A 72,089-nucleotide genomic window follows, 5' to 3' on the forward strand; every position below is an offset into this window, starting at 1 on the left:
GAATTTTTCAGCAACAAAAAGGAAGGAGATATCAAGTAATAAAATGATATGTGGAAAGCTTAATGCATTTTACAAAGTCAAGTCCCTCTTGACCTGTAGAAGTCCAGGTTTTGAAAAGGCAACGCTGTGGAGATAGCACAAACACTGATGGTGTCCAGGTGTCTAGGCAGAGAGCAGTGGATAAAGGAAAACAAAGGGAAGATTAAAGGTAGTGAAACTATTTTGCATTGCATTCTAATGATGACATATGTCAGAATCAACAACCAAAGTGCTATTAAACACAGTCACCACTAATATAGACCACAGGCTCTATATTCTGTTCTGGGCCCAGTACAGAAGCAAGGAGACTAACGATGTCTTTACCAGGTAAAGAGGGTTCTAGATATTACTGTCAATGCACAGAGTCTCTGGCATGGCAAAGTTGGAAAGATTTATCTCAACTGAAAGAAAACTAAATTATGGTCTTAAAGGAGATTGTGTGCTGTGGATATCACTCTGTGTAAATAAAGTTCTGATTGGCCAGTGGCCAGGCAGGAAGTATAGGCAGGACAAGAGAGAAGAGAATTCTGGGAAGTAGAAGGCTGGAGAGACACCGCCAGCTGCCGCCATGAAAAGAAACATGTAAAGACACTGGTAAGGCACAAGCCATGTGGCAAAGTGTAGACTAACAGAAATGGGTTAATTTAAGATAGAAGAAGTGGATAACAAGAAGCTTGCCACAGCCATACAGATTCTAAACAATGTATGTTTCTGTGTGCTTACTTGGTTGGGTCTGAGTGACTGTGGGACTGGCGGGTAAGAGAGATTTGTCCTGACTGGGCCAGGCAGGAAAACTCTAACTACAAATGGCGCCCAACGTGGGGCAAGAATTTCCACCTAAAACCTGAGAAAAAAGATTCTAAAACAGAGCTAAAAAGAACTTCCTAGTTGTCTCTCTCAAGTTAGCGGCAGCCTGCTGGTTTGAGCTACTATGGCGGGTTCCTGGTGTGTGCATCTGACCTGCAGTGTGGCATGAATGAGGAGTCTACAAGCGGCACTTTACTCTGCTACATGGTGGATTTAGCCTTTGCTAGTTTAAAAAAAAAAAAAAAAGATTTCTGGGCTATGCGCTGCTTTGATAGAACTGCTTCTGATAGTTGATGGTACACATGGCTCCAGACCCAGAGCTGGTGGTAAACTGTACCGCCGCCATGTTGGGAAGCAGAGGTGGGCGGAGCCAGCAGCCACAGCAGTGTTTCAGTCTTACAAAGATGGATATTACACAGAGAATCTGGTTTGTCTTGTCTTTGGGATTTTTAACTGCAGAAAAAGATTTGATTGTAAAAGCTGTTGAGTTAAATAAATATGTAAATTTTAAAGGTAGCTTGACTTCAAAATTTGGATATAAGGATATGTTGCTTTGGAAAGGAGTCTCTGCTTTTGTTTCCACAGAAAGCCTGAGGCTGTGGATTTGTTCCAGATTAAGATACATCAGGTGTGATCAGCCAAGACCACCTGAAAGGTCTCTGATGACACCATGGCCCAGATGATCTGACATCCAGAATGGTTTCAAGGCAACTGGCTCAGAGGTTCACCCTAATGGACTACTCCATAATCCTAAAATTTTCTTTGTATCCCCATAAGATACAGCGCCCCCCTCCAGCAGGAAGTAGTAAGAGAAACTACGCCCACATTCCCAAAATTATCAAGCTGGCTTTGGAGATAGAATTGGCTCACTCCTTCTCTAAACCCAGACATATTGCTAAAAGAAAAGGTTAAGAGATTCTTGTGTCCCAAATCAGAAGAGCCCTCTGGTGTGGGACAGAGAAAAACCAATATTTTTCTTTAAAGCAGTTTGATTATAAATGAGATCTCTTTCTAAAGAAGAAATGGGGATATGATACAGATATAATAGGATGAAAGGGTAGATTAAGCAACTTGCTTCTAAAGAGCAACAACTTGTTTAAAATGTTTTACATTGGTATAGATTTTAGTCTATTGATACAAACTTAAAGTTAATTTTGTTATACTGTGTGTATATTTTTAATCGTGTTAAAGGTATTATGTTTGTATAGCTCATTTAAATTGAAATGGATAATTAAAAATAGATTAATAATTAGTCATCTATGATAATCATACTCATAGCCATGTTAGTTAAGTCTTCTAGATATACATAGACATATTTCAGATAGATAGGTAATCTTCAAATACTTCAAAGACCTACAGAATATGGCATTTAAAATACTTTTTAAATTTAGACTTTCTGGACAGTGAGACGTGTCTGCTCCTGGCAGCACCGATTTACTTCAGAGAGGAGGATGGGCATTAAAGACACTTCATATGGAGTTTATCTTCACCTTGGCAAAAATAGTCATTTGGGCAAGAAACTGTCCTTGCCTGGACTGCTCGATCACCTGGACATGCAGGACCCATAGAAAGGTGACCACTCAACTTTGCTTTCAAAATGGTCGTTCAGGTTCCTGCTTCACAGAGGAAACTGCCAGACATTCTACAGGACACTGAGAGAAGTGACTGAGAGACTCTAGCCCTGTGGGCTGAAGACAAATGCCCCAACTTTACAAAGGAACATTAGGTCCAGGCTGACAGCTGTCTCTGTCTACCCTAGAAGACTCCCGAAAGTTGCTTTCATCCCTATCCCAGGTTCTCAGATAATATTATATCCTTCTGAGGTCTTTGATGTGGTTGAAGACTAGATAGTTATAATTTCCTCAGTTATGATACAAGATAAGTTAGATATAAAACCTTAGACTCACAAACATAAGATAGATAGGATATCCTCTTTAATATTGTAACTGTAATTCTTGCTTGATAATTGTTTTGTTATATGTAATTGTACTATGTAAAAGTTAAAACCTTCCAAAAAATAAAAAAGAAAAGAAAAGGGGAAGTGCTGTGGATATCGCTCTGGGTAAATAAAGTTCTGATTGGCCAGTGGCCAGGCAGGAAGTATAGGCAGGACAAGAGAGAAGAGAATTCTGGGAAGTAGAAGGCTGGAGAGACACCGCCAGCTGCCGCCATGAAAAGCAACATGTAAAGACACTGGTAAGGCACAAGCCATGTGGCAAAGTGTAGACTAACAGAAATGGGTTAATTTAAGATAGAAGAAGTGGATAACAAGAAGCCTGCCACAGCCATACAGATTCTAAACAATGTAAGTTTCTGTGTGCTTACTTGGTTGGGTCTGAGTGACTGTGGGACTGGCGGGTAAGAGAGATTTGTCCTGACTGGGCCAGGCAGGAAAATCTAACTACAATTGTGATATGAGAAAGAGAGGGAGGGGAGGAGGGAGGGAGGAAAGGAGAGAGAGAGAGAGAGAGAGAGAGAGAGAGAGGAGTATGCCATTAAAATACACCTGTACTTTCTGCCTATTATGGGTGGGATCCTTCTGAGATTGCTTGAATAGTGAAGAAACAGGACAGAGTCGATTTAGGCCTAAATATTATGTAGCTCTTTACCACTGATAATGCAACAGGAATGAAACCTACTCTTAGGATAAAACGGTACAGCAATCATTTTGAAGAATTAGTGCATGAGTTCTGTGCTATTTATTGCTTCTTTCGTATTTCTTTCTCTCTCTTCCTCCTTCCCTTCCTTTCTCCCTGTCTCTTTTTCCATTCTTTCTTTTTTTCCCTTGGGGAAGGGGTGCTGGAGATCTCTCTCAAACTCATCTCTAGTAATCTGTAAGACATCTTTGTAGTTGGAATGCTTGTGAATGACTTCTTTATACCTTTGTGTTTTAATTTAGCTGAAGTATCAATGACTCCCAAATATTCTGTGTGTTTTAGAAACCTCAAGTCTGAAATGAAATACAGTACCTTAAAAGAATATAAATAGAATTTGTGGTAGGTTGGGTAGAAGGTAATAGTTTAGAGAAGATCACTGAATATTCTAATTTTCAGAAATTTGAAATAAATGAAATACTACTTTAACTTTTAGTAACCAATATCTAGAAATGAAAAAATATTCTTAATGAAAGTTAGTAAATATCTAGAAGCAATAGTAACAAATTTGATTTTTATCAAATATTTACAATGAAAGTAAAATAAATATATGATCATCATGCACTTATTATTCATATCAAATCTCATATAACCTTGATGAAATGTCATATTCAAGGGAATATGGAAAAAAATAAAGCTCTGATGGGATTAGGTTTGGGACCTTGTCTGGATCCATGTTGTTCCATAGTTACTTCCCAAAAGTAAAATAGGTTTTGCCTTCAATACTTGGGCAGACAAATGTGTAAGTTGAAGAGTGTTCAGACACACACACACACACACACACACACACACACACACACACTGCATGAATAACACAGAACTTTTTTTTCAGTTCTTCAGGGTTTCTTTAGCTTTCCTTTTTTTTTTTTTTTTTTTTTTTTTTAATTTGAGACAGAGTTTCCTGGATCTCGATCTGTAGCCCAGGCTGGCCTCAAACTCACAGAGATCCGCCTGGCTCTGCCTCCCGAGTGCTGGGATTAAAGGTGTGCGCCACCACCACCCGGCCCTAGTTTTCTTAAGGAGACAAAAGTAGAGAATGTTGCAAAACCTTTTAGCTTCCCCTAGAACAGCTTTTGAGATGAATAACAATCCCAACTGGTCCATTTTATTTGAGAAGCCAGATTCCTTAGACAGACAATTTCACAAAGAATAAAATATTAAATTTTAAGATGTCTCAAGCTGCTCAAATATGCTTGTGAGCCAAAGTAATGAAAAAGGATCATTCTCAAGGAAGCCATGTTCCTTTTTTTTTAATTTAAGAATTTTTTAAATTTATTTTACATATCAACCACAATCCATCCTCCTGCTTCCCCCAATCCTTCCCTGGCAACCCAACCTCCCTTCCCCTCCTCCAAAAGGGTAAGGCCTCTTTCTGATGCTTTAATTAGGGGCACAACTCTTCATTTTTACACTGCTGAGTTTTCGTAATTTGATTGTTAAGTACCAACAGGTTTTCATGCAGACAGTATGCAAAAGAGAGGCCAGTGATAGCGTGCTCCATGGTGTTCCTTGGGCCACTGTCCTGGAGACTTTGTAGATAGAGAACAGAACATCAGCATGTGTACTGACCACTATGGGGCCAGTAGGGAGACCACAATCAGCCAATGAATACCATTCAAGATTGGAAAGCAAAATTTTACAAGATATTTCCTGTGATTCATGGAAATCAGATTCCCAATGTCAAAAGGTTTATGATGTATAGAAAACATGGGGCTGGTTGTGAAGAGCATGGGTTGTTTTGTTTGCAGTTAATAAACTTTGTTGCAGCCATCTTAGGTTTACTGAGAAAAATAAGAAAATACTGAAAAATTGGATATATTCTCTCTACGTGACCCAATGTCTTACTATTGAAAGTATGCAACAAAGTTGAGGTAAATTTGTTAGCATTTAGGAACCAATGTTAATATGAATGAATGCCCAGCATGGACATTCTTGGGGAAGTGAAAGAAGATAGGTTTGAGAGCTAACTTTCTCAGGTTCTCTGCCAACAGTTCTAGATGTGAGACAGAATTGTCAAAGGAATTTCTACATAGGACATCTAAAAAGACCTGCAGGTCACAGTTGGATTAAACATTTGGCAATGGGTATAAGCCTCAAAACCCAGCTAAAATTAAAATTACTTAGTCCTGGCAGAGATGGAAGTCCTAAATACCAAAACTAGTGGTGAGGGATGAAGGTGGTAAAGGCCTAAGAAAAACCTGTACTCACAGATGTACTCTGGAAAACAACAGTTTCCAACCAACATATGGCATATTAATTTTTCCTAGTAATTGTTGTTATGACCACTCCTCTGGTTTTCTCTAAAGAAAAAAAAAATGCAACAACAGATCTACTGGTGGGAAGGAAAATCAAGAAGAAGTTAAGTAACATTAAGATTATGTCCAGCAAGTTTCTAAAACGAATTAAGTTACAAATAGTCCAGGTGGGTTAAACAGAGACTGAGAGCAATATAGAAGAATGGCTGGCAAGAAACATATACCCAAGTATCAAGCAACAGTATGCTTGGTGGTCCCTGCTTAAAACCATTGAATGATATATAATCCCTTTTAGAATACATCCAAAAAGCTTACAAAAATGTTACAAAGTTTTTATTATGTATCCTTAAAATGTGACCCACTTGTCTCATAACTCTTGTATAATATTTATAAATGTATATATTACCCCTTGCTTGTGATGTTTAGGGTCCACTCTTCCCTTCTACTAAACCAACATATACCTTCCTACATAATTCTTTCCCCTGTCCAAACGCCATCCATGCATGAATTAACTCAAACACCACACCTTCTACAGAACCTCTGCAAATCTCTTGACTGCGTCTGAACTAGGCTTTCAGCTAGCAGCCCCCAAAAACTAGACTTGGCCACTCTTCCCAATATACCAGTTAAAGAAATGAGTAATGATACAAACTAGAGAAAGGAAAACTCTCCTCTCGGCATCTTGGTAAGAAGAGAGAGCTGTCCAGTGACCTCAAGTTCATCTTTGGGGTACTAATGTGAGCTTTAGGTTTAAATGGAAGAATGAGGTCAAAATGTCTGAGAGCAAGATGTCTGGGTAATTAAGCAGTCCTGTTGAGGCTATGGTCCTTCCCATCATGGTGTCAGATCTTTTCTGCAAGGTACTTTCCTACATTATTAATGCATTCATCATTATTGTCACTCAAGGCAATCAATCTAGTTCCCACAAGAATTCCTCCTCTCTATCACAGATCACTAACTGTTCTTGTTTTAGAAATTGTCTGTTCTCAGGATTTACCATTCCTGGAGTTTAAAGAGACTTCAGGTTTACTATAATGACCCATCTATTTACTTCCAACCTTGAATATGGATGAGATAGCTTACATAAACTCACTTCTTTATGGTGATCATACATACACAGAGTCAATAGTCAAGCAGAAGTCTGAGCCAAATAAAAGAGATGGACAAAGAACAAAATTGGATAAAGAAGCTCTCTTGAAATGTTGCTTACCTGTTCCTAAGGATAAATGTTGTGATGAAGTCATTTCACTCTTTAAGAACAAAAGCATTTGCACCTTATTCTGCATGAAGGAAACTACACATGCACACTTTGATTGGTTTTTTAGGCATTAACTTTAAATCTAGAAATCATCCCTACAGCTCCTGAGGTACACAAGGCACAGCAGCTTTGATGTATGCAAACCCTCCTCCCCTCACTCAGAGAAAGAATAATGAAGGAAAGGAGGTTCGAACAGACAAGGCTTAGCTGGCCCAAAGGCTAAGTAAGACTAAGCCTTGAATTGGCTTACTGCCTTTGCCCTGGTCCTCTATAAAAACACTATCCAAAACACAAAACAAACAAACAAAAAACCCACCAAATATTGTGAAAGGAAGATTCCTTGATGATTTCCCAGATTGCCTCCCTCTGAATGAAACACAGCTTGATGATGAGTTTCTGGCTCTGTTTACATGACAACACGTTGGACCACTCACAACTCTACTATCTTATTGCAATGCTATGCAATTTATCACAGCAGACCACAAAAGCACTGCTTAGACCAGTCATTCTCAACCTGTGGACTGCAACCCCTGTGGGGGTCAAATAACTCTTTCACAGAGGTCACCTAAGAACATCTGCTTATCAGATACTTACATTAGGATTCATAAGAATACCAAAAGTACAGTTGCAGAGTAGCAATGAAAATAATTTTATCGTTGGGGGTCACCACTACATGAGGACTGTATTAAGGGGTTGCAGCATTAGGAAGGTTGAAAACCACTGGCTTAGACCTTAACTTCGATGTCTTTTGTGAATGAAAGTAGGGGAGTGTCTTTTTTTTTTTTTTTTTTTTTACTAAATTTCATAAGTCATTTACTAAGCACTGAATTTTCACTCACTCTTCCTCATATGTTTATCCTATTTGAGTATCTCTCTTCCTCTACAGCAAATTTAAACCAACCATCTTGTAAAAGAAAAACCATCACATTGTCCCCCATATTGTAAGATGGTTCTATGCTTGATGAACACAATTTGATGCTGGTTTACACATATATTTCATTTATCTTTGTGAATAGGCTTCTTAGTTTTCCCTTCTGCTACTTACATAGACTGAACTGGAAAGTCTATCAATTCCTCCTTTTACAAAGCACATATAGACCTGAGCACAGGCAAGATAATACTTTATGGTTTCCTTAAAATGTGGCAACTGGAGTACAAAAAGCAATACACTGCTATTCTGTGCTTCCCTTGGAGCTTAGGATGCTAAAGCTTTGAATTTTGGAAAGTAAATCCCAATGTAAAGATTCCTCTGACAAAATAGTCATAAACCATCCATGATGCATTCAGTCCTTTAGCTTTTTCTTTTTCTAAAAGCCTGATAGAGAACGGACTGGAGAAAGTGATGCATTTTGAAGTTTTGTTTAACATTGCAGCTTCTGGAGCTGAGGATTATTTATTCCTGTCTGTCTTAGTCTGGTCTTCTGATAAGACCCATCTGATATGAGTCATGTGGGTAACATGACTGGAATCCACCCCACCCCACCTATATCTTATAAACATGCATTCCAAGACACCATCTTCCAGATAACACTTCTGCCCACTGCACTGTTCGTATAATGCATTTCTTCAGGACAAGAAAAACCCCTTTCTCACACCACAGATGCTCAACTACAGCCACAGTCTGGTACTGTAAAATATATTTATACATTCTTTCCTACTGTTGTTTCTGGAGTAGGAGATCCGCCTGAACACTGAACCTTCCTAAACACAAAGACAAGATCTTTGACTTTCTACATAGTTATGACCACGCTTAGCAGTATGTTAAAGTATGGACCATGGAACATATATACTGAAAAGCAAATACTTAGAAATATGAAAGAAAATCTACAAATATGCGGCAAATCAAATTGACCACTTTAACAGAGTTTTTTTTTGTTTTGTATTGTTTTGTTTTGTTTTTAAAAAGCAGTCTTGCTAAGAAGGAAAGACACTGCTAATCCTAGTCCCTGGAGACTGAAAATTCATCTTTTGGCAGCACAAATGAGCTGAAAACAAAACTGTAAAGAGCTGACCCACATATCTCATTAATTAATGACAGTTGCATAGCTCTCACTGGTCTTGCCACCTCCTGTATAAACTTCAGCAGCTCTTGCAATAAAGACAAGTGATGCACAATGTTTTTAGCCAAAATTGAGGGGGGGTTGCAGTTGTTCTTACTTTATAGATAAAGATTAAGCCTACAGAGATCAAATGTCCTCAAAGTCCCATAGGTAGTTCAGAAAAAGAGCAGAGACTTGGCTGTGGACTTACCTGGCCCCAGATCTAGGGATCGTCCAGCTGTAATTTCCTGTCTCTCTAAAAAGGAATTTAAAACAAGGTCTGACGATTCAGGGAAAAATTGGCTGGTTCAAACACTATAAATTTCTGAATACAAAGAGATCATCAATGGAATTATGGTTGTAGGAAGCCAAAGTGGAAGAAAGTAATTCCTCTGGTGTGATATGCTTTTGCAGAATCCAAAGCACTTTCATTTGTAGTATTTTGTATTTCTCCAATGTCTCACCTTTGAGACGAATGTAGCATCAGACATTTCTACCATCCTTTAACAATACTTTTGCCAGAAATTATCTAGTCTAAGAAAGGAGTAAGAGATGTGAACTAAGGGCTGTCACAGATGAAGGTAAATGAAGAGGGGACCCAGAGAAAAGGAAAACTCAAAAAAGAGAGAAAGGACACCTGCCAGATTAACACTAGAGGACTTTGGTTTTAGTATTATGGAAAAGGATATGTGCAAATACTTAAAATAATCTCCTAATCAATCATTCTTAGCTTTCATGTTGACACAGAAGTCAAGAGTGCAGAAATAGAATCCAGAAATGGCGGCTGGGAAGAATCCAGAGACAGGATCCTTTGTAAAAAGAAAAGTGTTTGAAGTCACTCAAGGATGACATGGGTGAAACGAAGAATGAGTTCTATTTCACAACAGCATGACAATGAGGAGAACATTCTTCCTTCCTTGCCAGTCTTTCTCTTCCATAATTGTACGCTTGAGGAAGTTTCAGAACACAGTGTGCCCCCCTGAAAAGCTCCCTATCCCTAGCCAGTGCTGTTATCAGAAACAGAAATTACGTAAAACTTTACTAATAATAGCCAGTGTTAAGTGAACACTTCCAATAAGACATCCTAAGGGCCAGCTCATGATTCATTTTGTGCTTTTCCCCCTCTGTGATGACCATGGAAGGATGCTAGAGCCTCTGGTAGCCAGGGGTGTCCCTCTAGTGACCACATTGTTTTGCTGTGTACACACATTCATCTGTCTGATAACCCACTAATGTTTGGAACTATTTGTTACCACAGTGCATTCTAGGTCAACAGCTCTCAAAGTGAGGTATTGATTGGCAACATCCACACGAATGTTATTTGGAATGCAGCATCGGAGGTCTCACTTTGGATCTAGTGAATTAAAACCCTGGGTACAGGGCCTAGACACTTTTTTAAACACTTCCAACTAATTTTTATACATAGCAAGTTCTAAAGATACTGACTTACATTTACCAATAAAATTCATTTACAAGAAAAAGCTCATTATTATTCCACTTACATTTGACGAAACTGTAGTCCAAAAAGATAGTCTAAATGAAAAAGAAATATCACAAGATGAACTCAGGTGTAGCCATCTGAAGTCAGTTGTTCATGTATTAACCATCATACTGTCACAACTTGTATGGAAGCATCACCATGACTATGATCTTGTCATCTAGCCTCGTTAGGAAAATCAAACTAGAAACCATTAATGATCTTTATCATAGAAAACTTCCAGTCACTTTGCCTGCCATTACTACTTTCAAGTATTTATATTTTCTTCATACCAAAAGAAACAAAATCTAAAGATAATGTTATCTCCAGTATGATGATCAAGAAAGAACTCTTGCTATACTCTTTTAGAAATAAGTATTTGTGGCTTATGAGATGAGCAAGTTTAAAAGGTGGTAAGAATAAAGGACAGATGAAATCACAGCTGTAGACATGGTGTTTACAGCACACACTTATGACTCAGGGATCAAGAAAGCAGTGTCAGAGGATGGAGAGAGGTTATGAACTACTATCCTCTGAGCAGGAGGAGAACTTGGAGCAGCTACACATTCTGGCACTGGTCCACAGAGGTTGTACCCTCCTAGCAGCCAACTATGAAAGGAACTCACAGGATCAAATCACTTACTACTCAGCTACCAACAACAAATAGATTCTGGGAAAGGGGGAGAATGGCATTTTGCTGGGTATTCACTGGTGAGCCTGACAGGCTCTTACAAACTTAGGGTCACACCAACGGCCTTGGTTAAACTCTGTGGTACACACACACATGTAACATGAATCTTAAAAGGTCTTATAAATGAAAACAAACCCGAAGCCAGGTATTGGGGTGAACGCTGAAAGATTAGAGAAACAGAACCAGCCACAGCTTCCTCACCTCATCAGTTCTTCCACTGATCTCAGTTCCTCAAACTGGAAGCCTCTGTGTCCTCATCTGAATGGATCTCAGCTGAACTGCTGCTCAAAAGCCTAAAAGCTTAACATACTAGCTTCTGGTTTTCATTCCTTATATTCCTTTCTGCTTCCTGCCATCACTTCCTGGGATTAAAGGTGTGTGTCACCATGCCTGGCTGTTTCCAGTGTGGCTTTGAACTCACAGAAATCCAGATGGATCTCTGCCTCCAGAATTCTAGGATTAAAGGTGTGTGTGCTACCATTTTCTGGCCTCTATGTCTTTCTAGAAGCTGTTCCATTCTCCGACCCCAGATAAGTTTATTAAGGTGCACAATATATTGTGGGACACAATATAACCACACACACAAAACAAACAAACAAAAACAAAAGAAACCTAAAACAGAAACAAACAAGTAAATAAAGTAAAAAGTGTTTGTAAGGGAGACTGGGATCCAATAGTGGTAGGCAGAAAGTAGATAGAAGGTTAGGAGTGGATAGTAACCATAATGAATATGGATAGAAGTGCAAAATGACAGCATTTACTTATACAAAAGAAACATAAAATGTAACAGCAAGTTTGTGTTTGTAAATAAACTCCCCAAAGGATTATAAAGATCTTTCTGAGGTTAGTATTTTTACTTGCCTTTTCTGTTGACATAACCTTGGAGTTGCCTTTCCTTAGAAAAAGTGTCCCAGGATCAGTTCTGGACAGAAGTATCCTGTAACCCTGGGGTGAATTAAAGCCAGTTCACAGAAAACAGGAACTTAAAAAGACAGAGAGATGTGAATGAGTTTAGAGACATCAGGAACTGCATCAGGAGACACAGGACCTTACAGTGAATGGTAAGAATTTAACCTTCACTCTGACAAAGCCATAACAGGCTGTCCATGAAAAAGTATTCTGTGATAGTAATATCATGAGCTAAGTAAAGGTCATTTCTTCACTGTATAACCTTCAGTCTTGAGATTTTATTATTATTTTTAACTATGTGTATGTATGTGTCTCTGTCCAGGTATGTGCACATGAGAGGAGGTGCCCAAGGAGGTCACAGACATTGGACACCCTATAGCTGGAGTTACATGTGGTTGTGAGCTGCCCAATGTGGGTGCTAGGTACCTAACTCGGGTCCTCTGTAATGGGAGTATATTTTATTAACTGCTGCAACATCTCACCAGTCCCATATCCTTACTTTTTAAATGCAAAAATGCATTTTTTAAAAAAAGAAAAATGTGGCTTGTGCCATTGAGTAGATGGTGGCACTAGTACGTGCTGTTGAGAACACTGGAGGTAGACGAGGTGAGCCCAAATAGAAAACAACAAACTGAGCTCATGCTATGCGATTTGAACTTCAGGAAGGACCACTCAGATGGAGTTTCTCAGAGTAGAGTTGAGAAATAAGGGTTCATATCTCAAGTAAGATATTAAACATCATACATCTAAGAATCAAGCCTGAGGACAGGGAGATGGCTCAGTAAATAAAGTTACATACCACTGAGTCTGATCACACACTGATTCCTGGGAACTACATGGTTGAAGGACAGAATCATTTCCTCTACGTTTTCCTTTAACTTCACACAAGTGTTGTGGAATAAGCCCCTCCCATAAGCATGGGCACAAAATAAATAAATGAAATGAAAATTAACCAAATCCATGTCATACTTATAAACCCTATGGTTAAGAATTCAAGTAAACAGTGGAGGATCACCTACCCCATCTCAGACTTTCCCATCTACTTATTAGAATGATGTCATCTCTTCCCTCCATTCTCTGGCATGCTTGTCCTGGAGCTGTGCAGCTAGAATCTATGAGCCATTTCTCAACATATTTTTCTTTAATATCATGTGATATGTTCAGATTTAGGCTTATTACAGATCAATATCAAATGCATAGAAAATGAAAAGAAAGAAAGACCGGAAGACAGGAAGGAAGGAAGGAAGGAAGGAAGGAAGGAAGGAAGGAAGGAAGGAAGGAAGGAAAGAAAAAGGGGAAGGAAACAGAATGGAAGGAGAGGGAAGAGGAGAGAGTAGAGGAGAGGGGAGGGGAGGGGAGGGAAGGGGAGAGAAGGAAGCATGTATTCATTCATTCATCTTTCTGTAAAGGTTATTGTGCTTCTGTTTTATGTCATCACATTTTCTCCCACAAACCAAATGATGTAGCTGAAATCAATACATCCAAGAGATGACTCACCCTTTTGAACTATTGAAAAATAGTTCACTCAAATCTAAAGAATCACCTTTTCCCTTTTTATTTCTGGAAACATAAAGCTGGATATTTTAGTAATTGAGTAACTGTATCTTTGCTTAGTTTAATGGTAAATTTGAGCTAATGTTCAAAATTAGCAGACTGAATCATAGTAAGCCTTCTCTGGCCAGGCTTGTTAAGTTTTTAGTATGAAGACACACGAAATCTACTTCATGGGAAATCAACCCACCTGCCAAAGGCACAGCGCCATTCTCTGTACAGTGTTGTAGTTCTAATAAGGAATGATTTGTCAATTGAATCTGACTGATAGATTAAACCATGTCTAATTCTAAGGCACTGATTATAAAATGAATACTTGAACTTGGTTCAGAACTATCAAGCATGCTTAGAACTTCAATTGGTTAATCCTGTTGGAATCTTAGTCTCTCAAGTCCAAAGTCACGGAAGTATGTTTTGGCTTTAATATGCAGACATTTTTCCATTGCCACAGCCTTTTCATTTAAAGTAATTTCTTTGAGAAATTTTTTAGGTCTTAGAGACTTACTAAGTAGTATCTAAAACTAGTGTTTCCATGAGATTATTGATACGAACTCTATTTTAGCTGAAGAAAAATAATAGTTTATATTTTGAGTTATTAAATCATAGCGATATGTTTTCATTTTAATATGTCCTCCAACTTTTTTTCTCATTGGTAATTTGTTGCAGAATATTCCTTTATACTGTGTGAAGATGTGTCACTGTGATTGGTTTAATAAAGAGCTGAATGGCCAATGGCTAGGCAGGAAGAGATTAGATGGGACTTCTGGGGACAGAGAGGTCTTGGGGAAGAAGAAAGGCAGAGTCACCAGTGGGATGCAGAGGAAACAGGACATGCAGGAGGAGAGGTAAAAGCCACAAGCCACATGGCAGCACATACATAAATAGAAATGGATTAATTTAAGTTATAAGAGCTAGTTAGGAACAAGCCTAAGCTAAGGCTGAGCTTTCATAATTAATATTAAGTCTCCATGTCATGATTTGGGGTCTGATGGTCCATAAAAGCCTGCTACAGTAACTAATGTTTGTTTAATGATATCATGGGTAGCATATTACCACATTCCTCTTTGAACCTAACAAACATTAAAGTAGAAACATTTGTCAGCAGATACCAGATTTCTTTTAAAACTAACATGTAAATTTTTAGGAGGAATTTTATTTTGCTACCTAAGGATAATGTGTTACAGTTTTAAAAACGAAAGCTGCATAAATTGATCTGTGTGAACAATTTAGGAAGAGAATAATAATAATAAAAATAATATTTGAGAATTTGATTTTGTGCTCAATGTGATCTCACAGTAATTCATGACAGGTATCTCTTAGGACTCTGCTTGTATTCCCAACTACAGCTCAGAAAATCAAGGAAAAAGAAGGTGCTTACTACTATCAATGATCATAAATGAGGAATTAAAAATGTGAACAAGGTAGTCAGAATCCATCATGGTGCTTTTAATCCCAACACCACGCTGTCTTTCAGACAAAGCAAAGTAAAAATAAAACAAAGGAAGACATGATGCTCTGTATTGAAATATCTAAGCACTTACGTTTTCAGCAAAAGACAACAGAATTAGGAAAACAACATCAGAATGAGTAAGAGATAGGACATTACATGATTTTGATAGAAACATAAATTTAGAGCTCAAAATCCTGTATTCCCTACAATGCAATTAAATAGGTTTAAAATAATCTGTGACATTTTTACTTTCAAATGTTACTTTGTGAGAGAAGAGGTATCCGTCATAATTTTAACCAACACATCTCCAAGGATGGCCAAATTAGTGCCTGGGAGATGACTTATAGAAGGAGTGACTAAGAATTCCAGCTGTCCAAGAAGAGTCCCGGCATTACACCATGCTAATAGTTCACTTCCCATGACCCCACTTCTGGTCTCAACCTAAGCTTTTTGAATGATAAATACTATCATTACCTAACATAGCCACAACCTTAGTTTCTTTTTTTTAAAGGGGGATGGGGGGATAACTCATATTCTGCCAGAAGTACTTTTTATTTTCCAACTTTTCCTCATAGAAAATTGATGGCTTCCATTAATTTGTCTGGTGTTCAATGTAATAATAAGTAAAGCTCAGCTTCTCAATAAGATGTATAAGCATTTAAGAATCATGCATTAACTTTCTAGAGCACCTAATCAAAAGTATGAAAGAATTCAATCAAATTCCCAATCTCTGCTAGATCAAGTTTAAATGAAATTGTGCTTTTAAGAATTTTATCAGTAGACCAAGGGGACACATCAGCAAGGTAACACTCAGGTGTTAACAAAATGAAGCGCTTATTACCAGTCACTTTAGGTTCTTTATTAAAAAAAAAATCTTAAGAAGCAAATAACTTTCAATACATACTCATGTGTATTGAAATTTTTACCCCATTTTTAAGTTGAAATCTTGGTAACAAATTACAGATGTGTGTGTGTGTGTGTGTGTGTGTGTGTGTGTGTGTGTAAGAGAGAGAACATGTGTGTACACTCGTTTTTGCACTGAGGGGTGCTCTATCTGACCCATGCTATTCTTTAATTTGTTGTTTACATTTTATATTCAACATGAGATCCTGTATATATCTCAGAATGTGATACAAAGACAACATATTCATTTTCTATTACTCTATAATGAATGCACTATAATGAAGTGCATTAGATTGCTGTATTGCATTTGTAAGCATCTGTGCACATAAATAGATTTAAGCATGAAAATGTAGAGTAAAACTATGATCTACAAATAAAGATATCCATAAAAGCACTTACAGGAGTGATTGCAGACCTGGTGGTTGCTTTGACTGGGTGGGTGAATGGGCAAGGCTACAACCTTATTGTCCACTGTTGTAGACTATAAACACTGAGTACCTGGGCTGAACAAACTTCATATAAAATTTTTGTTGATTCAATAGTAAAGTAACTAGTGTATTTTAACTCCATAAAAAGATAACATTCTCTTTTTTAGTAATTTATAACACAATATATACGGTAACAATTTGGATAATTTTACAAAAGTGTATTTTTTGCTTCTTTCTTATCCTATAAGATAGTTCCTACTTTTATTTCTTTCATTTTTAAAAGTGCCATTGTTGTTAGAAAGGAAGGTGGTGATTCAAGCATTATCCAAGGCCTACAAAGGCTCGAGATTGTCGGCACCACAGTTCCTAGCACACTTCTTGCCCCACTGGAAGCTGGTACTGCACAGTGAAGATCCTGGTACCACCTCCTGTCGTGGCGACAAGGCCTTTCCCTAGCATCTCTTCTGAAAGACCTACCTTAGGCAGGTTAACATTATTCTGTAAGTACAGGAGTATACCCTAAAATAACGATTACATGTATAGTGTTATAATAAAGAAACCAATGATAGAAATCATAACATCATCACTTAAATATCATACTATGTATAATTACATGTGCTATACTTTTATATGGCTGACAAAAGAGATGGTCTATTTAAGTCAACACACCATTGACACGTGATGTGTACAAGACAGCTGTGACATCATTAAGAAGGGATTTTTTTAGCTTCTTTTTTATAATCTTTTTTTCTGTTTTATAATTTTATGAGACCACTGTTACACACTTGCTCTAAAAGTAGGAACTATCTTATAGGATAAGAAATAAGCAAAAAATACACTTTTGTAAAATTATCCAAATTGTTACTATATATACTGTGTTATAAATTACTAAAAAAGAGAATGTTATCTTTTTATGGAGTTAAAATACACTAGTTACTTGACTATTGAATCAACAAAAATTTTATAAGAAGTTTGTATAAGCCCCATTATAGCACATGTGACTACAGTCTATATTGATTTCCTATGGATGTACACACAAAATAAAGCTAAATTTATTGCTTATAGTTATTTCTAAATAAACTTTGCTATTCAAAATTTGCAAATAAACTGGGCAGTGATGGAACACGCCTTTAATCCCAGCACTCAGAAGGCAGAGACAGGTAGATTTCTGTGAGTTCAAGGCCAGCTTGAGCTATAGAGTGAGTTCCAGGAAAGGCCCAAAGCTACACAGAAGAACCCAGTTTCAAAAAACCAAATAAATAAATAAATAAACTTGCAAATAAATAAAAACACTACACATGAAAATTCACCAGACTCCAAGTCTAGACAGCTTAATGAACTTATATACAGTTATAATTGTCGTTTGAAACACAAGCTGTGAGACTTCACACTAAATTTTACACTTTCATTACACTGCTTACAAGGATGAATTCTACCTAACAAAGCCATTGCAAAGCCTCTAAGGTTAAAAAAAAAAGGCAAAGTTGTAGATTTGTTGAGATTTTGAACTTAGGTGTACAGTGTCCTTTCCAGGAAAGGACTTGGTCACAATATTTAAGATTTATATACTTTGACCAATACATTTGAACAACCTTTTACACCATTTTCAAATAGTATTCATTGTTTTATGTATTACTGAACTGAACAAAAAACTAAAAGCACAAATGCTTCAAGAAATTATGTAGCTGCATAGATTCTTCTAGAAGTCTTAGAAACTTAATATGTTATTTTAATAATACAATTATTAATTACAGAAAAATATCTTAAGAAGAGTTACTTACTTATGACCCTAATGTCCATTAATAATAAGTGAGAGTTTATTACATTGGGGAATGCATGTTTTTCAAAGTAAATAAATGGAAGAAATTTGAAAAGAAAATTCATACTTGCTCCTACTCGTTTCATCACCAAAATGTACATTTTTCATATCTATTTGTACTTCTTTTTGCTTACTCTTACTTTACACATGTATGAGAGATGTATGCAACAGCCTTGCCACACAACCTGAGTGTTACTATCTGGAAATTTTCTTCACCGAACCCATTAGTCCTTAACTCCTGTGTTCAACCTCATTCAAGTGCTCAGAACATGGGCAAAACACAGCCAGATCCCCAATCCTGGACACAAAAATAGATGTCTCTGCTTGAAAAGTTAGTGAGTCCCTAGAGCAACCTGAGGAGTAAGATATGTTAAATACGATTAGGTTACGTTTGAACCCTGGGTCTGGGTTTGCGCCGTCATTCGCATGGTACACTGGGAAAGTCCTACATCCAGAGAGGCCTCTACCTCTTGAGAAATCAGATTGTGTGACAATTGCATTACAGAACCCGGGGTTTTGTGGGTTTGGAGCAGAGAGACAGAGAGAAGACCCTGTAAGTGACCTTCTCATATGTTAAGAGGTCTCATGCTGAAGCGTTCTTGAGCAGATTGTGAGCTGCTTCTGAAGACAGTTACCAGAACAATCCAACAAGGAGCCACTTGCTTAGGGGATGGCTGTCCCTGGAGTCTGACACTGATAAGCACAAGCATGTGAAAGATGCCCTAGAAATAAGACGTATCCAGCTCTCCATGGAGCAGGGAAGAGGGAAGCGGAAAGAGGGAACTCTGTAGAAGGATGTAGTTCTTAGAAATCTCTACAGTCAGGTACTGTGTATGAAAAAGAGTTAGTCAACCCAAAGCCAGGCATGCGGCCTGCTCCTCTACTCCACCCTTTGTCGTGATCAGACAGATCCTTTTCTCAAAGCCAGGCTTGACCTTCTGTGTTTTTATTACTAAATTTCTTTGCCATCTTAGAATGTGCCTAATCTTCCATTTTGCTGCCAATTTTCAAAAATTGAAAATTGCTTAACAATGTGATTTTGATGGATTCCAACATGAAAGGAATTTTTATTTTAATGAACATGTAATATTTATACATACTTATGAGATACAATACAATAATTTGATCGATGGGCACAATGCATAATGATGTAATTATTATTTCTGCTTCATCAAGCATTTATCATTTTTCTATTGGGAAACTCCTGTAGTCATTTGAAACCATATTATAAAGTTGTTGCTGGCAGTCATTTCTCTCCTGTACTGGAGAACACTAGAACTAACTCCTCCTGTCTCACAGTGTTAGAGAACAGGAAATGAGGCAAGATAACGGTCCCAAAGACAGTACTAGTCCTGGAGCTGTAGTTTCACTTTGGGAGGGATCCACGCTCATGGTTCATATTGTCCACAGGTCCTGGTGTAACAGATTTGATTCCATTGTGTCATGGCAATGGGTTTATCCACCTTGCATATAAGCAGAAAGGGAAAGAGGATGATAGTCTTACATGAGTTACACAATGTTTATGACATGTTTCAGACTAGAAAGATTTTGTTTGAAAGGACTCAAGCCCAAGAAGAAACGGAGACTGCTAACATTAGTGAAGGCAGGCTTTATCTCTCAGGGAAAGGCTTTATGGGCAAATCAGCTCACCCCAACTGCAGCAGGTTAGAACAGGGAAGGAAATGCAAACGGTGGAGAGCCAACAACTATGGGATAAGGTTAGGGATCTCCAGGGTGGAATTAGGAAGTAAAATGGGAGTTGTTTATGTACAAAGGTGGGGTTCATAAATGAGTTTGACATTGATCTTGGTATTGCAATGAATTTAAATTTATTGAAACAAATTATGCATAAGTGGAAAAAAATTAATGCAGTAGCTTTGTGGTCAGTGGCTTCACAAACATGGTAATGTTAAATGTTCAGAATTTGTACAGTTAAATATTCAACTTCAGAGCTTTGTTATTTCCCTTATTTTCAGATTTTTAAAATAGATAGCCTGAGGCCAATAAATAGCTCTTGTATTATGTATTAAAAGATATTGCAGAATCTAAAACCTCTATAGTCACTTCATTATCTGAGAAGTTCTATATTAAAATTTAGAAATGAGTTTAAAAGTTATATCAGCATCATTTCAAATTGAAGGCATAGAATAAGAAAATAAGAAAATTATGTAAGACATTAGAATCTATAAAGATTACCATATACATCAGAAAAATATACAGCTCCAGGCCTCAGTGAAAATGTGAGCCATTAACTCAGTCTGTGGACTCTATGGCATCAAGCATTCAGTTTGATTATGTAATTGATGCCTTATCAAATGACTAAGCTTTTAAAAACCAATCCATTCTGATCATTTCTTATGGTGTCATTATAGCTATGTGGCTACAAATAACTGTCTTTTTCAGCACAGAAATTCATTGACAGATTTGAAGGCCTCTGGCCTTTCATGAACTCTCCCCTTTACTGCATTCTGTACTTCCAGTCTGCATTGTCTTTAGTTAGATACAGTGGTAATGCTAGTGTTCATAAGCATGAAGGAGATATGGTGTGCTAATTACTCTAAAATAAAACTCTCACATTAAATGTGAGGTAAAAGTAAGCACCTCTGATTTTGTTTCCCACGTCTTTTTCTCTAGCAGTGGTGACTGCTAGTAAGTACTAAGGTAGTTTATTTCATGTTCACCACTGTCTAAAATTCCTGACAGAAATTTATTAGTGGACTTCTTAAATAGTTATTAATAAAATGTCGATAGGCTTGAATCTGGGCCATTTGAAGTCTGATTTGACTTTTGCTTTAATAAGCTCCCTTTTTCTCAGGCACAGACCAGCATTCATTTCCTCTTTGCAAGACCCTATCAATACGTTAGCTACTCTTAGCTATAATGTAACCAGGGCAGTCTGTTCGTACTTGGCCAATGAAAGAAGTCGTTCATTCATTCCGTAAAAATGATTTATGGATGAGAACTTTAAGTACACAGCACAGCAAAAATCAGAGAATAACAGTTTGATACATGAATGCAGGTGCTGTTTAAAACTCTCTGGTGATATGTACATAGAGAAAACTTGTACATTCTGTGAGACATCTCACCGGTTTTGCCAAGTGAGTTTGGATTATGCCTTGAAGAATAATGTTCTTCAAGGCCAATTTCCCAATAAATATCCATATTCACTGGGAGGGGGAGAAATAATGAAAGAAGGGAGGTTCTTCATTTTATGGTATACACAATGTCCAAAGCATCTGTAGCTGTCAAGTTGAAATTAAAACAAGCGATCTGTTTGCGTGTGATAAGCTTAACTTCAAATGATGTCCAAATTGGACAGAGCCCAGATTTTGTCATCACAGTCCTAACATTTCAGTTTAGATTAAGAACAGATTTGTGCTCTACCATGTCTCTGGAAGGAGTACTGTCTTCTCCCAGCTGCTCAGGAACAAATCCAAACTTACATTAATTATTGTCAAACCTCTCCTTAATGGAGAGCTACCTTGGGCACAGAAGTTTCTCCAGTTTGTAAAATAAGCAATAGAATGTTTATTTCTTCAAATTGACATGAACTTGAGTTCTAAAAATAAAGCATTACATGTGTAACATTAGGACATGTGTATATTATTCTCAGATAACTGAGAAAATGTTCTTTTACAAATTGTTTTTGTGGCTGGATGTGGTGGCACATACCTTTGATCCCAGCACTCAGGAAGTAAAGGCAGAACTCACTTTGTGAGTTCAAAGACTGGCAGGTCTACATAGCAAGTTGCAAGACAGTAAGCTACCCAGTGCAATTCTGTCAAAAGAAGAGGAAGAGGAGCAGAGAACAAAAGAAAAGAAAAAGAAACTATTTTCTTAAATATGTAAAAGTATTACCCACATTGCCCAAAGTATTTTATACCCTAAGTTATCACTGTTTATCTGCCAGAAATTTTTATTGCAGGTTTATTAATGCAGATTTAAAATAGCCACAGAAAATGAAAGGACATTTTACTACTTTCCAAGGATAAAATTGTTGACTTAATACATTCTGAACTTATTTTAAAAAACTGTTAAAGTTGAAGGTAAAATGAATAGTTTCCTATTAAAACCAAGTGTATGTATGGGAGGGGGGTAGAATTGAGGGCTGGTGAGATGTCTCATCTGGCTAAAGTCACTACCAAGCCTAACCAGCTGAGATAATCCCTGTGCCAAAGATGGAAGAAAGAGAAAACTGACTCTCACAAGCTGAACTCTGACCTCCATACACAAGAGCACATGCGTGCATGTGCACACACACATACACACACACAAAGTAATAAATAATATTTTAAAGAGAATAAGTAAATATAGGGAAGGAAATAAAGAATCCAAGTCCTGAGGTAGAAAACCTTAAAATAGTGTCAAAGTCTTTGAAAACTTGGTTTAGGGACATTAGAGCCATAAGGCATTCACCAACCCACCTGGCCTTTCATGGCCGTAAATAAGCAGAATCAGATTGATGACTGTCTTCTCTACTTAATAACCTTAGAGGAAAAGAAAGGTTATAATCATCTGAGACACGCTGGTGTAGTAGGAACTTAATTTTGTAAATTGTAAACATGTCCCTGTTTTAATGACTTACTTTATGTATTCATGAAGATTTGAAACAGCATATTAAATTACAGAAAATACTAAGAGAAATATCTCTCCCTCTGGTCTCCTTTTTATTGTTTCATTAGCTCATTCCAGAATGACTAGTTAGTATGTAATTCAGAAGAACAATATGCTAATAGCTATATTAATATAATTGCATGTCACATTACATATCTGCTTATGAGTTATGATAAACTGCTCAAAACTAGCATTTAGTGTGTTGAAGCAGTAGACTTTTCTTTCTTGCTTTTTTTTTCCAGTCTTTTTCATTCTGATGTGAGAGACAACTTCTTCCCATTGCCTTTCAGGATCTAAGCTGTGAGCCCCTTCACCATCTCCAAATGAGGCTTGTAAACTAAATACGATATCACAGATCTGTAACTCCAGCACTCTGGAGGTTGAAACAGAAGGGTCACTCACGTGAGGTAGCATGGGCTATCAATTATACCGTGGCAAGAAAGATAGAGGGGGGGGGGGGAGAAGGAAGGAGAAAAGGGAGAGAGAGAGAGAGAGAGAGAGAGAGAGAGAGAGAGAGAGAGAGAGAGAGTCACCCTGACAGTTGTTATCCAGGTGTCTGGGTCGGAAGAAGGAAACTGGCTCAATGCAGCTTCACAGAGCAGCTCTGGAGCCCCATCATTGCCTGCTTGACCTCATTCACACGGCCACAAGTAAGATGAGGTTAGCTTGCTGGTATACTCAGCTGTGTATTCAGAGGAACAAATATCTGATTTGAATCTCTGCCACATAACAAGGGAAAAAAAATCTACAAATCAACTTATAGCAAAATTCCAAATCTTGGAATACTTCTTAGTAAGAAACAATAGTAACAAATACTTTCCTATGTGTTGACTGGTTGGTTTTACTGTTTGTTTGCTATGTTTTTTTGTCAACAACAAAAGCTATAGTTACCCAATTGAGAAAATGACTCCATCAGATTGTCTGTAGGGTAGTTTTTTGATTAATAATTGATGGAGGAAGACCCAATCTGGGGTGGAATCCTGTGCTACCCCTAGGTACTGAGTTTTTTGTTTGTTTGTTTGTTTGTTTTTTAATGTGCTGAGCAAGCCATCAGGAACTAGGAACTAGGCAATAAGCAATATTTCTTCATGGTCTCTGCTTCAGTTCCTGCCTCTGGGTTTCTGCCTTGACCTCCTTCCTGCCTTGACTCCCTTAGTGACAAAGTGTGATCTGAGAGTTATAAGTTATAAGCTCTCCCCATCCCTGAGTGCTTTCAGTAATAATGCTATATCCCAGCAGCATAAAAATACCTAAGACGTACTCTGACAACACTAAACTCTTACCATGACTGGCAAGTATCAGACCCTGTTTGTGTGAAAGACATGTGCTAGAGAGACCCAAAAGAGTGAATCACAGTAGTTGGGGTGGGGTCTCCTTCAGAGGCATTTGGACTCTGAGGATGATATTCTCTAGCTTAAGTGAAGACCCAAACATCTCCCAATGTTAGTGCATTGATCTGTAAAACCAGAATAACATTGCTACTTCATTAGGATGCAACGTGGATTAAAGGCTTTATTCACAAAGCAATTACACCATGCCTGGTACACAGTATTCAACAAGTTCACACTGTTATTACAGTAAACACAATGACTGCTTTACTCATGGAACCCCTATTTTAATTCCTTAGTGCAGCTATTTAAATGTGCTCTTATAAGAACAGAGAATTGCAAATGGAGTGCTTAGAGATCCCAGTCCTTATTCAATTAGCCAATGAGTTCAGAGATTGTCTTTCAGTTCTCTTTGTGTAGAAGACAGAACCAGAGTGAGGATGTCTGAAGACCACTAGAGGCAGTAAGTAGTATCCAGTCCAGCCACTCTCATGTAATTTCTCCCATCCCCTGCATCTTCCCAAGTGGGAAGCAAGTGCCAGGCTGAAAGAAGAGAGGAAGGAGGAAATTGTGTCAGTGGAGATTTGATGGTTCTCCAGGGGTGGAAAGGGATGGAGGGAGGCATGGGATGAAGTAAAGATTGGTGGAAGTTCAGTATCACAGGGTTGAAAGCAGCTCCAAGCAATGGAGCCAGCAAGGTTGAGCACTAATACACATTCTCTGCTCACACCCAAGCCACTTAAATGAGTAGCAAATGATGTCTGTCAGTCACTGTCAATCAAAACACTCATCCTGAGTTCTGCCCATCTTCTTTTTTTATTTATTTTTTTAAATCCTAGCAGCTGCTCAGATATAATTCAAATAAGAGCAAGTCTACCACTTTAAAGTACATTATCCAGGCTTTTAGTGAACTCACAAAGAACTTCCTTTGTCTGTAGTGTGAGCATCCCCTCTCACATTTCACTGTGTGATCCATCTTATTATCTCTTGGGTATTGAAAGGGAGGATGTGTCTAACTCCATTCTATTGCCTGTGGATATTCAGCTGTTCCTACACTTTTGATGAAGTCCTTCCCTTCTCAACTTAACTATCTTGTCCAAATCAATTGGCCAGAAAGAAGGATCTGCTGCCAACTCTACCCTTTTAATTATCTAAGTGTCACTTGTACACTTAAAATGTTCAGGGAGAGAGAGTGAACCCAGGGAGCAACACTTGTTTGTATGTGACTTATCAGCACCCTTCCTCCAGAATTTATGGTAGGCTCTCTATTGGCAAGCTGCTGACAATAAAAGTGGATACTTAAACTGGGCAGTGGTGATGCACACCTTTAATCCCAACACTTGGGAGGCAGAGGCAGGCAGATTCCCTGCAAGCTTGAGGCCAGTCTGGTCTACAGAGTGAATTTCAGGGCAGCCAGGGATACATAGAGAAACCCTGTCTCAGAAAACAACCTAACAAAGAAGCAGGTACTTAAACGTCACAAGTGATTTCTAACAGGCTAAGTTCAGTCATCTTGTTTCACTGTTGTTGGCAGGTGCTTGACATGATCACACACCTCAAATAGAAAGTTTATTTTGTTCTGCACACACTTCTCTGGCTTTTTCCTAATCTACGTCACTGATTTATTTTCCTCAACTTGATCACACTGTAGAAACTGGGCTTCCATGTAGTTAGAGTTTTCCTGCCTGGCCCAGTCAGGACAAATCTCTCTTACCCGCCAGTCCCACAGTCGATCAGACCCAACCAAGAAAGCACACAGAAATTTACATTGTTTACAAACTGTATGGCAGTGGCAGGCTGCTTGCTATCTGTCTTTTCTATCTTAAATTAACCCATTTCTGTTAGTCTATACTTTGTCATATGGCTTGTGGCTTACCAGTGTCTTTACATGTTGCTTTTCATGGCGGCAGCTGGCGGTGTCTCTCCAGCCTTCTACTTCCCAGAATTATCTTCTCTCTTGTCCCGCCTATACTTCCTGCCTGGCCACTGGCCAATCAGAACTTTATTTACACAGAGCGATATCCACAGCACTTCCCCTTTTCTTTTTTTTTTTTTTTAAGGAAGGTTTTAACTTTTACGTAGTACAATTACATATAACAAAATAATTATCAAACAAGAATTATAGTTACAATATTAAAGAAGATATCCTATCTTATATTTGTGAGTCCAAGGTTTTATATCTAACTTATCTTTTATCATAACTGAGACAATTATAACTATCTAGTCTTCAACCACATCAAAGACCTCAGAAGGATATAATATTACCTGAGAACCGGGAGAAGGATGCAAGCATTTTTCGGGAGTCTTGCAAGAGTAGACAGAGACAGCTGGCAGCCTGGACAGTCACCTAATGTTTCTTTGTAAAGTTGGGGCATCTGTCTTCAGCCCACAGGGCTAGAGTCTCTCAGTCACTTCTCTCAGTGTCCTGTAGAATGTCTGGCAGTTTCCTCTGCAAAGCAGGAACCTGAAGGACCATTTTGTCAAGCAAAGTTTAGTGGTCACCTTTCTATGGGTCCTGCATGTCCAGTCAATCAAGCAGTCCAGGCAAGAACAGTTTCTTGCCCAAATGGCTATTTTTGCCAAGGTGAAGATAAGATATGAAGTGTCTTCAATGCCCATCCTCCTCTCTGAAGTAAATTGGTGCTGCCAGGAGCAGGAATGTCTCACTGTCCAGAAAGTCTAAATTTTAAAAGTATTTTAAATGCCATATTCTGTAGGTCTTTGAAGTATTTGAAGATTACCTATCTATCTGAAATATCTCTATGTATATGTAGAAGACTTAAGTAACATGGCTATGAGTATGATTATCATAGATGACTAATTATTAATCTATTTTTAATTATCTATTACAATTTAAAATGAGCTATACAAACATAATACCTTAAACATGAGTAGAAAAATGCACACAGTATAACAAAATTAACTTTAAGTTTGTATCAATAGACTAAAATCTAAACCAATATAAAACATTTTAAACAAGTTGTTGCTCTTTAGAAGTAAGTTCCCTAATCTACACTTTCATCCTATTATATCTATATCATATTCCCTTTTCTTCTTTAGAAATTTATAATCGCATTTATAATCAGCCTGCTTTAAAGAAAAATATTGGTTTTTCTCTGTCCCACACCAGAGGGTTCTTCTGATTTGGGACACAAGAATCTCTTAACCTTTTTTTTTTAGCAATATGTCTGGGTTTAGAGAAGGAGTGAGCCAATTCCATCTCCAAAGCCAGTTTGATAATTTTGGGAATGTGGGCGTAGTTTCTCTTACTACTTCCTGCTGGCGGCGGCGGGGGGGGGGGGGGGGGGGCGCTGTATCTTATGGGGACACAAAGAAAATTTTAGGATTATGGAGTAGTCCATTAAGGTGAACCTCTGAGCCAGTTGCCTTGAAACCATTCTGGATGTTGGATCATCTGGGCCATGGTGTCATCGGAGACCTTTCAGGTGGTCTTGGCTGATCAAACCTGATATATCTTAATCTGGAACAAATCCACAGCCTCAGGCTTTCTGTGGAAACAAAAGCAGAGACTCTTTTCCAAAGCAACATATCCTTATATCCAAATTTCGAAGTCAAGGTACCTTTAAAATTTACATATTTGTTTAACTCAACAGCTTTTACAATCAAATCTTTTTCTGTGGTTAAAAATCCCAAAGACAACATAAACCAGATTCTCCGTGTAATATCCATCTTTGTAAGACTGAAACGCCACTGTGGCTGCTGGCTCTGCCCACCTCAGCTTCCCAACATGGCGGTGGTACAGTTTACTGCCAGCTCTGGGTCTGGAGCCATGTGTACCATCAACTATCAGAAGCAGTTCTATCAAAGCAGTGCACAGCCCAGAAACCTTTTTTCTTTTTTTAAACTAGCAAAGGCTAAATCTACCACGCAGCAGAGTAGAGTGCCCCTTGTAGACTCCTCATTCCCGCCGCACTGCAGGTCAGATGCACACACCAGGAACCCGCCATAGAAGCTCAAACTGGCAGGCTGCCGCTAACTTGAGAGAGACAATTAGGAAGCTGTTTTTAGCTCCGTCTTAGAATCTTTTTTCTCAGGTTTTAGGTGGAAATTCTTGTCAACACGTTGGACGCCATTTGTAGTTAGAGTTTTCCTGCCTGGCCCAGTCAGGACAAATGTCTCTTACCCACCAGTCCCAGGCAGTTTGGTGCCGAGTGCTAACAAGTGTGTACCAGGCAAATGATCTGAATCCTGGCATCTTACAAAAAAACAAAAATACTGCTGTTCCATTGGGGCGTGAGAGATAGGTTGCTCAGAGTTTAAGATCACTGACTGCTTTTCCAAAAGACCTCAGTTCAATTCCCAACACCTACAAAATGACTCACAATCATCATAGCTCCAGTTCCAAGGGATCCATGCCTCTGCCTGTTGTGGGATATTTGTACACTGTGTGAAGATATATTGCTGTGATTTGGTTTAATATAAAGCTGAATAGTCAACAGCTAGGCAGGAGGTATAGGTGGGACTCCTGTGCAGAGATGAAGGAAAAGGAGATAACTGGGGAACAGAGGAGACACCACTGAGAAATGGAGGAAGTTGGACATACAGAATGAAAGAAAGGTAAAAAGGCACATGGTAAGACATAGATTAATAAAAGCAGACTAATTTACATTTTTAGTTAGGCTAGTGGGAAGTGCCTAAGCTAAGGCTAAGCTTCCGTAATTAATAATAAGTCTCCATGTCATTATTTGTGGGCTGGCAGTCTAAAAGAAAGTCTGACAACATCTGCCTTCTGGCCTCTGCCAGTACCAGACATTCACGAGGTGCACAGACACACAAACAGGCAAAACATCTGCACACATAAAATAACAACAAAAAAATTGTAAAAATGTACAGTTATATCTTGTATTCGTCCTTATCACATTACTAGTAATAGAACCTTAGCTTTTATCTGAAAAGTAGCTACAAAACTATATAATGATTTGAAGTATTCTCCCTGATTAATAATAGTTACTAAATTCTCGGTATTACTATGGAAGGAAAAGTGTTGTATGCATTTTAGGATATAAATCCTGACTTTATGGACACTCTTGCTGTCTGTCCTGAATACAATAGAGGATCCCATTTGCCAACTTGAAATGGTAAAGTAGAAAAAATGAAGGTTACTTTCTTTCTTATGATATTTTGTAACTACCCAAGGAATTTAGGATGGCCTTCAAAGATTTTCCTTTATAATAAAAAAGAAAAAGCTTTCACTATTATGAAAATCACTTTGGATTTGCTTTGCTGCTGTTTCACAAACCTGTGTATAACAGATATTTTTAAGTGTACAAACTGACCAGTCACTAAACAAATATATACTGAAACCATATAGATATTTTTATCACTCTACAGTATTATCCTGTGAAATAAAAACATTAATTTAAAAAACATAAATATATATACATAAAATTTCAATTGGAAACTCCCAAGACTAAAATATTACTGAAAATGGGCAGTGTGTTCAAGCAATATAGAGAGTGAAACAATTTTGAAACAAACTGCCTAATGCTTTAGAAAGTCTGTGGAAAAACAACATTGTAGGATTTGTAAACAAAGGAGGAAAATTAGGAAGTATATCTATAAATATATAGATAAGAAGGTTAATGATTGGGTTTTTTTGGTTTTTTTTGTTTTTTTTTTTTTAGTTATTTTGTATGGCTAACAAAAGGCTAGGATGTGAATATGGGGAACTTTTGAATCAACAAAGCAGTAAAAGAAAAGAATGAAGAAGTTTTCAGGAAAATGAGAGTTCAGACCCACCCAATTAATCAAGGAGGGAAAACAGACAGCCTATAAGTACATGAAAAAAAAATGTTTGACATACATACGCATCAAGAAAATACAAATTCAAACCATGCTTAGATTCATTCCTCCACACAGCAGTTTTTGTGCTGGCTGCTCTGCTTGTCACTGGGACTAAATACCTGACCAGAAACAAAGGAAAGACAATTAATGCAGCTTACAGTTTAGAGTGTACAGTCCATCATAAAGAGCAATACAGGAGGGAATGCAGCTCCACAGTGACAGGGACCGCAGCTGGGACCCCTCATTCTTCAGATCATGAAGGAGCATGAGCAGAGAGTGGGCAGGAAGTAGAACCAAGCTATAAAACCTCATGGTCCACTCCCAGTAACTCTTTTCATCCTAGAGCTTTACAATGTTCCAATGCACTACCACATACTGGGGACCACGTGTTTGAAGATGTTTGCTTGTGGGGGCTTCCATGTGTGTTTTAACTTAAAACCTCTCTAAAACCATCAAATGTGAGTCAGGATTCTCAGCTTCTGGCTATGTGGCACCTTTCTCTATGTGTTACAGCATGGAATATGGAATATGGTATTACCCTCTGGGCCCCAGTTCACTCCTCATTATCTGGGACCTCCACTGTGTCACTGTTCCATTTAAATATTTATTGCTGTGGGATTCTACCACTCTTGCAAAATTCTACTACATATTTAGAATGCTTGGCTACATACAGTAGAAAATATACTTAACATACTTCTCATGTAACTTCCAAAGCTCAACTAGAAAGAAAAAAAACAAAAACGAAAGCAGATCTTTGTTGTTATGGCAATATGCTAGTGCGTTTGGTGTATCCTACCCTCCTAAGGCAATAAATTAAGAAAACTGACATGAAAAATTTATTTCACGAGACTGTTAGGAATTTGCAGACAACATCTGTGCTTATAACCCATTGACTAATTATGAGTCACATGGTCACACTAGATTCAAAGGACATTGAAATTTTATAGTGTGATATGCCTTAGAGGAATTATGTCCAGCTATCAAGATGGAAAGAATTAATATGTCATAACTATCCAACTCTAGAAAAATATATAGTATATAATGACATTCTACTGTCAGGAAAAGTCTCCAAGAATTGCTGAGTATCACCATGCTACATTGAGAACCATTTATTCTAGTTCCCTGAAGTGTGTCGTTAGTTCATAGTATGCTATTCAAAGACCAAAGCCAAATGAGACATGAAATCCAGCTGGACCTCCCTCTGTAACCTGTCAGAGAATGTAGTATAGTTCATGTCAAACAAAGTATTCAGATACAAAATTGTTATTAACTTGAACTCCAATGTGAGGAAACAACTTATAATGTTAAAACATTCCTTTTGCCATACCAACATAAGTAACATTGTTTAACATCTCTCTGCCTTTGGTAAAATATACTCTCTTGAAATATTTACAAGATTGAGCATAAACAAGCTTTAAACAAAAATAAAATTAAATTAAAATTGCCGAAGTGGTTATAGTTTCAAAGTACTATTTGAAAGATTGAGCTTGGAATTAAGAACAATTGGGGAAAATGTTTTAAATTAGCCTTACTGCCATCCAAATTCCTAAAGTTAAAGCCAATTCGGACTTAAAAATGGAAGAAACATCACGAATCAAATGTCTCCCTTCTAGAGTGTGTATATCAGAATGGATCACCTGGCCTGTGGTCATTCAAACTCAAAATTCTGGGACAGTGTTAACATTCCTTTTGGCCCTTCCTTCCTGGGTTCCTAGGCTAAGATGAAATTGCAGGAGGCAGAAGCTTCCTTGCCAGCACCCACATCCTACCTAAATCTTCAGTACAGCTTATAAGTCACCCAGCTGTTGAAGTGACAGATCCACAAACACACTCAAGCATTTCTTTCTCTTTTTCTTTCTTTATCTTCCTCTTTTTTTTTTAGAATAAAATTACTCTACTGGCAATAAACTCATGAATAAAAGTCCACACAGATAGATTAAAATAGCCACTCAAATGCTTTCCCAGTCTCAGACATTATATCTGTCTGTAAATTTCTATACGGTTTGAGTTACCATTTGGAAGTCATAAAGCTTCATTTGGAGTTTTATATTTTCACTCTCAATTACTTTTGTTTATACTTATTGTCCTAATTTTCTTCTCTGCTGCTATGATAAAGCATTGACCAAAACAAACTTGGGGAGCAAAGGGTTTATTTGGCTTACTGGTTATAGTCTATCATCAAAGAAAGTTGACATGAGCTCAAGGAAGAAACCTAGAGGCAGAAAAATGAAGCAGAGATCATGGAGGAATGCTGCATATTGACTTCGTGGCTTGATAAGCTTGCTTTTCTTATAATAACCAGTGCCTAGGGTTGGCACTACCCATAGTAGGCTGGGCCCTCCAACATCCATCATTAATCAAGAAAATGTCTCAAAGACTTGCCCACAGGCAGTTTGATGGAGACAATTTCTCAGTGTTTCCTCTTCTCAGATGACAGTTGCTTGAATCAAATTAAAAAAAACAAAAAAAAAACAAAAAAAAAAAACCACTAAGCAGCATACTTATCTACCACAAAAGAGAAAAGAAAACCTATGACAGAGTTGAAAGCAGAATGTCCCTTTGTTTGCATCATGTTCATATTCAGCATCTAATGTCCTTTCTTGGTCTTCTTTTGGAGTGTTGTTCTGCATCCACACAGGTTTACATATATACAGGCACATATTATAGACTAGAATTACCATGTGAGTCAAAACATACTATTTGCATGTATAATAGATAAATATACATACACCATATTTATGTTGTCTAATCATCAGCTGATGACATTTAGATTGGCTCCATTTGCTGATATAAACAGAACAACAATAATCATGAATATGCAAATATCTCTATGGTAGAATATGCGGTTCTTTGGGTATATTCCAAGGAGTGAAATAGGTGAGTCAGAGGGTAGTTCTACTTTTACTTTTTTGAGAAACCTCCAAATTGATCTCCTTACCGTCTGTACTAATTTGTTCTCCCACCAACAGAGAATAGGGTTTTTCTTTTCCTACAGCCTCTTGAGCAGTGGTCAGATGTCTTTATGGTAGGCATTTGACCATAGTGGATGGTATCTCAAGATACTTTTAATTTTAATTTCCTTAATGTCTGAGGATGAACACTTTTGAAAATAGTTATAGGTTGTTTGTGTTTTTTCTTGGAAAATTTTTCATTTCAATAGCCCATTTATTGATTGGCAGTATTATTTCCTTTGTGTTTAACTCCTGCAGTTCTTGATATATTCTGGTTATTAGCCCCCTGCATGAGTTATAGCTGGTAAAGGTATTCTCCCATTCTGAAGATCACTTAAGTCTTTAAATGTGACTGAATTGAAATTCTATAGCTTGTACTTACTTCAACTCAGAAACCTATGAGTTCCCACCAGGCCTCAATATCCCCAATGATAAAACTGGCAATATAAAGTCAGTGGGGGAAAAGTAGCAATGCCCAAGGGAGGTGGCAGAAGAGTAGGAGACTGTTTCTGCCTTTGTTCATGCTTCCTTCATGATATCTAGACCCATGAAGAGCACTCATGTAAGCCATAGTGATTATCACCTATTCTGCCTTCACAAGTCTCCAGGGACTGAGAGGTGCTAAGGATTCTTTTAAGAGAACAGGTTAAATTCATCCCTGTAATATCCAGTTAAATTTGCTTTTGCCCCACTTTGCATGAGGTGAAAATCTCATTGTTAACTTCTCTGGGCCCACCACTCCAAAGTAGAACTAACTAATAAACCACATACAGTAGTGCCTACACTTTGAACCCAATGACAAAGCATGCAGGGCTAGCTATCAGAAAGGTGACAGGTATTAGTTCACAGTTCTGTCAACTCTTAATCCTGTTTCATTTGATATTACAAGTTTGCTTTTATTTTCTATCTCTTTTTGAATTAATTTTGAATCATTTTATCTTCTTAGAAACTTGTATTTTATCTGTGTAAAACTTCAACATTGTTTGATTTTTGTATTTTGTAATGTATCTGCTCTATCAATTCCCTGAATTTCATTCCAAATATTCCTTACTGCTTTGGTCAAAGTTTCTTTGTTTTGAATAATTGGTGTTTTCAATAAATTAATGCTTTGCTTTGTTGGTTCTTTTTAGTGTAACCTTTCCTTTATTTCCTAAATGCCTGCCTCTTAATTATTTATACTTCATTTGGTTCTACTTTTGTTTCCCTTTGAAACTCTGGAGATAGCCTTGTCTTTTCAATATCAGACATGGTCATTCAGTACTGTCAGAACTGAAGGCTGCAAACTTTTCTCTCACTACCAGCTCAATTTTATCCTACAAATTTTGATGCTAATAATTCTATTGACATTTATTTCTTCATATTCACAAATTTATTATAAAGTTTTCTTTGATCTTTCAATTGTTTACATACTTTTTTCAAGTATATAATACTATGCAACTTTGCCTTTCACACTACAATACTAATACATTCATATCTGCTCTTTAAAATACTGACATTTTAAAATACTGACATGTATTTTAAACACAGTGTGGTCTCTGAACTTATAAATAGACTTCAGAATTGTTTGCTTAACTGAAGAACATGTCCTTATCTTGCTTACTGACCTGGTAATCTCCCTCCCTCACTTCTCTTCTCCCCTACTCATTCACCACTTCCTTGTTCCTCTTCTGCCTCTGTCTTCATAGTTTCTTTCCACATATGGCTGTGAGCTGCTAGTTAGCTGTGTTCTAGCTGTGGGAATCCTATAAAGTTTGGTTTTGTATTATCAAGGGAATAGCTATCTTGTTTCTAACAACATAATTTAACTACAAGAAATGTCAGGATCATTTTAGATTTTTTTTTTTTTCTGAGTCTGAATTCTGAGCCATGTTGGATATAATCACTGGACTTTCAGTGAGATTATCCAACTGGATACCAAAAATTAAATAAATGAATAATAAAATTAAAAACAGCGTTTTCTCCATAGTAATACCCAATTCTTTAATATTTTATTTTAATTTGCTGCATTCTTTTTCTAAAATGCACATTTTCTTATCCTTGCCTCTTTTGACAGAGCAGGTGTGTCAATTCTATAGTCCACGATTTATTGGACCAAATACATACTTATAAAAAGATAAGTGTTCTAACATCAGAGGCAGGGTCAACACTAGCTACTGCTTTACATAAGATCCCATTTACACCTTGGGTGGGTGATAGTTATCAGGTTAAAGATAAGGCCTGCAGTATACTACACCGAATTTTTTTCCTCCATAGGATATTCCCTACCTAGCACTTAGAAAGAAAATCAGTCTACTCTAGTGGCAGGAACCCTAAATTATGAAGCTAGTGGTGTTTTGTGGGAATTACAGTGTGCACACTAGGTCAATATTTTGAAACAGAGGACAAAGCTAATTAACGCTTGAGTAAAGCAGAGATAAGGCAGTGTCATGAGAAATGGGAAAGCGTCTGCTCTTTGTAAATCTTTAGTAATCAAGTTGCATCTCTTGTCCAGCCAACAACTTGGTGGTTCTGCTCTTTTTGTGATTATTGAGATGTTTTGTTCATAAGTTTATGACAATCATAATTCTGTAATCAACACAGTTAATTTGGTTTTACATACCTATTTCTTTTTCATACTTTACTGAGCCTTCCACAGAGACTGAAGAATTGAGTGCTCAGCCTGCATGGGTCGGCACCAAGTTTTCTTCACGTCAGTATTTTTAATGAGGCTCCTGAGTGTGTGAACAAGTGGGTCTCTGATTCTTGTGCCTTCTCTTGGTTGCCTTCCATTGGTTTACCTTGCCCAACTTCAGCGTGACCAATTTTGTTTTATCTTATTATGTCTTTTTATTAAAAAAAAAATTAAGAGAAAAAGAAAAGAAAGTCCTAATTTACACCATTCTCACTATGCTTAAAATTCTAACAAAGAAAATATATTTCCTGTGCAGTTGTCCTGTGGATTCAGTCTTGTCCCTACCCACAAATATAAAGACCAAGACTCACCTTCTTACAAATAATTTTAGTTAGTGGCATATTAATAGCACTAAACATGAGAGGAAAAGGGAAAGAAAAAGAAGAATATCCTGCCAAAGTCAGAATACATCATTTGGAATTGCCATTTTAATACATTTACAAAACAACATTTGCTAGAATTATATTTTATGCACTTTCTAGATAAAATGTCCCCATTCCTAGCTCATCACCCTCGCATTTCCTTTCTTCAAGTTCAGAATTTATCTATTTGTTCTTTTGGAAGCTACCAATCTTCTTGGAGCTCTCCTTCCTGGCTGTTTTATTCCTCCGTCCTAGAGAAATAGGCTTCTTCCCAGTGAAAACTTCAAAAGGGCTTGTCCCAAAGGGACCACACCACAAGGAAGTGACAGCTCGGCCAATCATTCTAGGGAGTTCTCCATGTAAGTTGGCCAGACAGGATGAAATTAGACAATTTTCTTTGAAATCCTACAGAGAGAAATAAAAGTCATGGGAACAAAGAGGCTCTCTACATTGAAAATAGTCGTCAAACATCATGGTAGAAGCTAAGAGGGGCTCTCTCTCTCCCTCCCTCTCTCTCTCTCTCTCTCTCTCTCTCTCTCTCTCTCTCTCTCTCTCTCTGTGTGTGTGTGTGTGTGTGTGTGTGTGTTTCTTATAGTTATTTTTCAATAGTATAATTCTTTATCAGGATAATTAACAAAAACAGAAAAAAAACATAGATGAAGTCCTTCCATGTGATGTGTGTCAAGGCAGGAATGGTTCAATGCATGTTTTACATGAAATCAGAGTCATGCAACATCAGAACGCACTACATCTGCTTTTATCACTGGGTCTTACTCTGAAGTGGACCCTGATCCCTGTGTTGCCTCCCTGTTCTGATTGTCTGATCACTACCCAGTATTCTGTTAAGTAGGATATAGAATAATGCCATCTGCAGTTGTAATTTTTAAGCTATTTCTATGTGAAAAGGAAGTATAAATTCATGAACTCTATGGTTTGTCATTTTTTCATATCAAATATTGACAATTTTAGGTTGTTATAAGCAAAGTTTGACAAGTCAGTGCCTTCTTTCTATATTTATATGGGTGATGGATAGATACGTAGCTATAGATATAATAACATTTCATAACCTTAATTTTTCATGAGTTTTATATGCTATAAGATTTTATTATGACTTTGGACATATTTATACAGTGTACCCTCATCAAATTCAGCCTCTCTCTGTTAATCCTTCTTTTCTCTAAGCCTTCTCACCACCCACTTACCACTAGTGTGTGCCTAGGTTTACTTCTTTGTAGTGTCCACATGCCCTAGAAAATATGTGGATCATACTTGTGGGTAACTTTTGGTGTCTCTTTTTTTATCATCTAAAATAATATACTTTCTCTCTCTCTCTCTCTCTCTCTCTCTCTCTCTCTCTCTCTCTCTCTCCCTATATATATATATATATCTTGTGTATAGTTAATAGTCCATTGTAAATATACACATTTTTTTCCATATTCCTATTCATGGGTATATAAGCTAGCATTAACATATTGGTATCTGTATAATACATCACAGTAAATATGAGTATCCTGGAATGTCTTGGATAAACTGATTTGATTTTTTTTTTAATTTTTCTATTCATATGTTGAAGCCAAAACCTCTAATTAATCTACTTGGTCTTAAATACTTAAAAAGTGAGAGTAACTAAAGAGTAGAGTAACTGATAATATGAAATAATAAGAGCTGGAGGAGATCTGAGAAGGGACTGTCAGCCTTGCACCAGCTGTCATAGGGTAGAGTAGAGAAGAGGAACCAATAACCACAGCATTAGTGCAATGCTGTCCTGTCTTTTAGGCTCTAACCTCTACTAAGTCCTCTGATTTTATTGCCTATTTTTAGTGCATTCCTCTTTGATTTCTTGGTTAATTTTGTCTCTTCCAGATTATAAAATATTTATATAAAATTGATGGTTACATGTAACTTGTAGCCCATTGACATCTAAAGCCAAAATCATCCACCAGGCCTCTAAGGTCGGGCATCTGGGATTTCTTTTCCATCAGGAGGTAAAGCCTAAAGACTTAACCAGGTAGTAAACAGCTCCAAAAGATGGTTCATTCTCCTTCAGCTTAAGGAAGTTGGATTTTTTTGGGGTGGAATGGAGTGTGAGCCTCAGAATTAGGAGGAAAGAGGGAGGCTGACCTATGACAACAGGCAGACAACCACACTTCTGCTAGTGAGCAGAAAACCAGGGAGCTAGAAGGAAACTGATGAAGGCCAATGACAAACCAAGATGGCTTCACACATCACCATGAACTGACCCTGTGACACTATAACACATTAGTGTAAATTCTCCACCCAGAGGAGCTGTCATAGCTAGTGGCGCCTTTTTAAGTTATGTGCCAGAAATATTGGTTGTTTCCTCTTTCCTCTTAGGACATAAATTTTCAAGTCCTTCCTCATAAAATGAAATGCCCATCTCTGTTTAGACTGCATTGTGCATGAGGTAGAATGCTCTGTTTTTCTGAAATAAACATATACTTTTCTCTTCCTTGAAAAGAAAACCTCAGCTCATAATGAATGCAGGAATATATTCCATCTTCATATTGTTTATGGTAACATTAAAGCTATTTTACCTGCTATGAAAAACTCATATTCATGATTTTATAAGTCACAGGGCATAAAATTAAGTTGTGACCTTACAATAAACTTCATAAACAAACACTTGGCTTGGGCAGCAGATTTTAATTGCTGCTTTTTTCCTAAAATTAATACTACTTTTAAGAAAGCATAAATGGGGTAGAAATTTGGGTTACTCTCAGCATAAAATAGAAGTCTGAATTCTTGATTGAAAAAAAAAAAAAGACGGACAATACTGATGCTAACCTCAGTGACACAAAACACCAAGAAAACCAGACTCTTTGGGAAATGGCACAAGTGAGCATGTTTCATAGTTACTAATGAAAAACATGCTGTATTTATATAAACACGGTCGCAGATTGGCCTTAATCTTTAGATATGCCGCAAATGAAAAATTTCCCTGGAAATGATAAACATTTGAATAACAGCCTAAAAGTTGCTGAGTATGAAACCAGAAGTTGAAAATTAAGTGAGCAATGAGGAAATCTAAAGGCTCAACACAGGGACAGCAGAATAGAATCCACAGTCTGCACTCAAGTCGCTTCGTGTCTAGTCAATAGGCAGAAACTTAAATGTAAGCTGTATGTCACCATGGCCACTCAGTCCTTTTGAAAGTTCCTACAACCCAAGAATAAGTGCAAGGGGTCTGTTTGGAGGCCAACTTCTTCCTTGTTGTTCTTTCTGTACTTTTTTAATGCAGTCCTTCTGCCTGAATTATCTAGATCTTCACAGTAGTGCCCCTTGAAATTAACTTCACCCAAAATATCAGTCATGTGTAGCATTTGCAGGGGACAGATATTACCTAACTTTTGTGACAATAACATAAGCAGAGTTACAACCTGAAACTAAACAGCAAACACTCAATCGTGGACCGAGAGAGAAACCTCAGCTCAGAAGCCTCTGGCCACTCTGCTTTGGCCATTTCCTGCCACTTCCCCACTTTTCCATCATATCCTGACCTTTTCCATCTCTTTTAATCCCTGCCTTCTCCCAAAACCCCATTTCCCCTTGACCTCTTTAAGTAGATCTGTGTTTCACTGTCTTCTTATACAGTATGTCTTTGTAATCCCATCATGCTGCCATAAAGCAATCTGTTGGATCATTTCCTAAATAGAGACAGCTGCCTCCCTAAGAGGCACTCTTGGATCAGTGACTAAAATAACAAACGTCTCCTTAGCAGCATATGCAATACAGTTGGGTAATTCTTATGACACTGACCAGCAGCAGCCGTGATGGAGGGCTCACTTTTATCCTGACAGTTCATGTAAATTATCTCTATTCTTCAGAGTTATTACGAGAATTAGCTGATAATAATGTGAACTCTGTTATAGTCTAGGACAATGCTTGCTGTTCAATAAGTAGCCATGGATAGCTATTCCATAGTAAGCCTTACCCTGGTTTGACAGGCATTGTCCTAGAACTACCACATGTCAGGGAAATAATTTTAAAAACTGGGCAACAAAAAGACATCAATAGTTATCCTTTAAAAAAAAACATTCAGGTGTGAAACAAGTCATCGTGAGAACATTTAGAAAGCAGGACAACATGGCAACAGGATGAAGGAGAGAAAATATACTACGAACTCACCCTGGGGAGCAGAGCTGGATAAATTAATATAAGTAGCTTGGGACGGTTTGTCAAAGCAAGACAATAATTTTGGGCTTTATTAGCTAAATTTAAGACAAAAATATTTATCTAATAGCCTGAGAGCAGTCTGCTCATTGGATGTGGAATCTGTGGTCTCTGTTCTGGTCAAGCAATGGCTAGGATTGTGTACAGCTCAGGATTCCACACCTTGATGAACCAGAACTCCAATTTATTTGAAAGAGCGTAATGTTAAGCAAGGCTGGGAATGTGACATTTGGGAAATGTCACAGGGGACAAGGGGTGTTTCCCCTTCAGAACAGCAACTTTAAAGAACTGATATAATAGACTGTAAGATTATTGAGAAAAAGAATTAGCATATCTGACCTTTGAGTCCTTGGTGACTGCATATGATTGGTGCTAAATAAAGGTCTGTTGAGTGAATGAATGAATAATTGAACGGCCATCTGCCGTACAGCACAGAATGGAAGTTTGTTCTTAGTGTTGCCATAGGGCAGAGGGTGACAGAAGCTGTACAGAGATGGTGACTAAGATAGGGAAGGTAGCTTGACATAAAGGATATTTTAACCTGTACAAACTCAACCACCAACAAGAGGAACATGGGCAAGAGAGAAACACATGTCCAGTCATAGGAGGGTAAGCATGCTCTTTTTCTAAAATGGATGGACATCCCTGTGCTCTGTGATCATTCAGCTCTATCACAATGTTTGATATCCTAGTACATTATCTTGCTTAAAATGACTAATGAGTATTCCATTAGTATTACATACACATGCATAGAAAATTGTTCTCCTAAAATTTCATTTTCCTGTTGCTTTTTGTTTTTGTTGTTTTTGAGACTGTATCTTAATTACGACATTTCTCACTTTCCTTTTTTCCCTTCAAATCCTCCCATAAATCTCTCTCTGCTCTCTTTCAAATTCATGGTCTTTTGATCATCAGCTTTATTAAATGTATATATATATATATATATATATATATATATATATATATATATATATACAAATATAACCTGTTGAGTCCATATAATGTTACATGTATGCATGTTTCAGGGATAACCATTTGGCACTATACAACCAGTTGGTATGCTCTTCCTTACAGAGGTCCACCCCTCTAGTCCTAGCTCTCCTCAGCTGCCTGTAGTTTTTTGTGTAGATTTGAGGCCTCCTGGTCTTTTTCCAGCACCAAGTTGTAGAACCCAGTCCCAAAGAATAAATCTGCAGAATACCCCTACACCTACAGCTCAGGGAACATTGCAGAAGAGGGGCCGGAAAGATTCTAAGAGCCAGACTATCCAGAACTTTGCTCTGAGATTGTGTCTCCTAGGAAGCAACATCTGAAACTACAGCCATCTAGCCCCACCAACATGACTGCCCAAATATGAGCTGAGCAACAAGGAAACCAACAAACATCCTGTTGCCTTAGGCTATGTCTCATGAGTAAAGCATTTTTTTCAGAAAGGATAGCACATATGTATGTGCACACAGAGGTAAGCCCCACTGCCTGCCACACAGCTGTTGGATAAAACTTCCAACATATTCAAATGAGGAATCGAAGTCTGGTCATAAATGAAACAGAGACTAGCAAAGTCAGATGTGGCAAGTCTCAGCACACTTCCCTTTGAAGGTTGAAGGTGATTTTCCTTGGGAACTTGGGGCAGGACAGTGCTGTATTTCACACTTTCGTGTTCTCACTGAACCAGAAGCCCTGAAGATCCTGTGCATTCATAGCTGTGCTATTTTTCTTTCTATGACTGATGTCCCACCATATTCTTGAAGTAAATTCAGCCTCAGGAAAATATCATAACTGTTCTGTTCTTAGGAAGAAAAGGTCACTACCCAAGTGTGGGTGAGTAATACTTCTGTCCTGGCTACCCACAATTCCTAAAATACAGATACTACCCACAATTACAAGACTAACCCAATGCTTGTGATTTTCTGGAGGAATTCCTTTATCTATTTTGAACATAATATTGTCTAGTAATTTGTTAGTTTAGCTATTTTCTTTGGTAGTTCCTGGAAATTATAGTCAAAAGAAAACAGCATTCTATATAATACTAGATAAAGAAATTCTAAGGGAAAAAAATATAGGTTTAAGAAAAAAACAAAAAAGGAACCAAAAATAAAAGAATCCCGAAAAAGAAATCAGCAAGAGTTCTAATTTTAATAATGAAACCAAAAGTTTATATTTGACAATATTCATTGGGGTTCTGAAAAATATTCTCACTTGAACCAAGATATAGTAAGGTTCCCAAATCTTGTTCTAGGCCCACCTGTATTTTTACATAAAATTCAGCAGTTCTAGCAAAGAACCCCACCAAGGGAGTTTATCAAGAATCCCAGCCCATGCTATCTAGTCACTCTTGATCTCTGACAAGTTAGTTTTCTCATCACCCACGTGCCCAGTGTGAATGTCCTCATTCTGCTCTGTTCTCAGAAGGAAGCAGGTTGGGTCAGTTTTGCCAGAGTCCCCTTAAACTATTTCTTCTCACTGGTTTTCCGTCTTTTGATTCTACTTGCACAGGGTTGAGTCTAACCTCTCGATACTGTCAAGTCCTCTGCTGTTCTAACCCTGCACCTGTCTTAGGTATCAATCACCTTCTCACTGTCTATCAAGAATACCTATCCAGGTGCTGAGAAGCTCAAGACATATGTGAAGCCCTCCAGACAGTGCCTGGTTCAAAGCAGATGCTCAGGGAAAGGTGCCACTGATGATATCATTGGACAAGTGCAGGTTTATAATGGATAACCTGCAGCAAAACATCTACAAAGTGTTTTCTGAAACAGGAAATGAAAGAGGGAAGCTAGAAAATTTTGAGTACTGCATCATGTTAAACATGCAAGCGTATCATTGCTTAATTACTATAGAAAGTAGTGATTACAATTACTAATAATTACTAAACACACGGAGGTAGGCTTATTATGTCAGTTTGTATGTGTGTATGTATATGTGCATAGGGGTGCATGTTGGTGTAGTGCACACATGTGAAGATATTCTTGGATGTGTACATATGTGAATGCATGTAGAAACCAGGGGTCAACTTTTAGATGCCATTCCTCATGAGCTGTGTTGACTTTTTTGTAATAGAGTCTCACATTGATCTGGAGGTCACTGACTGGGCTGTCTGGCTAGTGAGCCCAAGGGTCCTCACTTCTCTCACTCCTAATACTGGAATTACAATCTAGTCACTGCCCCCTCCTTTTTTACATGGATGCTAGGTAGGCAACTCTTGAGTGCTGTGAACCACAGAAGTGAAAGCAGAATACTTGACATGTTCATGAAGACAAGAGAAGGAAGAAGCCTAGACTAAGAAGGTGGACATGAGGTGAATAAAAGGCTAGATTTTATTTCCAAATGAATATCAATTAGACTTGCTAATATACTCAGTGGTGAGGTTTTGGTTCTGTATGGTTTTAAGAAAGAATTTGATGAAACACGACTTTGTATCTTAAAGGATACAGGAACTTGAAGGATGGACATAGAAGGGAAAACTTCAGAACTCTATTATGTAAAGCAGTGAACCTGAGCTACACCCAAGGAGGCATGCCAGGTACACCTCTGGGTATGAATACAAGGACCTCAGCAGGGAAGTGGGTGAGACCCATGAAAATGTGGGTGTCATCAGCTTCAGTAAACTCATCCAGAACAAAAGTGAGATGAAGAAGATGACAGACTGAGACCAATCCTGAGATAACAAATGAGGAGAGAGTTTAAAGAAGGAGTCAGAAAAGAAAACAAAAGAATAAAAATGGACCAGACAAGGAGGGGACACGGGGCAGTGGAGCACCATGCTCTCCAGCTAAGAGAATAAAGCCCTCTAAGAAGACAGAGGCGGTGCATATCTGGTTGTTTAACAGAACATTTGGAAATATAACTTCTTCACCTGGGATAGGATTCAGAGGATAAGCGATGTCATTGCCTATGGGAGTAGAGGACAAGTTCTCGCGGCACATGGACACATGCATGGCTTGGCTAACCAAGAAGGCGGGAGAGTTTATTTCTGATGGCAAATGGTTTTTGCAGGGTTAGGATGAGGCAAATCTCAAATCAAATCTCAGAAACAAGGAGTGATGCGAAATAAGTTGATCTTCTTTTTCATATTGGGGGGTTTAAGCTGAATGCTAGCGATAGTCCCTCAATTCCAGTAACACCTAACCAGAAATTTTATACTCGTTCTCTTTAAACCTTAGAGTCAGCTCCTCCTTCTCTAAACTTGGATACCTCCAGGGCAGAGATGTGCGTGAGAAGGCCATTGTCCAGCTAAAGGGAGAAAACATTAGATTCCACCATATTCCCTTTAAAAATGATCAAAATCCTAAATACAGACACCAACAAATGCTGGCAAGGATAGGGAGCAAAGTGGACTCTCATGTGTTTACAGTCTAAAACAGTCTAAAAAAAGGTGGCCGCTTTGATTTTAATTTTAATCTTAAAATGTACTTTATCACTATGCTTGTGTGTTTGTATAAAGTGTGTATTAGTGCAGGTTAACACATGTGTAGAGAAGTCAGGGAATACTCCTCAGGAAATAGTTCTCACCTTCCACCTTCCTAGGGAAGACTCTCTTGTTGTTTCTTCTATTGCTCTTTACTCCAGGCTAGCTGGCCCACCAGCTTCTGGGCAGTTCTAGGCAGTTGTTTTGTTTTGGTTTTTTCCCCTGCATCTTTCTATAGGAATGCTGGGATTACAGATAAGTGCCGTCACCTCCATCTTCTTTATATGAGCTATTATTCAGGTTTGCCAGCAAATGCTTTTACCTAGTGAGCCATCCTGCTGCCAGAGAAGGACAACTACTCTGAAAGAGCTTGGCAACTCCTTTCTTTCCCTTCCACTTCCTCCTCTCCTCATCCACCTGCTCCTTCCTTCCTTTCTATCAGTGCTGAGAACTGAACCTACAGCCTCACACGTGTTAGGGAAGTACTGTGCTGTAGGGTAATGGTGAGCCACAAGCCACGTGGCAAAGTATAGATTAATAGAAATGGGTTAATTTAAGATAAAAGAAGTAGATAACAGGAAGCCTGCCATGGCCATACAGTTTGTAAGCAATGTAAGTTTCTGTGTGTTTACATGGTTGGGTCTGAGTGTCTACGGGCCTGGCAGGTGACAGGGATTTGTCCTGACTGTGGGCCAGGCAGGACAACTCCAACTACACTGTGCTACTAATTTGTGCTCCTAGTTCCACTCTCACAAGTCTTACTACACTGAGCACAGTCTTGTCACATGACTCAACAGTCACACACTTTTGCATTGACCCAGAGGGAATGAAAACTTATATCCATACACATATATACTCCTGAATATTTATAGAAGCTATATAGTTACTTGGCAAACCCAGAAAGCAACCAAGATGCCCCTTATTATATGAATGTATAAATAAAATGTGGTGCACTCATAAAATACTGTAATATACAGTGCTAAAGAAATGAGTTATCTAGTCATTAGCAGTATGGAGGATCCTGAAATGTATGCATACAAAGTGAAGGAAACCAATTGAAAGGTTTCAATGACTCATAAATTTCTGGCTAGCTGACCTTCTGGAAACATCCAAACTCATGGAGATAGTCACAAGACTGGTCAATTTTAGAAGTTAGAGAGGGAGGAAGGATAAGTAGACAGAGCACAGGATGCTTGAAGCAGTGAAACTGGCGTGCAATATGACAGTGGTGGACGCAAAATACCACTAATTTGTCCAAACCCACAGGACGTACAATATCCAGTGTGAGCCCTGATGCAAACTATAGACAGTTTGTGAGTATGACACATAGGCTTTTTTAATGTAACAAACATTCCCTGTGCTACAGAACACTGTTAGAGACAGGCTGTAATGTGTAGGATAGAAGGTTGTAGAAGCTGTGCTTTCTAGTCAATATTTTGGTAAATCTTCTCTGCAAGGGCAGAGTTAAAAACTGTACAAAAAACATTGTTGTGTGTGTGTGTGTGTGTGTGTGTGTGTGTGTGTGTGTACATGTGTACATGCATGGGTGTTCATGTGTGCATACATATGTGTATTTATTTGCATAAATATGAAAATACATATGACACAGCATATGGGTAGAGATCAGAAAACAACTTTGAAACAGCCTATGCTGAGCTAACTGGTCCACAAGTTTTAAGAGATCTGCCCCTGTTTCTACCTCTTATCTCTTCCCAGGAACAGATTTCAGATGTGTGCTACACTGCCAGACTTCAAGTAGATTTGGGAAATTCAGACTCAGGTCCTCACATTCAGTGGCCAAGTGTGTTACCCACTGAACAATTTTCCTGAACCAAAAAACTATCTTTTCAATAAATGTTGAACAGATTTATGAAAAACATGGATTTATTTCCCACATGGGGCTTGCTCTCTGGTCACTCTTAAAACATTTCTTGCTTGGGTTTCTCTTTAGCTAGGTAACAGAGTTAGTCTTAAGTTATACTGACTCCCCTGGATCCGCTATACCTCCTCACCCCTAGAAACCCCCATTCAGATAGAGTATGACACATCTTTGCTTATTTCTATGGTAACTTGTATTCTGGAAAGTGTAACAGTTGCAATTAATTATTTCTATGTTTTTGAAGTCCATAATGTTAAAAAAAGTATAATTAAAGAGGAAAAACTTTAATAAAGCCCGAGTTTAGGGTGTTTTTTTAAAAGTTTATTATTTAAGTCTGTCTTTATTTTGAGAGAGTGACTTCAACAGGTCATGGTGGACCTGAGTTCAGACAGAACAAGCCCAGATTCCATCCTTAGTGCCATGCTAAACAGGAAGAAACACATAAAACTGTCAGGCCATTTCACTAAAAGGTCTGTATTGGGGCTGAAAAAAAAAAGTAACATTTCCAGTAGTAGTCTGGAAGGTTTTATTTCATTTCTTTGCCTTATAAAAGTCGTGCTTGGTCATCTTATTAAAAGACAGCCTTGCTATAGAAAACACAAGACTGCCCCACAAAATTATGCATCAACAAATATTGATTTGCACCAGATTGGACTCCAGTTGCAGGAATGCAAAATTCTGGCCCAAATGGCCCCATTGATTCGGGACAGAAGAACTGTGTCTTCTGTCTGCTTTGACTCTCCAGGATTTCCTTAACCTTTCCCTCATCAAAAATATGTCAGTCGGCAGACTGAATGTTGAACGAGTGTGCCAGTAGGTGTGAAGCATTGGGCAGCAGAGGGGTCTCCCTGCACTTCCCTGTCAAGTCCTGCCCACAGCTGGCAACTTTACATTTTCTGCAACCACTACTCTGGCTGTCTGCTTATGAAATTAACTTATGAAGTTTTCTCACAAAGGCCATTTCACCATGTACCAGAGTCAGACAAAACAACCCCTTCATCTTCACACACATGGTAGAATCTCGACACATATAATAAACTATGAGCAAACTAGTTCAAACTATGTTGAACTTACGACTTGTGTATAACTCATTATCTTCATCTTTATGCCATTAGGAATGTATACAGGGAACAACATGGAAGTGAGCTGGTGTAATGAGAATGCCACCAAGGCAGGATAGAATACCTCTACTAAAATTGCAAGATCAAATCCTCCAACCAAAATATTCTCAGCTAATAATGAATTGATCAGGAAAATGCTTCCTGAAAATTGATGACTAAATTAAGAGTAAAAATGTCATGCATATGTATGCAAGTATTGTCTTTCTTACTATATAAAATAGTTTTATTATGACTTATCCATACATGTGTATTACTGTTCTTTTTACTGTTCTTTGCTTGTATTTACCTACCATTACTCTCTCTCTCTCTGGTTCCCTCATTTCCATTCATCTTCAGTGTGCTTCTCTCTCTCTCTCTCTCTCTCTCTCTCTCTCTCTCTCTCTCTCTCTCTCTCTCTCTCTCTCACACACACACACACACACACACACAGTTGAATCTAGATTCCTTATACATGAAGACATTGTGGTATTTGTCTTCCTAAGTCAGGTTCATTTCACTGAACATGACGATCCCCAGTTAGATCCATTTTTTTCCAGCAAATGACAATTTTATGCTTTATACCTGAATAAAGCACACTGAGGACTGGTGAGATGTTTGAGTGGTTATAAGTGCTTGCCAGGAAAGATTGCTGTCCTCAGCTTGATCCTTGCAACTCGTGTAAGATCAAGAGAAAAAACAAACTCTACAAAGTTTCCATACATGCACTGTGATATACACATGTCCCACATCGGACACATATATGCACAATAATCATAAACAAAATTAAAAATTTTAAGTATTATACACTATTAGTAGACTTACAGACAAAAATCACATAAACATATCAGTAGATGAAGAAAAGTTATATAACAAAGTTCCACTCCCCTTTGTGCTCAAGATCCTAAAGAAACTAGAAGTAACTAGAAAATATCTCAACATAATAAAATCTGTGTACCTGAAATCTATAGCTAATGTTATATTAAATATGAAAACTAAATGTAGGATGAGTCCAGGGTGCCCATTCTCTACACTCTTATACATACAATACTCAAAATTTTAGCTAGAGCAGTAAGTCAAAAGAAAATTATAAAAAAAAAGATAAAGATTGGGAAAGAAGTTAAATTATCTCTATTGCCAATGAGAGTTTTTTCTTTAAAAAAAAAAAAAAAAAAAAGGCCTCATTCATTGTCCTAGAGAGACGATTCAGTGGTTAAGAACACTGACAGATCTTCCAGAGGACCCAAGTTCAATTCACATTGCCCATATGACAGCTTAAGACTTTCTGTAACACAGTTCTGATGCCATGCTCTGGTCTCCAAGGGCACTGCCCACAAATAGTATATAGACAGAACACCCATACACATTTTAAAAAAATCACAGATACCAACAAAAAACTTCCACATATAAAAAAAACTTTCAATAAACCATCAAGATGCAAAATTAATATAAAAGCCAGAGGTGACTTCCAATAAATTATAAACATTTTTTAAAAAAATCATTGTACAGTTTTTGTTGTTGTTCCAAGACAGGGTTTCCCTGTGTAACAGTCCTGGCTTCTCTGGAACTCATTTAGTAGACCAGACTGGCCTCAAACTCACAGAGATTCCCTTGCCTCTGCCGTCCAAGTGCTGGGAATGAAGGTGTCCCCTGCCACCACCAGGCTTCTGTTTTTTAACTCTGTATATGACTTTGTGTCTGTGTGTGTGTGTTTGCATATGTGAATGTGTGAGTGTTTTCTAGCCTACAGAGGCAAAAAGAGAGATTTGGATACCCTGGAACTGGAGATACAGGTGTTTGTGAGCCACCTGATAAGAGATGCTGGGAACCAAACTCAGATCCTTGAAAAAACAGCCAAATCAAACTATTACTAGTCATATTGTGATAAAGAAATTAAGACCTTTTACATAGGATATATAACACAAAGTGTAGCACGAATCTTAAAAGTTCTTATTAATGAAAACAAACCTGGTGCCAGGTATTGGGGTGAATGCTGGAAGGTCAGAGAAGCAGAACAAGCCACAGCTGCCTCACCTCGCCAATTCCTCGGCTGATCCTGTTTCCTTGGACTGGATGCCTCTCAGCTGAACTGTGCTGCTCAAAAGCCTAAAAGCTTAACCAGACTCTAGTTCCTTGTCCTCACACCTTAAATACCTTTCTGCTTTCTGCCATCACTTCCTGGGATTAAAGGCATGGAAAAAGCCATGCCTGGCTGTTTCCAGTGTGGCTTTGAACTCACAGAGATATGGATGGATCTCTGCCTCCAGAAGTCTAGGATTAAAGGTGTGAGTGCCACCATTTTCTGGTCTCTATGTCTTTCTATTGGCTGTTCTGTTCTCTGACCCCAGATAAATTTATTAGCGTACACGATATATTGGGGAACACAATATCACCACAACAGAGAGTAAATCCTAGTGTAAGCCACAATAATGTAGTAGTGCTGACTCATCAGTTGTAATCAATTACACACACTAATCAAGGGTGCACATAAAAGAGAAACTGCTGACGGAGATTGGGAGAGGAACTTGGTATTTTTTGCTTAATTTTCCTACAAACCTAAAACTGCTCTCAAAATCTAATCTCCTAGCTAAAAATATTACAACAATATTTATTATTTTATAAAGCTAGGAAGAATTAGAGTTATTCAAATGCATCGGTCACAACAAGCTGCTCTCTAATTAGCAGTAAGCCATGATCCTGATAAGATTTACCCAATCAATCCTCTTCCAGCAAAGTTCACATATTTTAATGAAGAGTTGATCCACAGGCAATCAACACAGGAAGGCTCAAGAACATTGGAGGAGATGCATTAAGAAGAAACAAAACACAGAGAGGTAACAAGAAAAAAATTGTGTACTAGAGACGTTTTAAGGAACGTTTTTTCCTTGCATTTGACTAGAAGGCACAAAGACAAAGTTTAGGAAGGTGCAAGAAAGTCAGGTGAAAGTAGAAATGGGAGAGTGATGGGGGGCTTGGGAGGAGTGGAAGCATTGTATGAGAGAAGAATAAAAACAAAAAACTGGAAGACTGTGGCAGAAAACTTTACTTTCAAAAATGAGTTCTTCCAGTGTTATGTTTTTATACCATTCATTATGTTTCTAGTTATAGAAGTTACTTACATTGAGAATTCAAAATTTGGATAAAGGAATCAATTCACACAAATGTTTTAACATTTGTACATACTTCCTTTCCATCTTTGTTTCGTATTTCTATATTCTTCACTTTACTCTTATTTTCTCAGTGTCTTAATTGTTTGGCTGTTCTTTGTGCTCCGTTCTTAGGGTTTCAGTAAGAAATTACTGCAAACTTGATAGCTTACATCAATCAAGATGTCAACTACAGTTCTTCTCTCACTCTGGGGTTCTTGCTGCCCTCCCTCCAAGGTATTGACTGCCCTCCCTCTGAGGTATTGACTGCCCTCCCTCTGAGGTATTGACTGCCCTCCCTCTGAGGTATTGACTGCCCTCCCTCCGAGGTATTGACTGCGCTCCCTCTGAGGTATTGACTGCCCTCCCTCCAAGGTATTGACTGCGCTCCCTCTGAGGTATTGACTGCCCTCCCTCCAAGGTATTGACTGCCCTCCCTCCAAGGTATTGACTGCCCTCCCTCTGAGGTATTGACTGCCCTCCCTCTGAGGTATTGACTGCCCTCCCTCCAAGGTATTGACTGCGCTCCCTCTGAGGTATTGACTGCCCTCCCTCCAAGGTATTGACTGCGCTCCCTCTGAGGTATTGACTGCCCTCCCTCCAAGGTATTGACTGCCCTCCCTCCAAGGTATTGACTGCCCTCCCTCCAAGGTATTGACTGCCCTCCCTCCAAGGTATTGACTGCCCTCCCTCTGGGGTACTGACTGCCCTCCCTCCAAGGTATTGACTGCCCTCCCTCTGGGGTACTGACTGCCCTCCCTCTGGGGTACTGACTGCCCTCACTCTGGGGTTCTTGCTGCCCTCCCTCCAAGGTATTGACTGCCCTCCCTCTGAGGTATTGACTGCCCTCCCTCTGAGGTATTGACTGCCCTCCCTCTGAGGTATTGACTGCCCTCCCTCTGGGGTACTGACTGCCCTCCCTCTGGGGTACTGACTGCCCTCCCTCCGAGGTATTGACTGCCCTCCCTCTGAGGTATTGACTGCCCTCCCTCTGGGGTATTGACTGTCCTCCCTCTGGGGTACTGACTGTCCTCCTTCTGGGGTACTGACTGCCCTCCCTCTGGGGTACTGACTGTCCTCCCTCCAAGGTATTGACTGCCCTCCCTCTGAGGTATTGACTGCCCTCCCTCTGAAGTACTGACTGCCCTCCCTCTGGGGTACTGACTGTCCTCCCTCTGGGGTACTGACTGTCCTCCCTCTGGGGTACTGACTGCCCTCCCTCTGGGGTACTGACTGTCCTCCCTCTGGGGTACTGACTGCCCTCCCTCTGGGGTACTGACTGTCCTCCCTCTGGGGTACTGACTGTCCTCCCTCTGGGTTTCTAACTGTCCTCCCTCTGGGTTTCTAACTGCTCTCTCTCTGTCTCTCTCTGTCTCTCTCTCTGTCTCTCTCTCTCTCTCTCTCTCTCTCTCTCTCTCTCTCTTTGGGATTTTGACTGTCCTCTTGCTGGAACTGGAACTGCTCTCTCTCTCTACCTCTATGGTTCTGTAACTATAAACAAATAAGCCTTTTCTTCTGCTGTGTTGCTTTTCTGTCAGTGTATTTTATCAAGTGACTGAAATGAAACTGAAGTATTATGGAAGTTGTCCTATATAACTACAGAGGTGTGGAAGATCCATAAAATGTCATCTTCATATTATCAAACCAGGAATGCCAGTGATATAATTTAGTCCAGGTTCAAAAACCTGAGAACCAGGCACTTTGATATCTGAAGGCAGAAGAGAGACAGCCTCACCCAAAGAGACAAGGCCAGAGAAAGAGAACAAATTTGCCTTTTTCTCTATTCAAGCCCTCTGTGCATTAATTGATGCCTCTTACATTCCAGAGGCCATCTTCTTTACACCATACAATTATTTAAATGCTGCTTTCTTCTAGAAGCACCTTAAAGATATCTCCAAAGATAATGTCTTACCAGCTGCCTATACCCAGAGACAAAAATCTTACTAGCTTACCACATATTTACCAGTTAAGTTTGGCCATCCATAGGATCTGAAGTGGGACTGAACATTATGGGCTCAAGAAATTCCATTAACAATTATATGGGAAAGAGGAGACAGTAACAGACCAGTTAGTGTGACATAGCAGTTATAAATGAGTCTAGATGCTTTATGGCCTTATTTTAAAGAAAAAATAGTTTAGATTTCATCCCAAGTATAATAGGCAAGATGTCATTGGCTAGTTTCAATTAGGACACTGACCTGATATCATTTGTTTTGTTAAAACTGCCTTTGGCCTCTATGTAGAAAAGAGATCACAAGAGGAGGAGAAAAAATACAGAAACCAACCAGGAATGTTTAGTTAAATTTTGGATAAGAGACGATAGTCGCTATGCACAAGGAACTTGGCAAGAATTAGAACTAGACATGGACAGCTGCACTTCTCTAGAACATGGAAAGTGTTTAAAACTCTGGACTTGATGAGGGTTCCAAAGGAATGTACAGCTAAAATGTCAGAGACTGCAGAGAGGGAAGAGAAAAGAAGCATGGAGAGGGATTCATCACAGTCAATCACCAAGGAAGAAAGAAATCACAAGAGTCAGTGATGCACCAAGAAGCAGGTAAAGAGACCATTGTAAAGTCACCAGGTGTCCATCTGAGATGAGGACTGTAACTTGAACCCTGGAGCAATCCTCATTCATGCCACAGTGATTAATTAAGCTATTTCCCCTGGGGTTGCACTGAGGAAAGGAAAGAGAGCTTGGGAAACAAAGAAAACCTCATCAACCCCTTACAGAAGTTGTGTAAGGAGGAGGAACTAAGAAATATGACTGGAGAAGAACATAGGGTGTAATGGGGAGCATTCCATGATGGCATATTTCCTAACTGATGCAGGAGAAGCTCAGGAATGAGGGAAACAAATAGAAAGCCAAGGTTTAGATGGGGTGGGAGCTGTCTATGAAATTTTCACTAAGTGTAATTATAGGTAGAGTTTTCCTGTGCTGCAGCCATTTCCAAATAATCACTCAGAAACTTAATATTAATTGTAAATGCTCGGCAAATAGCTCAGGCTTGTTACATCTAAATTAACCCATATGTTCTATCTATGCTTTGCCACATGGCTTGGTACCTTTTCTCAGTATGACATGCCCGTCTTGCTTCTCTCTGTCTCTGCTGACAATTCTTCTGACTCTGCCCTTCTCCTTCCAGAATTCTCAGTTTCTCTCTTGACTCACCTCACCCTGTTCATCTATTGAGGAGTCAGCTTCTTTATTAAACCAATTTGAGTGACAAATCTTCACAATGTACAAAAGGATTATTCCACAGCACATAGTGCTCTCTATTTGAGCAAGTATGATATGTAATTTCTGTAAAGCATAGGATCTCTGCCTCCTTATTCAGGTATTTACAATGATATGTAGGTAGTTATTGATTACCCAAAGTCTTGGTCAGATGCTATGTCCAATGTGGGATATCTGAAAAAACAATCTACGAACACTATGCTCTTATGTCTGTTAACTTTATTCCGCTAAGACAAAATTCTATCTATACAGCTAGAGTTCTGTCAGGCATTCAGAGCAGGAATAAATCGAGATATACCAAGCTCTTTGTCCATCTACTATTTCTCTGGTATGAAATCCTGTCTACATTGCTTCAGTTCCATCCTGACACTCAGTTCCTCTTTGTCCTCTCTTTTACTGTCCTCTCAAAGTCCTGCTAACAACTAAACTCTTATGCTTCCAACCTCATCTTCATTCTCTCCCTCCATCTCTACTTCCTTTCTACTCCTGGCTCTGATGAACTCCACAAAAATTCTGCCTTACTTCTGTGTTCTCCTTGGTCATGTCCTTCTGTCCGCCTCTACAGAAAACTCCTGTTCCTTCTTCCCCTGGCCACTTGGTTCTCTGTCTCCTCAGGAATGTTACTCTACCCTACCTTCCACCTTGATATGTAAAAACCTCTTTTGTTCTCAGTCAATTGCTCTGGAGAGCCTCTAGGCCTCAAGGCAAGGGGATGGTCTGAGCTTCATTAGTACAAGAAACAAAGCTATGTGTCTCCAGCCAACTTGTCTTGCCTATGTGACCTTATCCTAGCACTAGCTGGAACAGGGAAGTTCACACACACATTCTATGGGGATTGTGAGCACAAGAAATTCATAACAAGGTGCAGCTGAATATTAAGCTGTGTAACACCAAATAGTTCATGCTAGATGGCTTCCCACTTGACTGGTCCTTGGCCTGGTCAAGGTATAGCTTTGATATAAGCTGGACTCCTTATAACATATTCTTGTGGCTCACCACAAGCAGTCTATTAATAATAAAATAATGCTCAAATTGGAAAAATTGCAATCCTTTTGGATCAATCAACCATTCCTTTCCTTGCAAATTTAAAAGCAGAACAAACATGCTGGGTGGTGGTGGCACATGCCTTTAATCCCAGCACTCAGGAAGCAGAGGATGGTGGATCTTTGTGAGTTCAGAGGCCATCTTGGTCTACAGAGTGAGATCCAGGAAAGGCACAAAGCTACACAGAGAAACCCTGTCTCGAAAACAAAACAAAACAAACAAACAAACAAACAAAGCAAAACAAATAAAAGAAAATAAAACTTCCATGAATTTGTCACCTCAAACATCGTGGACCCTGTGTAGCCAAGCCTCACATCCAGCACACATATCCATTACATATATCCATTTGTTAATTATTCTCTACTTGACTAGGCTATTGAATCATAGTAACACTTGTTATAAAATGAGCTTGCAGAACTTTGTGAAAATCTCTAGGCTAGAAACTACAACCTGTGTGGGCATCATCTCTACCTGGAATCTGAGTGGCAGTACAGAGATTTGGTGTGGATAGCACTCTGCTGTGAAGTATGGACTATCTAGTTTTTATCTTCCTCAGTAAGCACATTTCCAACACTATAAATATGAATATATCATTCTTAAATATATTCTGATATGTTAACTCAGAAGAATTAGATGTGTTTATTGGTACTATAAAGTACATATAGATTATAAAAAGGTTAACTCCAGCTAATCAATATTTGCTTCCAATATTTTTGTTGTGAATACTTAGAATTTACTCTTTTGGAAATTCTTCCACAGAATGTATTACTAACTATTGTCACTATGATATATACTATGTCACCTCAGCTTATTTTCTCCATCTAACTGATATTTTATACTTTTTGATGATTATTTTTATTGCCTCCCTTACCCATTATCCTCTAGTAGCCATCTTCATATTGTCTGCTTCTATGAGTTCATTTTTTTAGATCCTCACAAAGGTGAGATCAGGTGGCACTATCTTTCTGTAACTAGCTTCTTTCACTTAATGTTATGTTGCCCAAGTTCATCCATGGTGTTTCAAAAATATAATTTTATTCTTTACTAAGATTAAATTATAATTATATTTTCTTTATATATTATTTCATCATTAGATTGCTAGGCTATTTCCATATTTTAACTACAGTGGATATTGTTACAGTGAACATGGAAATTCAGATATCCTTTCAACATACTGATTTAATTTCTTTTGAATATATGTAGCTGATAATGGTATTACTAAATCATATGGTATTTTTATTCAATTTTTGGGGAAACTTTATACAGTTTTCCATAATTACTGGATTGATTTATATCCCCAACAAGATATATAGTATTCTTTGTTTTACACATTCTATCAATTATCTTTTTGTCTTCTTAAATTAAATTTTTAGAAATTAGAATTACATTGCTCCCTTCTTCTCAATCCTCCCTCCAGCTCTCTCATACTTCACTGGCTATCAATTCATGGCCTCTTTTTGATTATTATTGATTAAATAAATAGATAATAGATAGATAGATAGATAGATAGATAGATAGATAGATAGATGACAGATAGATATTGATATTGGTGTGCGTGTGTTTGTGTGTATATGTGTGTGCATACATAACACAACATGCTGAGTCCATTTAGTGTGACTTGTGTGTGTATGGTTTCAGAAATGATGACTTTGTATTAGATAATATCTATTCTAACAGGTATGAGATAATATTTTATGATTTTAATTTGCATTTCTTTGATATTTAGTAGTATTGAGTATTTTTCAAATGTAATTTGTAATTTCATGAGCATATTCTTTGAACAAACAAAGAATACAGGAGATTTTTTTCCATTTACGTTGTCAATTCCTTCTTACAGTGCACCTACCCTACTGTATGTGAGCATGTTCTCATTATTAAAGAAGATTGACACTGAACACATTAACTAACATATCACAGTTAAACATAGTCTTCCACTGTGTTGTTAGCTTCAGAAATTATATTATCATAGATCAATTTGTTTGATATGACTCTTTTTAGCATTCCTATTCATCTTTCTCATGTCTTACAAAAAAGCGAGCTAATGTGTTGGTACATGCCTATAGTTTCAACACTTAGGAGAGACTGATATGTGAGTGTTTGCCTGACTGGACTTCTTTATATAGAACTCATCTCAAAAGTTTTAAAAATGCCAAAGAGAAAAGCATACAGGCAGGCAAAAAGGAAGAAAGAAAGAGGAGTGGGGGAGGGAGAAAGGAGGGGGAACAGGAGGGAGAGAGAGAGGGAGGAGGGAGGGGGAGGGAGGGGGAGGGAGGGAGGAAGAAGCAAACAAGGAAAGGTAAATGAATGTGATACTTGACTCACTACTCACTGGTTCCCTCTGCTGTAGCCTGCTGAAGCTTATGGAAACACTATTATGTGGGTTTGGACTAAACTTCCAGCAGCAGTCCTGGGTTGGATAGATGTATTTCAGTAGTACTTAAAACCAAGTCTCTCCATAAGTTAGTCTTTGTGTGAATGGTCCAAATTGCTTTCTGTGATGAGTGTGAGCATCTCTATAGGCACTCAGGGACTAAATTACCCTCTGTGCACTGGCTCCTTAGATGATGCTTTTCATTTTGTAGGCTTTCTAGGACTTATGTGCCTCCAACATAATCACTGAAAGCCTGAATTGATGCTTAGGAAAGAGTCAAAATATCACAAACAAACAAGAGAGATGCAAATTTATGGCAAAAATATAAAGGTGTCTTAGGATTTTTAGGATCATGGAACTACATCATTTGTTTGTAAATATTTTGCTTGAAGACAGCTCAGATGCCAAGTGCATAAGGTCTGTTCTGATTTATCTCATTATCTGTCACCAATAATGAAAATTTTGCTCCTGGCTGTGTCAGTATCATGCCTCACCTAACACTAAAAGACAAGTATGAGATAACTGTTAGTTATGAAGTACAATTTTGAGTCTAGATGCCAATATCAAGCTTAAGGCTGCTCAGACATATTCCAAATAAGAAACATTGATAGAGTGAGTTGTCTTCATTGACATGGTAGATAGGAAATCAGGCCACACCTCCATGATCATGCATGTGCTGGCGAGACGCTTAGTCCTTTCCGGGCCGGACGTCCTGTGTAATCCGTGTGCTGAGTGGTCACATAATTGTGAGCAGCAGTGTGATCATGTAATCTGTGTGCATGCATGGCATAGCTACAGAGGAGGCCCATATGCACATGTGCAGGGGACTCCATAAAATGCGGATCCCATGTAGCCTCCCCCCTCTTCCACACACGTCTTCCAAATGGGACTAGCAGATCCTTTCCTGTCCCTCCCTTTTCCTAATAAACTCTTATATAGTGGGTTTTGTTGTGCCTCGTGACTTTCTTTCAAAGGGTAAACAGCGCCGCATAAAACTGACAGTAGTGACGGGTAAAATGAGACGACATTTCTTGAGAAATCACTTGCGCTGTGCTGTAGCGTCACTTTAACTTTGTCCCTTCATTTCATTGTCCAAGTAATTTCAACAAGTCTTGAAGTCATCTCTCATATGACACATACAGAGTTCCACGTTTTCCTAGCTTTAGGGGTTGCTGATAGCAAGTCTGATGGTATTACGATTTATCTGCCTCTGTGTGTTAGTTAGCATTTTCCCCATACAAATTTTAGCATTGTTTCTTTGCTTTGTAGTTTTGACATCTTGCCTATGGTATTTCGTGGAGAGATTCATCTCCAATCATGCCTACTTGTTGTTCTATATTCTTCTTGCATTTAGGTGTCTACTTCTTTCTCTAGGTTTGGAAAATTGTAGTAATTTCAATGCAAGGCTTACCTAAGCCTCTAGATTTTATCTTATCTCCTTCGACCCCATAAAGTCTTAGGTTTAGTCTCAGGAGTAAAAATTGTATCATTATTTTGGTTATGTTCATTGTTTTGTTTTTTCACGTACATCTGAAAATATTCATGTTTTTTCATCAGTATCTGACAATTTTTGTTATTGTCTCAACCTTTTTCTCCATTCTCAGTATTCATTCAGGTGGTTGGTGTTTTCTGGTGATGTAGCTTTCTGCTTTATTATTTATTGGATTGACTGACTGATTCTCTTTCCCTTCTATAATTTGCATTTGGTTCTTTTTGTGTCTCAACTTCTTTCTTGGATCAGGGTACCTATTCTTTCCCCCACTTCAGAAATTTGTCTCTTTCTTTTCCATGTCTTGAATTAAATTCTTTAAACATTTATTTAAACCTCAATCTTGGCTTTGAACTCTTTAAAAATAGTGATCTGAGATCTTTTTTTTCTGGTGTTTCAGATAACCAACTCATCATTTTTGTTTTATGGTGTCAATAGGTTAGCAGCATGTGAAATTATTGAGTGTTGTCTTGTGATTTGTGAGTCTGTATGTATTTCTTTAATGTATTTGCACATTTGTTGGCATGTATCTATCCTCTGGCTGGTGTTTTTTCCCTATATTTCCAGTATTTGACTTATTTGTTCTATCTTATAGTCCTCCTTGTAGGTCCAGGGGATAGTCAATTTCAGTGTAGTGACAACAATAATAGTCTTAAGTTTCAGTGTTAGGTGCAAGAGAAGATACTGTGATCTTGGCTTGTGAGCCTGATGAGGATCGAAGGAAGGAATTCTTGGGTCTTGTCAACGTGCTAGACTCTGCTTTGGGTGGAAGAGATTTGGGTGGAAGTGTCACTTGCTCTGCCTTGCTGTGGGGTGGAATTAAAATGAATCTTAACTACATAAGTCGTTTCGAAATGGTGCCTGGCTTCTTTCCCTTCAGTGGCTGCTGGCACAGCCTGACTCCCAGCCACCTCATCTCTGCCTCCCATGTTCTAGTCTTGCTCTCAGGCCTCTGTTAGTCCATAACTCCAGGCCTAGACACTCTCACTGTCACCAATAAATAGACCCATACCGATGCTGCTATGTTGTCCTTATTCTACAGGATGTGATAAGTGTACAATGGCTTGTCTCCATCATTGGTGTGCCATTCAGAATTGTTTTTCTCCCCTAGAGGCCTCCATAGGATGGGAATCCACCCTGTTCATCATCTTCTGTTGCTGTTTTAACAGTTTTGCTTTTCCAGGACTGTTACTGTGGTTAAGATTAGAGAGCCTTAAAGACTTTTCCTGTTTTGCTTCTCTCACTGAGAATGTACACATAAGATTACTCCAGGTTTCATTTTTATTCTTAGTTAATATCTATGAACAATTTTTCCATCGGTAACTGTGATACTTCCTTTCATCTGAAGCTTTATAAAATTGTATCTATTTAATTTGTAAGCATGCTATAGGGGAGACTTGCTCCCAGTGCTCTTGGCTACATCATTATATCATCTTTCTGTTCCCAAGAGATTCAGCGGCTCTTCATTTACTGCCAGAAGGCAAAAGGCCTAAAAGAATTTTTTCTTAGACTAAGAGAGAACACACACCTATAAACCTCCAGCACACTGGAGACCAAGGCAGGAGATTCTCAACTTTAACATCAACCCAGACTATATAACAAGGCCCTATCTCAAAAGTGCCATGGTCCTTTCTAAGGAATTCATGCTAAAATTGGGAGAAACAGGGGGAAAACTGAAAAGGATTTTTTTCCCTTAAACTTACAAACCAGTTTTTGTCATGATTTTCTTCAGTTGATGTCTATTTTAGAACAGTGGACAGACTTCCACACGCTTCCTTAGAAATATAACTTTTTCCTGGAAGAATATGTCAATGCTTTTTCACATAGTGAAAAATAGTGGACTCTTTATGAGTCACTGAGACACACTAAAAGTCCTTTGTCATTGTTCTGTCAATGCACTTGGCTCTGATTCTAGTGGCTTACTTAAGTCTTTATAACTTATTTTAACTGACATGGTTTTGTACAATGCTGTTTGCCTATTCCCACTTGCTCTTTTGGAATTCCTTCTTTCTCTGGTTCCTATGACCATAATGTCAACCCCTTGGAAGCTCACATGGAACTGTAATAATTATTGTAGCAAGATGTTTATTAGTGTACACATGATAAGCACAGAGCCTGTAGGACAGTCATTTCCTGAACATAACATTATTCCAGCATGTGCTTGTGTGTGTAACTCTACGAAATAATGGGCTTCATTATGACACTTATGTATGTGTGTGTAACATACTTTGATCATATTCACCCTTGTTACACTATTCTCCCTCTCTAATCCTCTTCCATTTCTCCAATATTTCTCTCTACTTTTATGCCGTGTGTATATGTATGCTTGTAGCCATGTGTTTTCTGCACATGAAAGAAAAAATGTGATGTTGTTGTTCTGAGTTTTCTAATTTCACTTAACTGTGGCAACCCCTTCTATCCTGCTAATGGGACAATGACTGTGTTTAGAAGCAGGTGGAACTGAGCTGGTAGGAAGTGGTGAGAGACATCAGAACTTCAATACTCACAGCAAAACAACACACAGGCCATTAAGATGGCTCAGTAGGTAAGGGTATAGATACCAAGCAGGAAGAACTAAGTTCAAGGCTAAGAAACCTCATGGTGGAAGGATGGGCCTAACCCTTACAACTTGTCCTTTGATTTCCCACAGGTGCCATAGTTGAGCATAAATAAATAGATAAGTAAACAAGTATTTCATCATATCTTAATACTTGAGTTTCATGTGTTTGTATTAGAAAGTGAAAATTGTGGTGTCACACCATCCTGGAAATGTATAATTATTTTTCTGTTTCTCAGCACTTATTTTCCTTAATTTTAAAAATTTTGTTATTGGATATAAATTTTAGAGAGAATATCTCCTCTTTAAAAACTAATGTCTTAATAATATTCTAGAATTTAGATATGGCTCTATACCTTCCACAACATAGACTCTACTCCCTCATGACACATTAATATAATATTTGGACTATCACACTAAGCTGCCCATTTGCAAGATGAAGGAAGATTTGAAAAGGAATATAATAACTATAAAGCCTGAAATTCATCTGTAGCTAAAATTTCAGCCACTTACTCCCATAACTCTCCTTTTTCTCAAGTTAATTTTGCTTACCATAGAAATCTACCTCTTTCTGACACTGTTGTATATTATTACCCCATTGTAAATTTTGAAAGGAAATAAAACATAGAATTTAATTTTAAAGTAAAGTATGTTTTCCCTTTTTAATTTGTCGTTTTTCTTTTTATTAGAAACAACTATGTAAACTTGGTGATTTAAAAATGTAATAATTTAGCTATCAACAGTTAGTTTGTGAATGGGAAGAGAACAATTTGTCATTGTTTCCTGTGTTTAAAACTGAATGTCCTAAATCCGAGGAAAATAGGATGAATGATCAGGCTACCATCAACGCTGGGGAACACAAGTTGCATTATCAAATATGGTTGCTTACAGACAATATCAGACAGCTACTATTACTTACTTTTTTACAAATTAAAAAAAAAATCTGAAACTCGAAAAGGTCACAGTTGCTTTGGTCTGCTGTACCTTCACGAGTTTGATAATGTAAGTTTCAAACTTACATTAGAATTCAACAACCTCATATTAAGCCATTAATTAAATACAATCATATTTTATCTTCTATTGTGTGTAAAATTGTGATTCCCAGAAAAGCATAAGCATGGACTTCTTGGAACACCAGAAGCTATGATGTTGTGTTTTTGTGTCCACTAAAAGGAACTATTGTCATTTGGACTTTCTAAGAACCTTAGGGGAAGTTTACTCTCAGTTTGTAAAGCCAGAAGTAAAATGAATAATTGCGTTTTGTTTTGTTTTTTTTTTTTTTCTAGCACATATAGAAGCCATGAGCAGCCATACTGGTACAGCGAGCAGAGCTCAATATGAGGCAGCTTAATAATACTAATTGTCTACATTGATAACTGGAATTCTTCATAGTAACTTGTATGGCTAACTAACAACCTAGTGCTTAGCGAAGTGATATAACTTCACTAAATCCGTGCAATTGATTCAGAGGGCAGCTAGTACTGAACATAAAGCCTTTCTGTCCCTGTGCCCCATGGTCTTTTTAGCACATGACTTCTTTGTTCTCAGAACATTTCAGACATATTTGGAAAGGGAACCAAAATTTCAAAAATCACCCATATTGATAATCTGTTTATCCGTATTATAGCAGCAAGCCTTCTCCAGCCATACACTCTTCAACTGGACAGCATACTACAGCTCCAGAGTTTAAATACCATGTTGTTACTGTTGTAACCAGTCTGTTACTCTTGTGCAAAGCAGCGAAGCTTCTCTGTGGGAATTTCTAGAGGAGACAAAAGAGCATTCTCGCACAGGAGTAACTCCTAGGGCAGCAGGATACAAGGCACACCTCTTGTCTCTCAAGTTGTCCTCTCACTTCCCAGTTATTTCTCACGCTTCCCATGAATAGGAAGAACATGTTCTGCTGCTGAGCATGGATCACACACAAGCCCTCTCCGTCTCAGAAGATGTGGTGGCCACTTACCCATGATGTGAAGGTACAAAGGCTCCCTTTTCTTTTCTTGAGTTAGGGTAACTATAGGCCTAGTGAGGGATTGGAAGTGATTCTCAGGAGAACATGATAGTATCCAAAGCCAGACTCCTAGACTATCTAATCATGCCAATCCATCTCCGAGTTTTATTTTTCAGTTCTTCAAATGGCAATAATCAGTTTACACCTGAGCTGTACAAGGACCGAACAGGTAGTAAGTGCTGTATAAGTTTTAGCTGTTGTTGTTCTCCAACCAAAGAACATAAATAAGAAAATTAATAAAAATAAAATTTAAAAATATTTATCATGTCTTAGAATTCATTAGCACAAGGCACCAAACTACAATATGTTTAAGACATGATTTTCATGTTTAAGAAAATCTCAAATGGTCCTGCCAAACCTGCTAGGGACCCAGCCTTTTGGTACAGACACAGGATTCTCTGAGTTTTCCCCTACCATCCCTCTCACCCTTTCCTTCTAGCCCATCTCCATTCCTTTGTGACTCTCTCCTGATCTGCAGAACAACTCTCTACTAGGGGTAGATGGAGTTTCCTGCCTGGCCCACAGTCAGGACAAATCTCTCTCACCCACCAGGCCCATAGATGCTTAGAACCAACCAAGTAAACACACAGAAACTTATATTGCTTATAAACTGTATGGCTGTGGCAGGCTTCTTGTTATCTACTTCTTCTATCTTAAATTAACCCATTTCTATTAATCTATACTTTGCCATGTGGCTTGTGGCTTACCAGTGTCGTCTTTACATGTTGCTTGTCATGGTGGCGGCTGGCAGTATCTCCTCCCAGCCTTCTTGTTCCCCACCTTCTCCTCTTCCTTGTCCCACCTACCCTATCCTTCCTGCCTGGCTACTGGCCAATCAGCACTTTATTTATTTTAATAAATCAGAGCAACACATTTGACATACAGAACATCCCACAGCACTTCCCCTTTTCTTTTTTTTTTTAAAGCAAGGTTTTAACTTTTATATAGTAAAATTTCAGACAATAAAACAATTATCAAGCAAGAATTACAGTTACAATATTAAAGAAGATATCCTATCTATCTTATATTTGTGAGTCTAAGGTTTTATCATAACTGAGGATCTAGTCTTCAACCATATCAAAGGCCTCAGAAGGATATAGTATTACCTGAGAACCAGGAGAAGGATGCAAGACAGAGACAGCTGGCAGCCTGGACAGTCATCTAATGTTCCTTTGTATTTGGGCGTAGTTTCTCTTACTACTTCCTGCTGGAGGGGGGCGCTGTATCTATGGGAACACAAAGAAAATTTGCATGTCTCACTGTCCAGAAAGTCTAAATTTTAAAAGTATTTTAAATGCCATATTCTGTAGGTCTTTGAAGTATTTGAAGATTACCTATCTATCTGAAATATGTCTATATATACCTAGAAGACTTAACTAACATGGCTATAAGTATGATTATCATAGATGACTAATTATTAATCTATTTTAATTATCCATTACAATTTTAAATGAGCTATATAAACATAATACATTAAACACGAGTAGAAATATATACAAAGTATAACAAAATTAACTTTAAGTTTGTATCAATAGACTAAAATCTATACCAATGTAAAACATTTTAAATAAGTTATTGTTCTTTAGAAGTAAGTTCCTTAATCTACCCTTCATCCTATCATATCTATATCATATCCCCTTTTTCTCTTTAGAAAGAGATCACATTTATAATCAACCTGCTTTAAAGAAAAATATTGGTTTTTCTCTGTCCCACACCAGAGGGCTCTTCTGATTTGGGACACAAGAATCTCTTAACCTTTTCTTTTAGCAATATGTCTGGGTTTAGAGAAGGAGTGAGCCAATACTATCTCCAAAGCCAGCTGGGAATTTGGGCGTAGTTTTTCTTACTACTTCCTGCTGGAGGGGGGCGCTGTATCTTATGGGAACACAAAGAAAATTTTAGGATTATGGAGTAGTCCATGAGGGTAAACCTCTGAGCCAGTTGCCTTGAAACCATTCTGGATGTTAGATCATCTGGGCCATGGTGTCATCGGAGACCTTTCAGGTGGTCTTGACTGATCAAACCTGATGTATCTTAATCTGGAACAAATCCACAGCCTCTGGCTTTCTGTGGAAACAAAAGCAGAGACTCTTTTCCAAAGCAACATATCCTTATATCCAAATTTTGAAGTCAAGGTACCTTTAAAATTTACATATTTGTTTAACTCAACAGCTTTTACAATCAAATCTTTTTCTGCAGTTAAAAATCCCAAAGACAAGACAAACCAGATTCTCCGTGTAATATCCATCTTTGTAAGACTGAAACGCCACTGTGGCTGCTGGCTCTACCCACCTCAGCTTCCCAACATGGCAGCGGTGGTACAGTTTACCGCCAGCTCTGGGTCTGGAGCCATGTGTACCATCAACTATCAGAAGCAGTTCTATCAAAGCAGTTCATAGCCCAGAAACTTTTTTTTTTTTTTTTTTAACTAGCAAAGGCTAAATCCACCATGCAGCGGAGTAAAGTGCCACTTGTAGACTCCTCATTCCCACCACACTGCAGGTCAGAAGCACATGCCAGGAACCTGCCATAGTAGCTCAAACCGGCAGGCTGCTGCTAACTTGAGAGAGACAACTAGGAAGCTGTTTTTAGCTCTGTTTAGAATCTTTTTTCTCAGGTTTTAGGTGGAAACTCTTGCCAACACGTTGGATACCATTTGTAGCCCAAATCAGAACTAGGGACCCCAAAGCTACCACACTTGGCTTATACTCATAGGCCCCACATTTACCATATTAACTAGGAATCAAATTGGAAAACAGCAACCAAGAAATGGAAAATCTATCCAACAAAGATGAGAATAGACATCTACACCATGAAACACTCAAAACACCAAAATGCCAGATGCCTAGATCCCAGGACAAAAGCATAAATGTGAATGAGCAAGATATTATGGCTCCTCTAGAAGCCAGCCACCCTATTGGGTTAGGCTCTGAGAATATCAATTTAACCTAAACACAAGGACTTCAAGATAGCAATTATGAATATATTCAAAGACCTTAAAGAGGATATGAATAAGTGCCTTATTGATGATCATGAAAACACAAACAATTGATTAAAACAATGAATAAATCAAGACATGAATGTAGAATTTAACAAGAAATAGAATTACTGAAGAAAAACCAAACCAAAATAAAACTGGAAAGGAAACTTCATGATGTGAAACAAAAACCTCAACAGTAAGTCTCACAAGCACATTAGAAGACTTGGAAGACAAAATATCAGTTCTTAAAGAAAAGTGAGAAGAAATGCATAGGTTAGTAAAAGAAAATATTAAATTTAAAAATGTCCAAGGACAAAATGTCTAGGAAATTTCAGACAGTTTGAATAGACCAAACCTATAAATAATAGATATAGAGAAAAGAGATGAACCCACAACAAAAGCACAGAAAATATTTTAAATAAAGGCATAGAAGAAAACTTCACTAACCTAAAGAAGGAAGTGCCTACCTAGGTACAAGAAACATACAGAACAGCAAATAGACTAGACCAGAAAAGAAAGTCCCTATTACACCTAATATTTATAACACCAAATGTATAGAACAAAGAAAAGGTATTGAAAGATGCAAGGAAAAAATACCAAGTTATATACAAAGGCTGGCCAATTAGAATAATACCTTGACTTTACACTAGAGACTCTTAAAGTGGGAAAGGATATGGAGGATGTTCTACAAGCTCTAAGGGACCACAGATACCAGCACAAACTAATATATGCAGCAAAACTATCAATCACAATCAATAGAAGAAAAACATTACATGAGAAAAACAAATTTAAGTAATCTCTGACTGCTAATCCAGATCTACAAAAGGCCTAGAATGAGACTTCAGTATGAAAACAAGATTAACTTCACCCAAAAGAACACAAGGAATAAATAATCCCAGAACAGTTAGGCAAAAGAGGGAGAAATACCCATACCACCACAACAAAATAATGGGAATTAATAAACACTGCTCATTAATAAATTTCAATATTAATTGTCACAAGATTAACAGATTGAAAATTAGAAAACAGGATCCATCTTTCTAATGCATCCAATAAACACACTTGACTATTAGGGACAGATATCATAGAGCAAAAGGATGGAAAAGGTTATTTCAAGCAAATGGAACCAAAAAGAAAGCAGGTGTCTTAAAATCTGAGAAAACAAACTGCAGAACAAAACTAACCAAAAAAGTTAGAGAAGGACATATCATAATATTTAAGGAACAATCGATTAAGAGGATATTATAATTCTGAACATTAATGCAAGAAACTCAAATTCATAAAATTTAACAATACAGCTAAAATTACATATTCATCCTAACACAGTAATAGTGGGTGAGATCTATAGCAAATTCTCATCAATAGATTGGTCATCCAGAGAAAATCTGGAGTTAAAAATGTCATAAATCAGATGGACTTAACAGACATCTACAGAACATTGTAACCAAATACTAAGGATTTTTTTCTCTGCATCCCACGGAACTTCTTTCAAAATTGATCACATATTAGGGCATAAAGCAATTCTCAAGAGATAGTAAAAAGTGAAATAACACCATTCATCCTATCTGACAACCATAGATTAAAGTTGTATATCAACTATCAAATTTGCAAAAAGTATATAACCTCACAGAAACTAATCAATTCACTACTGAATGAAAATAGTATCAAGACAGGAATCAAGAAAGAAATTAAAAACTTCCTAAAATCAAATGAATATGAAAACACAGCTCATTCAAACTTTTAGGATAAATTGAAAGCAGTTTTAAGAGGCAAGTTCACGGCAGAAAATACCTACATTAAAAACCCAGAGAAATCCCACATTAACAACTTAACAATACACCTGGAACCTCTAGAAAAACAAAAATAATAATATATAAAAAGAGTATTTGGGAAGAAATAATCCATTGCAGGGTTGAAACCAATGAAATAGGAAAAAAACAGAAATAGTCACCAAACTGAAGGTTTGGTTCTTTGAGAAGATCAACAAAATTGATCAACCTTTCACCAAAATAACCACAGAAATAAGAGAGCAGTTCAAACTTAATAAAATTAAGCATAAAAATGGAGAAAGATCAATATAGACATTTAGGAAATTCAGAGACTCATAAAAACATACTTTAATAATCTTTATTCCACCACATTGGAAAACCTGAAAGAAATGGATTAATTTCTTAATATATATGACCTATAAAAGTTAAGTCAAGATGTAATAAACAATTTAAACAGATCTATAACCTCTGGTGAAATAGAAGCAGTAATTAAAATCGCCTTACCAAAATAAGCCCAGGACCAGATGCATTCAGTGCAGAACTCTACTAAGCCTTTAAAGAAGAACTAATGCCAATATATCCTAAAATTATTCTACCAAATGAAGGAACAAACATTCCCTAATTCGTTTTATGATGCCACTATAGCCCTGATACCAAAAATCAGACAAAGGCCCTACAAAACAAAGGAAATTACAGGCCACTATACTTTATGAACATGGATACAAAGAGTCTCAATAAAATACTTTCAAATCAAATTCAAGAACAATTCACAAAATTATCTAGCATGATCAAGTTGGCTTCAGTGTGTGTGTGTGTGTGTGTGTGTGTGTGTGTGTGTGTGTGTAGAGAGAGAGAGAGAGAGAGAGAGAGAGAGAGAGAGAGAGAGAGAAAGTAAGTTCTTGTCAAGCGACTACAGATACAGTGAATATACCTCAACATAATTATAGAAAGCCCACAGCTAAAACCATCCTAAAATGAGAGAAACTCAAATCATTTCCACTAAAATTAGAAGTAAAACAAAGGTGTCTATGACTTCCATACCAATTCAGCATAGTGCTTAAGATCTTAGCTAGAGCAATAGGACAACTGAGATCAAGATTTAAATAGGAAAGGACAAAGTCAAAAGTATCCTTATTGCGAATTATATGATTCTTTTGATAAAGAACACTAAAGACTCAGAAATTGTCTTGAAAATATCCTGGGATAACTCTAGTCAAGCAAATTAAAGACTCGTATAATAAATCTTTGAGACATTGAAGAAAAAGTTGAAGATACCAGAAAATGGAAAGATCTTCCATGCTCATGAATCAGTAGCATTGTTGTGAACATGGAAAATGACCACCCTACTGAAAGCAATCTACAGATTCAATACAATCCCCATCAAAATTCTTCCCACAAAATTGTTCACAGAAAGTGAAAAATCAAGCCTCAATTTCATATAGAATCACACACACAGGATAACTAAAACAATCTTGAATAACAAAAGAACTGCTGGAAGTATCACCATCCCAGATTTCAAGTTATATTACAGAGCTATTGCAATAAAAACAGAATTATATTAGCATTAAAACACATGTTGATCAATAAAATAAAATGGAAGACCCATACATAATTCCATAATACCTATGGACACCTGATTTTTAACAAAGAAGCAAAAAATACACACTGGAGAAAAGACATCATCTTCAACAACTAGTGCTCATCAAAATGGATAGGTGCATGTAGTAGAGTGAAAATGGGTCCATATCTATCACCCTACACAAAATTGAACTCCAAATAGATTAAGGACATGTAAGAATAGATACCCTGAATCTGATAGAAGAGAAAGTAAAGAATAGGCTTGAACCCATTGGCACAGTAAATGACTTTCTGTACAGGACCCCAATAGCATAGGCATTAAGACCAACAGCTAATAAATCAGACCTCAGGAAGCTAATAAGGACACTATTGTTCATGAAAAGTGGCAGCCTAAACAACAGGAAAAGAAACTTTACCAGTTATACATCTAATAGGGGGTTAAAATCTAGAACACACTAAGAACAACAACAAAACACCAAGAGAAAACAACAGTTAAAAATTGGATATAGAACTAACCAGAGAGTTCTCAAAAGATGAAACATAAATGGCAGAGAAACAATTTAAAAGTTTTCACTATGCATAGTTACCATGGAAATGCAAACGAGAAGTACTTTGAGGTTTCTTCTTACTCTAGTCAGAATGATCAAGGTCAGTAAAATAAACAATTACATATATAGGCAAGGACTCAGGAAAAGGGAAACACTTATTCATTGCTGCTAAGAATGCAAACTGTAGTCTTCCCTACAGAAATTGGTGTGGAGGTTACGCAAAAAGCTGAAAATGAATCTACCGAAAGATCCAGGTATATAACTCTTTAGCATGTACTCAAAACATTCTACATCCTACTACAGACATATTTGCTCATCTATGCTCATTGCTGCTCTATTAATAAGAGCCAGAAATTGGAAATAGCCCAGTTGCCCATTACCTGATAAGTGGATAATGTAACTGTAAATATTATTCATCTGTTGAAAAAAATGGAATACATGTAGCCCCTAGACCTCTCCTCTTTATCTAAATTTAATTATGTGGATTGTAGTGTGATTGATTATCCTTTACCTAACAGCTAATATCCACTCATAAGTGAGGATATATCATGTTTGTCTTTCTGGGTTTTGGTTGCCTTGCTCAGAATGATTTTTTTCTAGTTCCATTCATTTGCTTGCAAATTTCATGATGTAATTTTTTTTCTAAAAGCTGAGTAATACTCCACTGTGTAAATGTACCACATTTTTTTTTATCCATTCTTTAGTTGAGGGACATCTAGGATGTTTCCAGTTTCTGGCTATTATGAATAAAGCCACTATGAACATAGTTGAGCAAATGTCCTTGTGGTATGATTGAGCATCCTTTGGGTATATGCCAAAGAGTGATACAACTGGACCTTGAGGTGGATCAATTACCAATTTTCTGAGGAACTGCTATATTGATTTCCATCATGGCTGTGCAAGTTTGCACTCCCACCAGTACTGGAGGAATGCTCCTCTTGTTCTACATCTTCACCTGCATGAGCTGTCATTTGTGTTGTTGATCTTAGTTATTGTGACATGTGTAAGATGGAAAAAGTAGTTTTGATTTACATTTCCCTGATGGTTAAGGGTGTTCAACATTTCTTTACATGTTTTTCAGCTATTTTAGATTTCTCTAATGAGAATTCTCTGTTTAAGTCTGTACCCCACTTTTGAATTGGAATTTGGTTTGTTGGTGCGTGGTTTCTTAAGTTCTTTATACATTTTGGATATTAGCCATCTCTCAGATATGAAGTAGGTGAACATATTTTCCAATTCTGTGGGCCGCCATTTTGTCCTATTGATAGTGTCCTTTGCCTTCCAGAAGCTTTTCAGTTTCCTGAGGTCTCATTGATTAATTGTCAGTCTTAGTGCCAGCACTACTGGTGCTATTAGTAAATAGTCTCTAGGGCTGGTGTGCTCAAGGCTATTCCCTACTTTCTCTCCTAACAGGTTTAATGTGTCTTGTTTTATTTTGAGATTTTTGATCCACTTGAGTTTTGTGCAGGGTGATAAATATTGACCTATATGTATTCTTCTACATGTAGACATCTAGTTAGACCAGCACTGTTTCTGGAAGATGCTTCTTCTTTCCATTGTATATTTATGGCTTCTTTATAAAAAATCAGGTATCCATAGGTGTGTGGACTCATGTCTTGGTCTTTAATTCAATTCCATTGATCAATGTACCTGTTTTTATGCCAATGACATGCAGTTTTTACTACTGTTTCATTTTTATATTTTATTCAAGCTATCATACAGCTTGGAATCAGAGGTAGTTAATCTTCCAGATGTTCTTTTATTGTATAGGA

This window comes from Onychomys torridus, chromosome 7 (genome assembly GCF_903995425.1).
Source record: "Onychomys torridus chromosome 7, mOncTor1.1, whole genome shotgun sequence".
In the NCBI taxonomy this organism is placed as follows: domain Eukaryota; kingdom Metazoa; phylum Chordata; class Mammalia; order Rodentia; family Cricetidae; genus Onychomys; species Onychomys torridus.